We start from the raw sequence: 72,089 nt of genomic DNA, 5'->3' as shown, positions 1-72,089 counted from the left end.
TAGATTACTATTAAAATTCATTTTTGTTTATTTTTATATATTGGCCAACATTCTTTAAGTATCCACTAAGACCCCCTATATATACTAATGCATATAGACCAGAGTTTGCACAAAAATTATTACTTCCTTTGATTGGTAAAGCTGGAGGTGAGCTCTAGTCGGTCGATGATGTACCAAATAACTAGTTGGAGAGTTTGCTTCTCAAATTAGCTTTCTGGTAAATCATTGATCCGATTAGAGCTTAATTCCATTGAAAAGTTTGATGTTGATGTCAGCATTACTTATTACTGAAGATGAATAATGGTCGATACGTGATGCACCAAAAAAACTATAGTGGAAATTTTCTTCCTTTAATTTTCTGGTGAATCACGAGTTTGATTAGAGCTCAAGTTTCAAGAAGCTACACCATGACCATAGATCTTTTGCATTACAGACTTCACCCTTTACCCTCGTGTTTTTATTTTATTTTTATCTTTGTTTGCATGGGCATTGCCCAATGTTTGTTCTATCTTCATCTATTTTTCAACAGATTTTGCTAGATATGACTAGATCTAGCCAAATTTGGGTTCGTCTGCCCAAGTCTGTGGCCGAATTTGCATATGTTTGGCTAGTTATGTCTAGGTTCCTTTAGACTTTCCCATATTTGGTTATAATTTCACACATATGTATGTCCAGTTTCAACTATACATGTCTAGACACTACTAGAAATTGGACCATAAACATCCATGGTAATCTTTTCTCCATAGATCTACTTTAATGCTTTCCCTAGATTTACTCTGTCTGTAGATAAATGTTTTTCTTAGTAGTCCAGTTGGAGATCCTTTCAAAAAATTAATATTGATTACTATTTCTGGTACAAAAGGAGGAATTGTTGAATATATACCATCAAACCATAGAAGCTGCTGATTTTTTAGAGAAGCAGAAACATAATAATACTAGAATGGAAGTCTTTGTTCGTTTGGCTAAACTGGAGGCTGCAATGCTGACCTTACAAAATCCCTAGCCACCGTGCAATGGAATCTTGAAGTGGAGGTTAATCTTTTTTGTTCAAGTTCAACTCCTTTTGAAGCTGCTACCGTGCAAAAATATCTTTAAACAAAGTATATTATACGGTGGCTGTTAATAGCAGTGAAAACTATATTATACTACACACTTCTCCACCGATCACCCACATTCTCCCCTCCTATCTTCTTGCTATCGTCTCTCTTATGATTCCTTTTTTTTTTTAAATCTTTTTGCACAATAGAAAGCATAAAAAAATAGCGGGGGAAAAAAGATATAAAAGCATATATGAGAATCATGCTTAGGAGGGTGAGATTTTTTATTTGATTTGGTATTTATATCACACACTCAAAAGTCTCACAAAATACATTAAAATTAGTAAGTTTTTGAATACCTACGGTACTTTTCTTATCTTTTGAAAATCCTAATTGAATACAACCGGACTTGCATTGATTATTTAAAAATTCTAATTGAATACCATCAAACCACTACTACATTTTACACTTTGCGCGATGAAGAGAATTTCGTCGCCTAAAATATATTGTAGTCGCACAAATTTCAGCACGACAGAAACTTCGTCGCGCAAAGATCGTGAAGAAAGACTTTGCGCGACGAAAAATATTTGTCGCGCAAAGGGACTTTGAGCGACGAAAAATATTGGTCGAGCAAAGCGACTTTGTGCAACGAAAAATATTGGTCGCGCAAAAACATTAGTCGCGCAAAGTTTTGAGTGACGAAAAATTTAAAAAAAAAATTCAGCATCCCATTTTTGGTACTTGTCCAAATTTTTAGAGTTTTGCGCGACGAATACTAATGTCGCGCAAATATTTGCGTGACTAAATATTTTGGTTTTTGACTTTTTGTTTTATTATTTCTTTAATATTAATTTAATTATATTTACTTTTTAAATTTAATTTAATTGTATGATTTTTTTCGTTACTTTAATTTAATTATATTAATTTTTTTAAATTTTAATTTTTAAATTTGAATTTTTGATGATTTTTAATTACTTTAATTTAAATTGACATATTCAAATTAAAATATTGCAAAATAGTGATCAAATTATCCAATAAATATATATATATATAATATTCAAAATGTACACATAAATTAACAAAGTACAATAATAAAATCCTAATACAAGCGTATTGTGGTGGTAGTGGCGGAAGGATATGTTTTGATAGCTTCCTAATCCTCAACTTTAGCCGTCAAAGTCTTGATGATTCCCTACAAAAAAAAAAGGTCAAATAACAAAACAAAAAAAAAAAAAGGGATAATCTCCCCTAAAATTGTTATACCACAAATCCAACCCAAACTTCAATCCCTCCCCACACAAACTCAAAACTAACTCCAAAAACACATATTAATGAAAAAAATTTAAAATTTGGAGAGAATATACCTTTTGGCAAGATTGAGAGTGAGTGAGAGAATTAGAGAAGAGAGAGAGAAGAGAGTGTGAGAGAATTAGAGAAGATAGTGAAGAGAGATGAAGAGAGTGAGTGAGTGAGAGTGAGAGATAGTGAAGAGAGAGATGATGAGAGATTAAGTGAGAGGAGTGAGTGTGAGAGAAATGGTGGGATTTGGGGAGAGGGAAAGAGAGAGGAAGAGGTAAGAGAAAGACATTGAGAAAATGGTGGAGGAGTTATTTTCATTTTTAAAACCGTATCACTTAGCGCGACGAATAATATTGTTGGTGCAAAGTTTTTGAAAAATATTGGATTATTGGTCACAATGTTTTGCGCAACGAAACATATTTGTCGCGAAATTTTGCGACGAAAAATATTGAATATTGGTCGCGCAAAGTGCAGGAAACATATTGGTCGCAAAGTAAAAAAAAAAAATCCCACATCCCATTTTTGGTACCCAAATTTTGAAATTTTTGCTTGCGAAAAATACATATTGGTCGCGCAAAGTCTAAAAAATTATATAAAAAATTCCCGTGCCCATTTTTGGTACCTAAATTTTTTGCGACACAAAATATTTGTTCATAAAGTCTAAATTTTTTTTTTTTTCGCAAACTTTTGAGAGACGAAAAATTGGTTCGTAGCATGATATTTATAAACATAATTGCTATGAATAATACAAAATAAAATTATTTTAGATTTTACGATTTAAAATATAAATAAGGTTAAAGCTACTTAATAAATGTATATACTATTCAATTTCTTAATTGTTATACGTACAAAATAAATAAATTTAAAGCTACTTAATAAGTAAATATAATATATATATACACACACCATTCAACGATCCAACCGTCAGACTTGTTTGTATATACTTCAAGATCGTATACCAAAAAATCGCAAAAAACAAACATTCAGAGACCTAGTAACGGGACAAAAAAATTCAACAGTTATAAATGAAAAATCACGATTTAACAGATTATTTTAACTCCGATTTTGATGATTTTTTACAGCTACACTCCTTGACCCTATATGAATACAATGAAATAATTCAAATTTCAATTTAAAATATTTACACTAGTGGATACCACAAAATCTTATGTTATATTTAACAAAAGTATAAATAAATTCTTACTTGTTAGTGAATATATTGTTTTGATGGCATACGCATTCTACGAAACTAGTTTCAACGATCTAACTGTCAAACTTGTTTGTTTATATTTTGAGATCATATACGCCAAAAATCGGAAAAAATAAACATTCAGAGATCAAGTAATCGAGACAAAACTTTACAACGGTTATAAATGAAAAATCACGATTTAACGGTTATTTTAACTCCAGATTTTGATGATTTTTCACAGCTACACTCCTTGACCCCATATGAATACAATGAACTAATTCGATAGTCAATTTAAAATATTTACACTAGTGGATACAACAAAATCTTATGTTATATTTAAAAAAAGTATAAATAAACTCTTAATTGTTAGTGAATATATTGTTTTAATGGCATACGCATTCTACGAAACTAGTTTCAACGATCCAACCATCAAACTTGTTTGTTTATACTTTGAGATCATATACGCCAAAAATCGGAAAAAATAAACATTCAGAGATCAAGTAACGGGACAAAAATTTTCGACGGTTATAAATGAAAAATCACGATTTCATGACGGTTATTTTAACTCCGATTTTGTTGATTTTTTACAGCTACACTCCTTGACCCTATATGAATACAATGAACTAATTCGATCGTCAATTTAAAATATTTACACTAGTGGATACCACAAAATCTTATGTTATATTTAACAAAAGTATAAATAAACTCTTAATTGTTAGTGAATATATTGTTTTGATGGCATACGCATTCTACGAAACTAGTTTCAATGATCCAACTGTCAAACTTGTTTGTTTATACTTCGAGATCATATACATCAAAAATCGGAAAAAATAAACATTCAGAGATCAAGTAATGGAACAAAACTTTTCGACGGTTATAAATGAAAAATCACGATTTAACGGTTATTTTAACTCCGATTTTGATTATTTTTTATAGCTACACTCTTTGACCCTATATGAATACAATGAACTAATTCAATCATCAATTTAAAAAATATATTTTATAACAAAAAGATTTTAAAAAAGAATTTTTTGTATTTTATTTATTTTTATAAGAACTTTGCATGACGAAGTTTATTGTTTTGTCGAGCAAAGCGACTTTGCGCGACAAATTGTCTTTCGTCGCAAAGTCGCTTTGCGTGATGAATTATTTTTCGTCGCGCAAAATTTGGTTGCTCAAGACTTTGCGCGACGATGTATTGTGTAGCGCAAAATTTTGTCGTGCAAGGTTTTTAGCGAAGTTTTGTGTTTTGTCGCGCAAAGTGACTTTGAACGACAAATAATTTTTCGTCGCACAAGGGTGATTTTTTACTAGTGAACTTTTATTGATTACTTAAAAACCATAATTGAATACCACTGTACTTTTAAGCTTTAAAATAATCCATTAAAATCTCAATTGAATACACCCTCCTTAATAAACTTTCGATTTTTCATGTCATTATTGTTGTAATTACTATATATAAATAATTTCAAATTCTCAATATAGAATAATTACATACTTTGTATGTGGTATAGATTTCAAATTCATATCTGAGCCTTACAAATTCATATAGTTTAAAAAGGACGGTAAAACTTATAGTCCAATATCCACTTGATTCCAAATTAACCTTTTTTTTTAATTAGGAAAAATGGCCCTCATTGATAGTGGGAAAAACCTAGTACAATCACCAGGAAAAACTGAGATGGTGCAGTTCTCTTCCTTTGGAGATTTTTTCAAAACCTGCAACAAATATGGGAAAAACATGGTTTCCAACAATCTATCTTCGTATAACATTGAACGCATATGCCAATCCAACAATCATGGCAAAAAAACAATTGGGTGGATTAAGCATACTCCTCTGAATACGATAAGAAGTCTTAGAGAGAGAGCTTTGAGAGATGGCTCAGAAGAAATTAGGAATGTGGTTCTGGCTACCAGAAGACAATACATAGAGATTGACATACTTAGATTATGCCACCCACAGGCCCCGTTTTGGATTGCTTTTTTTGTGCTTAACTTTAAAGTTAAGCTAGGTAAAAATAAAATATCCTGCTAAAAGAAGAATAAAAATTAATTTGAAGCAGCACGCTCCCATGAAAGAAATACTTATTAGGTTAGCTACGTATCTCACAAATCTTTCATCATGTGGTATTCGCTAGATTATACATTTTTAATGGTACATAGAGATTGCATCACCATTTTGTCATTAAATTTACTTAGTCTCAATCATTACATTTATGCCTTTTAAACATAGCCACTTTTTGAGTTAGACTAAAGACTAGTTATGGTTTGTGAAGCATTCATCTTGAACATTTCTGCCACCCACTTGGGACGGGTCTTTACCCTCAGGGAAGAAGGAGCTCCTTCTCAGTTAAAGAGACAAGCTTTTTCCTTAAATTTAAAAAAAAAAAAAAAAATTCATTAAGATGGGTGTTTTGTTGACTATTGAATAATCGATGAGCAGCCATGTTAATTAGATGATTTTTTATATTATCTATTCTTGTGATTAATCTAAGAATTCGAAGACAAACAATTTATTTATGTCAAACTTCCTATTGTGACAATATTTTCATCAATTTTTTGTAAACATATTTCCAGAACAACGTTTACAATTACTTGATTTTTAAACATTAGCAACGTGGAGATTAAGGCGTTGGAAGAGTGGAATGACAAGGATTTGAATCCCCTTTGTGTGTGTGCTACGGGTTCTTTTTTCCTTTTTTCCATTGCATGCACATATCATGATATTTTCCCCAAATTTTGTTGAAGCATGTGAGAAATTGTCGACATCGATATTTTCTCGATATTATCATCGATATTCTCAATAATTAAACGATATGTGTATGAATATGTCCCAAACTATGCTAGTCCTGAAAAAACAATAAATATCGGCGATATTTCACAGATATTATCGATATTTTAGTCAATGAGTGTAATTACTTTTAAAATTGGGATTCCATATGAGTGCTGCTATTTTCACTCCATGTCCTTTTTCTCCAACCACCTTATCTTAACATTTTAAAGACAAATTTATCCCTTTGTAAAATGACTTCTAAGGACTTAGGGAAAAAACCACAACTCACGTGACCCACCTATTCTACCGTTTGACAAAAAGAAAAAGAAAAAAAGAAGTGGTTTTATATATGTGCTTTATTTTTCAGTCCATTGTTTGATTTTATTCCATGTTCAGTAGTTCAATTATTTTCATTCTTTTTTTGGGTCTGCAAGGTGTTGTTTCTATTCCTTTCACCTTTCTCTTTTTACGCCCAAATGGAACACAATAGAAAATTTCCCTTTTAATGTACACCTTTCTCTTTAAAACATTTATCCACGATATTTTCAAAAGCTATGAGTAGAAAGAAAAAAAAAACCTAAAAGATCCAAAAATTAAAATATTAGGCTAAAACTTTTATCCAGTCCGTGAAACACAACTTCATCCTCTCCATATATCAACTACTATTGATTAGCAAAGAGAATTTGCTTGAATTAATAATTAAAAGGTATTTTAAGAATAACGGTGGGTGGAAAGATAGGATTCTGTTTTTTCAAATTTACATGGTAGGTGGATCGATAAGATGAGTGAAAAATAAAATACGAGTAAAAATAGCAGCACTCTTCCAAATATACATAGCATTAATGACATTAGCTGAAGTAGAAGCTTACCATTAACGTTTCTATTTTATATATTGGCCAATATTCACTAATGAGCCACAAACACACCCTATATATACTAGTGCATATAGAGCAGAGTTTGCGTGAACGATATTGCTTTTCATCAAATTGGTAAAGCTAGACGTGGGCTCTAGTCGGTCGATGATGTACCAAAAAACTAGTTATAGTTATTAGTTTCTCATCTTAGTTCTCTAGTAAATCATCGATATGATTTAAGTTTGAATCTACTGAAAAGATTGATGTTGATTAGTGATGCAGCTAGAACTGAAGATGAATTCTAGTCGATTAGTGATGCATCAGAAAATTATAGTGCACATTTACCACCTTTAGTTTTCTGGTGTATCTCTAATTCGATTAGATTTCAGGTTTTCAAGAAGCTACACCATGACCACATATATTTTGCATTGCAGACATCACCATTTACCCTCTTGTTTCTATTTTATTTTATTTTTGGCTTGATAGGCATTTCCAAATATTTGTTCTACCCATCTTCCTCTCTTTCTACACTGATCTGAGTATCCACTCTAGCTATATGACTTGATCTGGCCAGATTTGGCTACAGTTCTGCCCAAATCTGGCCGGATTGGCTGTGTTTGGCTAGTTCTTTCTCAAATTTGGTTAGAATTTTACTAATTCAACTATGTATGTCCAGTTTCAACTATGTGTGTCTAGATCTGGCTAGATTTGGTTTAGATATGGCTAGATCTGGTCAAGTCCAGCTAGATTTGTTGACATGTAACAACATATGCAGACTATTTAGCATTTGTCGTCATGGTCATATTAGGTTAAATATGCCCATACTCGTCCACATTTGCATAAATTTCTCTTCACCTGTATAGATCTCCACAACTCCCGCTTTCGTCCAGAGCTGTTCAGGTGTAGCTAGCTAGATCTGCCCGAGTACGACTAGAGATATACCCATGTCTTGCTAAACTTATGTTGTTCCCTATATCTGCACTAATTGTTTAGGATATACCAATTAGCCATGGAGGACACAACTTTTACCCCACCCCATCCTTGGGCACAGGCACAAAGCTATGCTAAGGCCTTAGAGAATCTCAAGTAGAGTTGCTATACTCTGATCTTTAGCCATTTTGGCTAGAATGAAGGCAAAATGCAGCTCCAACAGACTTGCTATCTACATTTAGAGAGGAGAGAGAAATTGAGGGTTTTCAATTTCTTCCTCTTCTCTCTCCCTAGGCCCACAACCCTCTCTCACCTCTTACTTTTGATTTTTTAATGAACCTTTAATTTAGAGAGGAGGGGAGAGAAATAATAAAATAGTATAGATTAGCCAAAATATATATCATTTTAAGTAGTTTGCTATAATAGCTATCTAGCCATTTCAACTAATTTGGCTAAAATTTAAAGACGATCTTGCAGATGCTCTTAGCCCCCCAATTTAGTTAACCCCTTCAATGTATATATTGGTTGTGGTAACAACTAAAAAGAAAAATTGATATACGTAAGCCTGTGGCCCCACACTTATTAAAGTTGTATTCCAATATGAATATAGTAGTAAAATCATACTACATTTATGAAAGAAAACTACTCATTTCAATTTAGTACTCTTGTAGATAGAAATATTCTTCAATAAGTATTTAAGTTAAGGATTGATTACATATACCTCTAATCTCAGTCATTTGATTACATCTAAGATATTACCTGCACATTTAATGAATGCAATCCAACGGCCAAGATTATAAGTATATAACTAATTCTTAACATAAAATATTTGTCGAAGAATGTCCCTATCTACAAGAGTACTAAATTGAAATGAGTGGTTTTTTTTTTCTTCATAATTGTAGATTCATATTGGAATACAATTTGATAAGTGAGGGGGCCATAGGCTTATGGCTCAGTTGACGTATTCACTAGTTCTTTAATAGTTTACTCAATATTCCAAAAAATATTATATAACTAAACTTTGTATTTGACATTTTTGCCCCCCCAAATATAAAATCCTAGCTATGCTGCCTATGCTTGGGCAAGCCACCATATTTGCCTAGATTTGGCCATATAGGCATGACAAGATCTACGCACGAAATCCACAATATCTACTTTGGATGTTTTTTTTTTTTTTTTTTGACAAAATGTTGCCCTTGAATGCAATTTTATATTAGAGTACATTTTCTATAATAAATGTCTTTTTTTAATCAAAGAGAAACTTCATTCGATAAACTTTAACTATATAATCAATGACATCAACATGAATCTAAAGCACCAATCCTAAGAGGGCAACAAACTTACATGCTAAAACGAAACTAAAGGGGACAAAAGTCGTACTAAAACTATTAGCCCACATCACCACAATTAAGTATAATCCCAAACAAAGCTCACAACCCAACATAGCCGAACCCTAAAGCAACCTAATAGCCTAAATGAACCTACCACCACCACATGAAGAACCACCGTCATGGCCAAACCCACCATAGCATAAAATCTTGAAGCGAGAACAAAATCTGTAGCAAATATGGAGAAAGCATGGTTTTCAATGATTTATCTGTGCATAAGAACGTATAAATATACCAAAACAAGAACTTGACAATGAACAATTGGATGATTTGTAGCAAACTCCGTCAGATACGATGTAGAACCAAATTTAGATAATACGAACAATGTTAAAGAGCGAGTTTTGGGAGAAGGATTTGATTGAGAACATAGCTCAAAATAGGTGATGGGAAACTTGAATCTGAGTGTAGTTTAGAAGAAATCACCATAAGAGGCTTCTTATTCAAAACACCCCCGTAGACATATTCACTAACCCAAAAAGAAAAATGCAAAGAGAAATGAGGAGGAGGAATAGAGTGACACTTCTTCCTCCTCCTCCTCTATGGAGTTTTTCTTTAGTTCTCATAGAGAAAGAGAGCGAGTAGGGTACATTTTTAAGTTTAGCAATATGGCGGTGCTAATAGGGCCACATTCTTTGAGAAATCTTAAGCGCAAGCACAAAATCGGTTTTTGCCTTTGTTTTTTAGCTAACCATTCAACCTTGAGCTAATTATTCAACCTTCAATACAATTGGAGCCATATTCACGAGCCCCATGTAGAAAACCTTGCACCACAATAATGAAGTCTATTATGTTTGCAAGGTTTCATTTTTTTCTTCTCATATTTCAATAATCTAAATTTTCGTGAATTTTTCATTTTCGTGTTTGGTACAAAACCAACCTGTTTATTATTGGTGTTGTTAGCAAGTTCTGTTAAGGAAAATATAATATGATGAGATGGTAGACAAAATCAGTCTCTTAATGAGCCCAAGGAGCTAGGCACATTAAGAAAGTACAAGAAAAGAAAATTCACTAGAATATTTTCCAATTAAGGAAAGTACAAAGAAAAGAAAATTGACTAAATAGAAAGCAAGGACTAAAATATCGATAATATCGATGATATTATCGTTTTTTCGCGTTTAGGATATTTTGGAACATGTCCATACACATATCGTATAAATATCGATAATATCGAAAAATATTGCACTTCAACAACATTTGGCCAAATTATAGCTATAATATTGTTGTAATATCGATAATATCGAGATGATGAAGACTGTGAAAAATTTGAAGAGTTATTTACATTAACAACCCCCTGAGGTTTCTTATGTTTTCACAAAATCCCCTTAGGTCTCAAAAATTACATGAACACACCCCATGAGGTTTCAGTTTGTTTTCACAAAACCCTTTTTTGTTGATTATTTGTCCAAAAATTGATGACTTGAAATAAAAACGTATGCAAATGACAAAATTAACCTCAATGAAGTATATGCAATCCAATCTCAAAGGCCAACTTTGTCATTTGGAGAATTTTTTCTATAAAATCAATGAAAAGGAGTTTTGTGAAAACAATTTAAAATATCATGGGGTGTTCTTATAATTTCTAAAATCTCAAGGGTTTGTGAAAAACAAAAAACCTCAGGGGATGTTAGTGTGAATAACTCAAATTTGATGCAATGCTATATAATCAACTTAAATCAGGTAAACCTATCATGCAATGCATTTCCTTCCAATTTTTTGTGATGAAGTAATAGATAATTAACTAAATAAATATCCTCCAAAGTTTAAGAAAAATTTCCAAGTTTTTTTTATATACAATTTCCGTGGTTTTTATTTCATTTTTCTTGATGTCGATAATTTCCCGATATTTCCATTGAAATTTCTGTGTTTTTGAACTATCGATATTTTCGAAATCATCGATACTTTAAACCTTGATAGAAAGTAAGTTATAATAGGTACATCGTACACTGAATGCAGAGCAATTTTAATTTGCAATGTTTAGACCTTTTTATCAACTCCTTAGGAAACATATTTACAGTACAACTTTTACAATTACTTACCATTTAAAAATGACAATTATTTCATTAAATTTAAAATTATTATTCTAAACCTGTTGGAAGTACTATGTGGTTGGGGGCAAGCCAAACCCCAAGCGGGGATTAATCCTCCCCTTTGGGTGTGGGGACACCTCGTGATATTTACCCTCCCAAAAAAAAATTTGTCATTCCAAATATACACAACATTAATGTCGTTAGCTTAATTGGTAGATTACTATTAAAATTAATTTTTGTTTATTTTTATATATTGGCCAATATTCTTTAAGTATCCACTAAGAGTCTAAGACCCCCTATATATACTAATGCATATAGGCCAGAGTTCGCACAAAAATTATTACTTCCTTTGATATTGGTAAAGCTGGAGGTGAGCTCTAGTTGGTCGATGATGTACCAAAAAACTAGTTGGAGAGTTTGCTTCTCAAATTAGCTTTCTGGTAAATCATTGATTCAATTAGAGCTTAATTCCATTGAAAAGTTTGATGTTGATGTCAAGATTGCTTATTCCTGAAGATGAATTATGGTCGATATGTGATGCACCAAACAACTATAGTGGAAATTTTCTGCCTTTAGTTTTCTGGTGAATCACGAGTTTGATCAGAGCTCAAGTTTCAAGAAGCTACACCATGACCGTAGATCTTTTGCATTACAGACTTCACCCTTTACCCTCGTGTTTTTATTTTATTTTTATCTTTGTTTGGATGGGCATCGCCCAATGTTTGTTCTACCTATCTTCATCTATTTTTCAACAGATTTTGCTAGATATGACTAATCTTTTTACACAGTAAGCATAAAAAAATAATGGGGAAAAAAAGATATGAGTATATATGAGAATCAGGCATAGGAGGTTGAGATTTGTTATGTGATTTGGTATATATATCACACACTCAAAAGTCTCACACAATACACTATTTAATGAAATACATTTAAATCAGTAAGTTTTTTAATACCACCGTACTTTTCTTATCTTTTAAAAATCCTAATTGAATACCACCAAATTTTTATTGATTACTTAAAAATCATAATTGAATACCACCAAACTTTTATTGATTACTTAAAAATTATAATTGAATATCACTGTACCTTTAGCTTCAAAACAATCCATTAAAATCTCAATTGAATACACCCTCCTTAATAAACTTTCATTTTTTCATGTCATTGTTGTTGTAATTACTATATATTAATAATTTCAAATTCTCAATATAGAATATAATTACATACTTTGTCTGTGGTATAGATTTCAAATTCATATCTGAACCTTACAAATTCGTATAGTTTAAAAAGGATGGTAAAATTTATACAAAATCCACTTGATTCCAAATTAACCCTTTTTTTAATTAGGAAAAATAGCCTTCATTGATACTGGAAAAAACCAAGTACAATCACCAAGAAAAACTGAGATGGTGCAGTTTTCCACCTTTGGAGATTTTTTTAAAGCAAAGTTTTAATGAGGCTAAATAAACCCATTTGATTACAAATATGGTTCTGAACTGGCCCTGGTTTTGGATCATATTTCAATCTGATTTTTTTTTTAGACATGTGTCACTTTTGGGCCTTAAATCGATTCCCATGCAAATAGATGGTTTCATAACCTAATAAATCAAGTTTTTTTTTATTGTGGGTGAGAAATTTTTGGAAATAAAGAAATAAAGAAAAGAAAATTGACTATGAAAGTTAATTCTTGGTATTTTAGAAATTCAATTCTGGGCAAAATGTACTTAAGTTCATACCAAACTTTTTCTGTTGGATGGTTGCGTTGTTATGCAAGATTCAAACTCTGATTTGCTTTTTCTTAAATAAAAAATAAAGGTTTGAGTTTCTCGTTATTTTCCTTTCTCCAAGACCAAAAGCTGAAGATATTTGCTTTGGTTTCTGTCAAATTAAAATTTTGAAATTCTTCTTCATCAAATTTTTTTTTGAAATTCTTGACAACGAAGACGAAATGAGTAAAGGCAATTGAAGAATTAGAGACGGCGAGAAGCTCTGCAGCATCCATAGCCTGGTCAGCTATCAGCCTGTATACACAACTGAGCTGAAGTATGATACAGAAATGTTTCATCTGAATTTCTGTGATGTTTTCTTTCTTTTTTCATCCGCAGGGGGGAAATTACGAAGAAAGGCTAGTTGGTGCATAAAATTCTTAATGATGGCTTCAATTATAAGTAACAAATCTTATCACACTCCAATACAAATTATTGTCATTGCCCTGTACTTTCAGTATAATTTCACCTACACATAACTCAATCTTATAGGACAATAAGTTGTTTGGTTTAAACCCTGAGATCAACACTCTGCCATAGGAAACACAGATCCAATTCTGTCTCCGAAGCGATAGCATTTAATGTTAACTTGGTATGGACCCAGCTCAATATGGTTGTCCTCTCCACCCATGAAGAAACACAGGGTGTACAATGCAATTTCAAATTCTGGGCTCACTCCAACTAAAGTGCTTGATACAGCTTTCAAAACACCGTTCCATTCGAACTGGATCGTAAGCAACTGGGTTTCAGAGTCTGGCTGCAATTGCAATTTAGTATACATAATACTTTCCAAGTCAGAGCAGGACAAAAATTCATATTCAAGAATGGCAGGTTTCGAAAAAAATATATATATATGATGAGATGATGCTAAAAGTTCAGTTCCTTCCTCACGGGGCAGCAAAAATAGGGAAACCATTCTTTACCATAAACTGAACATAAAATGAAGTTCTGTTCGAAGCAAAGCTCTGAATTTGCTTCCACAGTAATGAATTCTTCAAGAGTCTCAATGAGATTATTAAGATATTTAATGTTAAAATATGATTTAGCATGTTAACACTGGAAATAGAAACAAAAAAGAAGGACAAATATCTTTGCGCAAGTCATCAATGCACAGCCTCAAGTCTCAAATTGTGAGACCTTCATGAGTTATTCTTGCATCTTTCTACAGTTGGAATCAACTCTGAGAAGTCATTGCATTACTTATCATTTACTTCTCAGTTAATAATTTCTTGAATGTTTTGTTAATCGTTTCAAGTAATATCATAATTAAATACCCTTAAATGTGATGCAAGAAAGTGTAAGAAAGCTTTATCTCGTTTCAAGTAATCCCATTTCCACTATCTTGTAGCCTTGTAGGCAGAACACTTGATAGAATTACTTACAGTTTGCCCACGTCGACGGGGGAAAATATAACCTTGATAGTCAACTCTTCCTTTTGCTTCTTCAAGGTAAAACTGGGAAGATATAGAATAAAGATACTTAGCATTCACGAGTAAGACCACTTTAGATAGATGGGAGAGAAAAAAAAAGAGACAAGAAAATAATACCGAACACACATCTGAATTAACATCATATTTATGTTGACATGATAAGATACAATAAAAATGCAAAATATAGGTAAAGAGTAAGTCATAGAAGACAACCTGAAGCCAGTTGTGGAAGCCCGAAACCTCTTCTTCACCACGTTGCTTAATTTCTCCAACAAAAACGTGTTCAAAAGCAGAGGAGGAAGCAGATGTACCACCACGGCCATAGAGATCAAACCAGAGAGTGGTCAATGTTCTTTTAAAATTTTGATAGCTCTCAGATAGAATGCCCTTGTGTGAGAGATACTTGTGAAGATATTTAATGGGAGCAGTTCTGCTGATTTCTTCTATGAATGCAGCCTGCTCTTGCTTCTCCTCAGATGTGATAACTTCTTTGCACCCCTCATTTGGGTTGTAATTATCTAAAAGAGAACAGAAACGAGAAAAAGTAGGTCTCCTGAATATATCTTCACTCAGCCAGGTAAATAAGCTGCCTTCTGCCAAATCTTCCTTTTGGTAGACCTTCTTCCCTCCACCACAGTCAATTTCATAGTCCTTTCCAGGCACTAAACGGTTTAAATCAAGTTCCCAAATTTTACTGCAAGCTCGTGACAGATCAGAAAGCTCTTCTTCAGAAGGTTCTATTTTAGCACCTACTTCAGCCTCATCAGAGTATTTTTGCTCAGTGGAAGGCCGTTTATATCCATTCCACTGGCCCATCTGAATCTGTTGATTTTTTATTTAGCGAGCATTACATAAGGAGATTACAAATTCATTTTTTTAAAACTTAAATTAATAAGACAAGACCTCTAGGAAATAGAATAGATCAGAATGTTATGAACTTATAATATTGCATAGTCAACAAGGAAAAAAAGGAAAAGTAGCAGAAGTCTGTAATTCATATAATTCAAGATTAATTTCTAATAGCTTCAACTCAATAGAAGTACAAGTTAGTTAATGCCCTACATGGATATTGGATGAAACTGTTTCAAGGCTACAAGCCCAACTTATCTAGGAAAACATCAAATGCAGCTAAGAAGCCAATCTACAGAAAAAACAAACTATAACCCAACATCAAAAAGTTAAGACCAAACTTTTTGACAGTTTACAGATTATGCTGCCCCAAGATAATGAAAATGGAACCAATACTCAAACGAAGAAAACAAACCTTGTGTGGTTGTTGCCTTGGAGGCCTCTTTCCAACAGTCTCCCAGCCATCCTTATTTTCCTCTTCATCCTTCAACATGGATAATAAAATATAACCAAAATGTTCGAACTGAATCCCACTAAATTAAAATTAATCAGATAATTAAAATAAGACAAACCTTCCTCCTTGAGTAGTTTTGGTTATAACCATGTCGTCCACCATCATCATTCCTTACATATCCCTCATGTGCAGCCTGCATTTGAGATATCTGTGAGGATATGACACATGAAGAGATAAAAAGGACATCCACAAAACAAAAAGGTCACTTAAGTATGATGATGAAGATGATAAGTTCTTTCGAAACCATGAATACTTTCTTTCATTATATCATCCATATGAATATGATAACCAATAGAGAAGCCTGATCCTCTATGAAAAGGAAGATTATCGTTAAATTTCATTGTTCCTTATGCTTCAGTCATTAAATTTTGGATATTATGTACAAAAACCTGAAGATGTTTTCTTTCTAGAAAATGGGTTCTTCAGATTTAGAACAATGATCTTCAACAAATCCAATCTACCACAAATCCAAATCCCATAACAAAATTTCAAACAAATAAGTAAATTAACTACTTAAACTATACAATTCACCTTGTGGGGTCGCCTTGAAGGTTCCGAATCCACATTGTCCCACTCTGCACGCCCCAAATGACTCTGTTCCTGCAAGTTTTCACACTTGCAGTTCACATTAATTTCACAGTAAACAAAACCAAAACCCAAAAACCCCAATGCAATCCAAACCAAACCTGTCGATTCCAATGACTCTGCTTGGACCCATGTGGGCGATCACTGTCATTCTCATCTTGCTCCTCCCCGGACACTACCTGCGCATTTTAGCAGGTACAAGCAACACCAAAATTCAAGTCTTTATCTAAGATCCAGAAATTCAAAAGGCTTTGGAAAAATAAGAGTGGTGGTAGCTTACCTGAGCCCAGGTGGATCTGGACTGTTCCTCCCGGTCCCGTGGGCCCGGATCTTCATTCCTGTTCTCATCGTGACCGAGCGCCACATCGATCAAACCCTTGATCAGACCCTCCATTGAATTTCACAGATGGAAAGGTGAGAGAGATCCGAAAGGTTGAAGAAGATGAAGAAGGTAGTTAGGAGTGAAGGAGTGGCGGGTAATGGCAACTTTGTAAATAAGGAAGTGTAAAGTGTATTGATTTGATTGGATTGGATTTGGCTTTTTTGGGTCAACGATTTCATAACCATTTTGTTAAACAAAAAAACTTATTGTTATTTTGGATATTTTTTTAATAGCATTACTTGGTTCCTTCAAATTGAGTATGAGTTCCTCCTAAATACCAATGTGATTTTGACATTGACATTTGTTAAATTTTATCAAAACTAGAAAGAAAAAAGAATATTAAAAAAAATTTAACGAGTGTCAAATTTATGTGATTTTAAAGACGGATTCTTCCTCAATTTTAAAGAGCCACTTTTTCCTTTTTAATTTTAATATATCTTATATTTCATTAAATTAAAAATGGAAGAAAATCATTATGCACTTTTTATGTGAAAACATTAATAATATTTTTTCATGAGCTAACAAATCAATTATAATATTTTGCTAATTGAGGTGGTACGATCTCATTGTGAATATTATAATAAGAAGTCAATGCAAGACATAAATAACCCCCTCAACACGGATAAGAGTGTCGGCAAATTTGGTGGTTGCCATACAATGCTTTGTATTGACACTTAGCACGGGCGAACCACTCACATTTATGTGTGGGCAGCTTCCAGCCCCCAGTGGATTATAGAGAGACATCATAGTGATACAAGCTGCCTCAACTATCAGATGCAAATTGCATAAAAAACTATAACAAGAGAGAAGACATGCTATACAGTACTATACACTCAGAATTTGATGTATGATCAAAACCCTTTTTTTTCCTTTCCTTTTTGGTTGAAATTTAACTAGCAAAATTTGGTAAGGCCTTGCAATATAAACCCACATTTCAGGTCTCTTTTAGTGAGTCCAATAAAGGCTGAGGATCATCAAGAACCCTCATAGGTTTCCAGTCAGATTCTTCCTTGGCTTGTCTTAGAGCCACAAAGTGAAGAGCATCGCTGTGGACTTGATAAACGTGGCACGCCCACGGGTAAGAATCTGGAGCCGACCAAATCTTTTGCTCTTCAAAATCCGTCTCTTCAGCAAGTGATTCAGCTATGCAGTACACTACATCATGTTCGGGTTCAACAAATCTAGCCACCGCAATGCATCCAGGAGATACATATCCCTCCGGGGCCCGAGGATGCCAAATCGATATCGGTGTTGTGTAGTCATCAATGCAGTTCCTCCATACCTGCATATGTGTACATATATTAACCATTTATATAATAGATGACCAAAAATTAGTCATCAATATTTGACCGGAAAAAAGCAATTCTATAATAGGAACCATTAAGCTTATCAGAAAACTTCAAGCTGCATCGGACTCATCATACTTCAATGCCATACGTAATCTCAATCCAATGGTGTTTCAATATCCCCTATTTTCATTCCAAGTGTTGTTATGTGACAAATCAAATGGTGTTTTGACTTTCACACGTGACCTGACCGTATATGAAAAGAAAACATACATATTTCAACTGAAGATGGGGGCACAAGAAAACACCACAATTCATCGATTACTCTCCCAGTAAGTTATATTGAGAGAGAAGCCATACTACAATGGGGCCAAGCAAGGACCTAGAAGTTCTAATAATCCTAGAGTTATATCGAGAGAGATGACCTGAAAATGTTAACAATCCTAGAGACTAGCCTAACTAGGTTATACCCAGATGAAAAACATACCTAACTAGGTTTTACATTCGTGATTTAATTATAAATTTCTTACCAGGTCATAACCAACTGGAGGTGCAAACAATCTGTCAACCTTACGGTAAACTGCGGCAACGTTTGGAGGATGGCTGCCAATGTGAGCAATATCACCGATGGAGACATACCTGGAAGAACGAAAAAAACACACTTCAAATTTTGCAATGATAACAATTGAGTTAGCAGCATCTGGTGGTGAAATGCGTACTTTTTTTTTTAATTGAAAAGAAAAGCAGACAGGATATACAAACAAACCGCAAACAGGATATACAAACAAACCACAAACAGAAGTTACAACATGGAATGGAGACAATCAAAGTAGAGGTAGCAGTGCAGGGGTATATCCATACTCCACCCAATTATTCAGTTCTTGAAAGTACATGAACCAAAGAGGATGGGAGAAATGCATACTTTCAGGAGACTGAAGGGTTCTACTTTCTTGCAACATATAGCATCTTGATGGCACCACTCGAGACGTGAATTTCGTCTTTGTAAATCACATTATATAGAAGGCAATAAAAGAGAACCACAAACGACCATTTTTGTCTTGTCTTGACTTTTCTCCTTTGATTGGGGAAAAGTGGGATAGGAGGGGCGGGAGTTTAAACCTGTGATATTCCCTAGCCACCAAAGCTTTAGCTCAGCGACAGAAAATGCATTTTCTCGACATTCCAGTCCCTTTCAGTTTATCAAGGATGTAAAGGAAGTTTCTCAAACTTAGTAAGGTTCGGTAACAAGTAGCCTTTAAACAGTATCCTAGCGGCTCAAACCATGTCCTGACAGAAACTTGGGGGTCTTTTAAAGAAAATGTCAATATTCATATAAATATTAACCAAAAAAAAAAAAACAGTGCTTTAATTGTGGGAACAGATAATTCACATGAAAATTCGTACTCCAAACTAAAAATTCCTATGACTAATGCATAGAAAAATGCAATTATAGTAAGGAAAGGATTCTACAACTTGGCCATCAAGAAATTGAACTTCACAAGTATTGGCATTCAAGATCTCACACCAAATAAATAAATACAAATATATAGTCACTGATAAAATGGAATTAAATGCAATAAACATTATAAGGTTTTCAAGAAAAATAGAAAACAAAACAATGGTCATAATTACCCGTCTGGACAAATGGGTCTCCAAATGCTACAGATTCCACCATCTCCTGAAACCTGAATGTATGAAATAACGTTTCATCTAAGACTGCACCACCGCAGGGTTCTAAACTCTCGACCAGAAGACAATAAAGTTTCAAAACTGGACACAGGTACAGCAGGAGGAACACTAAATTACCTGCTTTCTGCACAATGTGCATCGGCCTCTGGATTCTTGTTCACTGCTCCAAATCTTTGAAAAGTTAATACTGTGTTTAACAAATCTCCTACCATCCAATGCAGAACTGTCTGATGGGAGATCTCTCAGCCTGGTAATGGCCTTGTCCGGTAAACGATGTTCTCTCCCATCAGCTTCAGACCAAGAAAAGTACACATGTCGCTGGCTTGATGGAACCTGAGAATGGAGAATCATATTAGGGTTTGGTATATCCTACCTCCTCTACAGGAATTAATACTTTTGTACACTATTGACCTTCAGAATTATGCTTTTCATGTCGGACTGATATGCTTTCCACATCTTACGTACTACAGAACAGATCCTAACAGCTTGGGGTTCTCGTCTCTCAGTTTCTTCTTCAACACTGCACTTTATAACCCGTACAAAATTTTCTGATCTCCTAAAATTTTTGAGGTGGAGGATCAAATGAGATGGCTGATTGCAGCCTGCTTTTGCCAACTCCACGGCCATAAGCTCTTCCCAAGGTACATCCCACATGATCTTGCAAGGTTTCTTATCCATTTTGTCTGGAGCCAAACACTAGAAGGGAAAGAAAAGAGACTGAATGTCAAGCAGACAAACTTGGTAACATACAACAGAGGTATCTACAGGCTATAGCAAAGACTGTTACTAACCTGAAGCAGCATGACTCGCTTATTGGTCACTAAAACAATTCGTTGGTAAGGCACAACAAAATGATCGTCATAATAATCGGACCAAGCAAACTTTGAGGGCTCCTTGAATATTTCAGTACAACCAAAATGCCGATGTGCTTCTGCAAGGTATAAAATCATCTACAAAAAAAAAAATTTAAATAAATAAATAAGAAGTGTACATCAAGATAATAGTGACTGACTACAGCTACACTCCTTTTCCTGAAAATGATAGACCTAGCTGACTAGGGTTGAAGCAGTGTCAAACCAAAATACCAAACACTCACAACTTTTGTAGTTCAGAGGGTAAGAATTAAAAGATACTTTTCATTCATATTTCATACGACATGTATTTCAAGCTTCAACAATGATTCATTAAAGTCAAGAATTAAAATCACAAAAACTCCATAAGGGCTTCATCCTGAACTTTTAACCATCTCAGGCTCACAAAAACCAAGTCATCAAATATTGTATGGATCCTGTATCCTACTCACTCAGACTCGCAGTATTACTAATGCAAATAGTTCCATCCATCACTCAAGTCACCCTTCTCACCAGTCAACTCTCATCCTCTGTTCTGAAGTTTACAAAGTTAAGAAAAGGCTCATAGTTTCTCCGGCTAGTGGGAGATAAAATTTCTAGTATTGCACATAGAATTTACGTAAAAGAGGTAACAAATTACCTGCCCAACAGCTTCTCTCTCACAATACTCTGTGAGTACAGCATCGGCCCTGAAAGCTCGGGGATTTCTAATTCTCTGGAAGGTTGTTTTGCTATTAAAAACCTCTAAGCATTTGGAACAACTTGCTCCAATTCCATCAACAGTCATTGAGAAGAAGTCTAATGCCCCACTGACTGGTTGCACTATCACTCCCACGAAAGCACGTCCAAGTCCATGAACAAGTCCTAAAAATCCATTCTGTCTAGCACTCTCTACAGGTTTTTTCACTACTCCAGACACCCCAAAAGCAACACCTTGCACAAATGCTTCTGTACCTTGCATAATTCCATCACCCACCCCAGTTATTCTCCTTGATGATACCTGAAACCATGTCAAAATTAGCCTTTTGTAATAGAAATGAACTGCTAATCTTTCTTTCTTTGTTGTTTTCTAGGTTAATATGAGAACTTACCTGCTTCGAACGTAGTTGCATAAATTGTCCATCAGTTGACAACTCTGCAAACCCTTTACTAAGAGATGCCAAAGTTGAACTTGTCATACCAAGTACATCAACCGCAAATATCAAATGTAAAGGATTATGGATCAGATCTCTCCAAATACGGTTACCAATGGCAGAAACAATGGAACTCTTCCGCATGAATCTGTCTCGATGCATCACCCTTCTAAGATGCACCTGCAGCAATGAGATATTAGTGTCACGAGCATAGCGTCCATCCCAATATTACCACTACATAATAGATTGGAAACGTGTTAAGTCTAATCATTTTGGCCATACGAATTGCTGCAAATTTAAGAATACTTACAAATGTGAGTAGGAAAAATTGAAAATAAAAAAGTCAATACAAAAACTGTTAAGAAAATCATAGCATTCAACTATGGAACCACCCAATATGCACAGTAAAGCACCCAGATAAGCCAGAGAGCTGACCTGAATCTTGAACGCATTTCCGACAGCTGATAGTATGGGACTCCACACCCCTAGAACCCCATGAGGTCTTTCAGCCGGCGCTGTCTCCAATGCGACCTTCAGCCTAACTTCTGAAACATCTATTAGGCTGGAAAGAAAGGGGGAAAAAGATTAAGGAAATGTCACTCCCATAATCAAATCACAGAAGATTAAGTTCCTGCTAGTTGACAATATAATTCTATTTCCCATCAGTAGACAGAGTTATAAAGTTTGTCGGCCACTTGCAAAATAAGTAGAAAGATGACACTACAAATTCTAGATGTACTATTGCAACACGCATACTATACTGTGTTTAGTAGGTTTGGGGAAACCCAATAATTGACGGGCAGCAAAGACGGAAAACTACAACCTGGCAGCGAGGGGGTTGGAGAAAGAATTATGAAGGTACCAATCCAAGGGGTTAAAAAATACTAAGTCACTGAGAACCCTCACAAGAAAAGGAAACATAATTAATACTATTGCAAATGACAAATGGATAAGGACCAAGTTTATTAATTTGCACGTAAGTATTATACACTGATATACAGTTTGAACACGAAAGTTGATTTTTAATAAATAAAAAAAGCCAAAGCCTTGGCATGTGCACTCAACCACCCAAAAATAAGGATGTTGGTGAAGGAGAAAGCATAGTTCACTTCAGCACACCAGAATTATATCACTGCAAGTCCAATGAATTGCAGTTTTTCAGGACACAAAAACAAGTTGTGATACTTACTCAATGCGTAATTCAGGATCAACTTCGGTGACACTAGAACTTTTAGGTACACGATCTAACTGTAGATTATTGTAGAAATCCACCAATGCCCAAATTATTGGTTCATGAATATTAAGCCTCCAACACTTCTCGGTTACCTATCATGTCATCATAAAATTTGGTCAGAGCTTAGGCAAACATCTCACTGTTGCAATTGATACAGCATCGTGTTAAAAAGAATTACCCGTATATAAACATAGGGGTACACCTGGATTCCATCAATATTTTCATTACGCATTGTTATTGTCATCTTGAACACTGGATGATGCAAGTCAGAGTTCATTTCAGGAGCCAACAACACTGGCATCAATGTTAGAGGAAGCTGGTTATCCAACTGCAAATGGCCCAATATGAGCTTGAACCTGGCAGAAAGGAACATGAATGTTTGGTGTAAGCATTATTTCTAATAAGCAAAGCAACATTTGAGCGATGACGGAGCTGATAACGCGTTAGAGACGGAAGATGCTTCAGTCATTAAAATCTAGCACACTTTCCACTATGGAGGCGGAAAACAGAAAAACTGATCAAAAAATTTCAATAATGGCAAATGATAGTCACATATACAAACAATTAAAATAAAATTCCAAAGCAATTTTAATTTTTATATACATCTACCCATATTTTTGTTCACACATTTAAACAAAACAAGCTGTACAACCTTTTTCTCCTCTCTCTCTCTCTCTCACAAATGTATCAACCTTTGTCTCTTCTATGACTCACAAACAAATGTATTAACAATCGTCAATAAGGATGTTTTCATCCCCAAAGAGTAGGCCAAACATAGAAAAATGTTGTTTTTCTTTAAAATAAAAAGAAACCTGTTAGTTTTCTTATGAATCTTTACTCTAGCTGGATGTTTCTACTGGCCACATAACCTCTTCAGAGCAATAAGAGCTACAAGAAGCCACACAATTTGCTCCCAACCAAAAGGAATATACTGTGCACATTGCACGTTTTAAAGAAACATCAGGGCTGGTTGAGTCTACTTACCATGAGAATACCATAAGGCATTAAGATGCTATTTCTTTATTAGAAATGGTCCATACAGTTCACAGCTTCAGATAGTTATCTTTGTGGAAAGTTATTTTGGTGGGCTCTTGTACTCTCATTTTCATCTTGGCGCTTCATTATTTTCTAGCTTTCCATCGGTTTATTTGTGATGCCAGTGGGATTTATTCCCAACAAATTTGTCAAGCAATAACGTCCCCACATTTAATATTTAAGAAAATGCATCTATAATTCATATATATTTCCTATAACTAGGGAAATGTCTGTAAACATCAGATGATTCAAACTTTATTAGAAAACTGTTTTATTAGGGTTTTGATTCCAACTTTCATACTGACAATACTTTCACAGCCACAGTTCACCAAAGACTTGGTTGGTTTACTAAGGGTAATTTTTCTCACAACATACTGAAAGTGGTATTTTAAAAGTCACAACAATACCAAACAGGTCCTTGATTCTATAAACTATCAATATGACATTCTTAGGTATTGAAATGATTCTTTTGGGCACGCAAAAGAAATGATTCTTTTACACTGCTTCATATTTATTGTATCCTCTATTGGTTTCATAAGTGAGGTAACTGTCAGTCAAGAGTCCTAATTAATGTATTCAATAGCTCCTTTTATTTGATAAACCTGTTTCGCATAACATGACAACTGACTCACACGTTGAAGAAAATGTTATAGGAGTTTAAGAAGGTGATGCTCTTACCTGGCCGTTGTCCCACCATCATAACCAGTTGAATATGATATGAAGACTCTCTCAAAATACAAGTAGGACACCTCTTTTGGTCTATGGTCTATAATAGAGACCCCGACAACTCCAAACTCAATTATAAGCTCCACAGGTGTGGCACCATTATTTTGAATGGTGTTTGGCATGTGGGAATGCCCCCAATTTCCAGCAAGTTGCTGATGTGAACTTGTCCCTGAAGTTGTGGCGTTTGTGAACCTTGCTACCTTGATATCACTGGTTTCTATAACATGAAATTGTAATCCAAGTCCCTCCTCTGTATAACATATCCCAGTCCTTTCCAAATCAAGTTCCCAAGGTCCAATTTCGAGCTCACTGTCAACCTTAGCTTGTATGAATTTTTGGCCATAAGGATCCTCCCATGAAAAATTTGTTGTCGAAAGAGGTGCTATGGGAATCCAGGCATCTTCACCAAAACCCGATTGACGAATGCTAATTGTTTTGCTGTCTGTTCTGTTCTCGATTCTGACGATGCAAAGGTTTAATAGGTTAGTCACATCTCTCTCTCTCTCTCTCTCTCTCTCTCTCTCTCTCTCTCTCTCTCTCTCTCTCTCTCTCTCTCTCTAAATATATCTAAATATATATATAATATGTTTGTACATATATACATATATATAAAATATGTTTGTACATATATATGTATATACACACATGAAATCTGTGTGTGTGTGTGTGTGTGTGTGTGTGTTGTGCATGTACAAACACACAAGTACCTGATAGGACCATTGGTTGATCCAAGGCGGAACAGAACGATGAAACGTGAGCCTTCTTCATAGCCCCGAATTTCTGTTCTCAAAAATGTCCTAGTACCACAATGCTTCCTCAAAACAAGAGATATAGTGTCCTCCTTTACAATTTGAACGGGAAATGACCAGTCGGTGTCTTCTAATCGAACCTAAAAATGTAATAGAACAATATAGTAATAAAATTTGCCAAAGTGTATAAGATAAAATCTCTTGATCGTGACAGTAGTTAAAGGAAAAATTCTGAATAGTTGGTTGATAAAATGCAAACCTCATGGAACTTGGAAGGAAAATTGAAAGTTCACTAAGGATGAAATCAAGATTGCACTTCTACGTAGTTAATTTTGAACACTTACCCTCAATCTCATGAATAGCACCTTTTCTATGACCTTATACAGACTTGTGACTGAACATATGGGGCTAGTTATTTTTACTCTCAATGACTGGGTTTTCCATGGTATGTAACAAATATAAGTTATACTAGTACAAGCTTTAACAACTTGGTGTAGAAAAAGTTCCCAGAAAACCTTCAATAAGTCAACTTTGACAACATCCCAAAAATCTTGAGAAACCACCATCTGATCTGGATCATATGTTTCAAACCAGTCAAACTCAGATTTTCTAATTTCATTCTCATCGAAAGGTGTTCCCAGCCAACTAGCTTTCTCCACAAAAATTGAGCACCAATCCAGTTCTTCCATCATAAATGCCACCTTTTCATCTTCAGTACAGAGCCAATAAAAGAGTAATTACTTCAAATTCACAACTACCTCCACGATCTCTATAATGTTACCCTTTCCATCCTCAAACTTATTTGTCAGACTGGTTCACTCTCCTACATTCCTAGCGCTAGCCTACGCTCCTATGGTCCTACCGCTTTTTTTCCTTTTGCCTCCAAGAAAATTCCCTTAAGATTCATATTTGAATTTGAATTTATTCCTAATTTCACATCTCTTTCTTCTCAGCTCTCCAGGAACACACTGTTTTTCTGCCTTTAATTTTTTTCTTTTCTTTTATGTTCTAAGTTAGTTATATTTCTCAAGTCATGTTAAGCAATGCAAAAACGCTCGGACTTGAGAGGGAGTGTTGCAGAACAAAGTATATTGTAAATAAATTATAAGAATATTTGGCTTTCAATTCAGGTTGGGATTGTGATCTAATTTCTTCAGTCAAGTGATTTGGTTGTTAATTAGTTTCCTACTAGTGCTACGATGAAATTTCCTAAGTGATTAGGTTGCACCTTATTTGGATCCTTTTAGGATTAAGATTAATGTACCTCATGCTGCCTTATTTTTCTCAACAATGGGCATAAACTTTAGGGTTAGGTCTATAGGAGGGTCATGTCAACAAGTAATGATACAAGGTTGATTGGTAGATATGTCAAGATACGAGGTTGATTGGTAGATATGTCAAGACAATAGTATTATAACAATTTGCACTCCACTAACCTGAAGTTTATCAGGTCCATCTGATTTACGATGTACAAATGAGACTCTTGAATCAGTTGCTCGAAGGACCTTTGGTTCATCTTCATTGCACAACTTAATAGATATGTCCTGACCAAGTCTGTTGGTAAAAGTCATATATGGTCGCACAGAAATTACCTGGAAAGAGGGCAAAGAGTAAATGACTAATACAAAGATTCATTGCAATCTCTCATATTTATAACTACCTTTGTGGGAACAGATTGATATAGGCATGGTTTCGTTGTAATAAAAAGCCTCATGCAATTGCCTTCACCATCATAAGCATAGAGATCCAGTGACCCATCCTAAAAACAAGAAAAGGGAAAATCTTAACAAGACTTCTTTACCAATAATGTCTCAATTAAAAGTTAATATTGATTGACATCTACCATGTCACCAAGGGGTGAAAGATCTTTAACAGGTCCAAACTGCTCCATGCCAGATTGATCAATGGACACCGCAAGGCCCAACATTTTAAAGTTCAAAGCTGAAGCAATTGTATTGCCTTCATATATTTCCTCTTCAGTTATTTCCTCTAGGATAGCTTCATTTTTCTTTTTAGATTCAAGTGGACCACCAACCTTGCGTGTATGTTTCTTTCCTTTTATATCTAGAAGCCTAAATGTGAGAGGGGGACACCTAGCAATTGAATACCAATAAGGAGCATAGACTCTAACAAGCTTAGCCTGCAGTGGTCGTTCTTGGTTAGAGTTCTGTTCAAGAATGATTTGAACAATCCTGCAGAAACAATACCTAGCAAGATTAGACCATAAAAGAAACAGACTTCAATAAATGTACAAAAGAGCTAAGATATTCAATACAATATATTATGCAAATTATTCAATTTGAAACCTTCCAGATATTGAACTTCTCAGACTTATGGTTTTTGACGGAACTTCATGAGGATGTGATAAAAGAACAGCCTCCTGCAAACAAATAAATGAAATGGTCGGATTTACAAACATTTTATGCCAAACAAAAATATCAGCATAAGAAAAGAGCAAGGAATAGATTGGTCTTGAAAGCTTACATGTATGGGCAGCCACCCTCTTTGTGGAAGCAGTGAAAAAAACAAAGGCTTTCTTATGTCAGCATTATAAACATCGACAGTTTTTCCTGGAAAAAACACTCCTCTGGAGCAGGCAACAAAGTTACCACTTTCTTGCATCTCAAGAACAGAAAATTCAGCAGCAAGTGGAATAAAATTGGAGACGCATAACGGGGACTTGATTACAAGATTCCAATCCTGGATAGGATCAGAATGAATGTCTTTTGCAATTTCTGTTGCTTGTACACTCATACAAAACCACAACTTATGCAGAACACTTGAAGAAGTACCACTTATCTGGGTGCAATACAACAGTTCCTCTGACTCAGTAAGAGATGACACACTTATCCCGGAACATAGTTTTGACTTACTAGAATCCTCTGCTTGTTCAGACCCATCCACCACTGAACTCCAAGAAAATTCAATAGGATTGCTGAGATTGGACGGCCTTAAACGCAAGACATACATTCCAGGTTGTGCTAACCCAGAGAGAGGAAGGGATATCGTATCTCCAGGTTTCAAAATTCCAATATGTATTTCTTGATTTGTAACATTTTGTTTTCTATTCCTGATCCATCTCCTTTGCCTTGCATAGTTTAAGGGATCAAATGACTCCGACCATTTTAAACTATCAACATCTGGAGCATAAACCCAACTGTCAGCAGTGTTGACAGATGCCATATCCAAATGCCAATCATCAACCCATTCCCAGCCTGGTGGTAACTCAACAGCAGGAATTCCCTGCATTACAGACAGTAATCAGAAACAAGCTAACGCCTCCAGAATTACTATTCCAACCTGTCTAATAATGCCAGAGACAATAAAGGAGTTTAACCATCCCTAAATCAATATGTAGAAGTGAATTAGATATATTCAAGACCTATGTGAGTAGGTTGCACAACAGTTTAGAGTGGAGTGGGTTTGACCGAGAAATTGCTGTGTTCACCGAGGACCTTTTTGTAGGGTGGTTTACACTTTGGAGATGTGCAGTTTTGGTTGGGATAAATGAATAAAACATTCTCTGATGACAGGATGGAGGAGGTTTTACTTTGGATAAGAGTTGGCTATCTATGCTAATAAATTTAGAGATATCCCCTTTAGTGTAACTCGTCTTGATTGGCTAGAGCTGTTGTAATTTTTCTTGTTAAGGAATTTGTTGCCGCTTTTGCAAGTTTGCTGGACTTCTCAATCTTTCTTTGTATCAGTTTTTCTCTTTTATAAAATTTGTTGTTCTCTAATCAAAAGAATCACAAAGTATACTACCAATCCATATAAAAATATAGTTTACAGATACTATAGCTTCCAATTTTGGATTAGAATTAGAAATAAAAGTAAAATACAAGGCAATAATAAAATATGAAACCATATTGTAGCTTACATCAAGCATGGTAAGCTTCATTAACAGAATTGAAATTCAATGTGAAAAGCCTTGCATAGAAGAAACAAAAATGACTAGATCAAGCTACATGAGTTACTAACACATGCCAAGAACAACTTCAACTAATATCTAACCTGATGAGATCCTCCACTTTCAAAGATATCTTGGCTTGGTTGAACCATGTTGCCAATCCAGCCAGTGCCTGGGCTGTATTTTTCAGTTTCAAAGAACTCATCAGTCTGAAGTTTATTGCTGTGAATTTGTAAACCTTCAGGGGTACTTTCATTATTTGTTGACATCGTCTCTTCCATGGAAATTTTTGATGCAAGGCACAAATCAAGTACAAAATCCGTACTGTTACGTACCGAAACAAGAGACCTAATATTGACAAATCGGTTGCCATCCTTCACATGTACTTCACTAGCAACAACATCATTCCCTAACCGCCAACAGGCAGCTGGTGCAGCATAGTTCAACCTCACAGTAGTCCACGGTCCTTCTTTGCTTGGACTGATCTGAATAAATCCAGATTTTCTGTTACTGTTATCTGATTGATCACTTATCTCAGCTTCAGATCTTGGTGACAAGAGCACAGCACATCTTATTCTACCACTCGACGTTTCACCGTTATTTCCCTGAATCACAGTTGACGTAAATATTATAAGGTTTAAAAATATACTTGGCAGCAAATGCCTGATAAATTTTTACCCTAGAAGGAGGCAACACTACATGTTTTGCCACAAAACAGATACAAGAAAAAAGGATATTGCTAAGATATGAGAAAGAACTCTACCGTAGAATTTGTTGAGGATAATTCAACCCAGGTCCATTTGTTCACACTATCATATGCGTATGAATCATCATGGATATTCCCTGCAATCTGCTTTAGAGGGGCTGAAAAGAATCCAAGAGGGACCCCTGTAAAATTAAACATGAAAAGTGAAATGCATCTTGTCCAAAATAGATAGTTTGATAAACAGAGGAGAAATAATGCATATTTTCCTTAAGTACTTAACTGAGAAGGCTATAGTTGAGATTTTCTACAGAGGCTTAACAGAGAGTATCTTTAAAACATAGATATTCCCTATGGCGTGCAGATTAACAATAAACTTAGCAGTTTATTCCCTATTGTGTATTAACTTTAAAAACAGCAGATTGAGTAAGGGGAAAAAAAAAAAGCAGTACCTTTCCCCAGCTCCGTGACAATTAATTCCACCGAGTAGTAATCCTGCACAAATTTGGATAGAATAGGTTGAGGTGGTCACCAAATGGTGACAGAGAATATGAAAATAGGATGTTAACACCAAGAAGAAGGCTACGTTATGCTATACGACTTCCAAACAAATGATATATAAAATAGGCAAAAGGATGTACGGTTGATACTGTGAAATAACCACAGCAAAAAAAAAAACCAAAAAAAACCAAAAACAAAAAAAGCAGAGGCCAAAACAAGCATCAACTCTTTTTAAGAAAACGAATCATTTATGACGTGCCAAATTCAGATGGTATAACTAGTAGGCACTATATTCATCAACAAGCAACATTAATATCTATCATTTGAAAAGTATGAAAGCTGAAATTTAACATGTGACTTGGGGTTAAAAAAAATTGACTAAGCTTGTCTTAGCAACCAAAGGGAATGAAATTGTTCTCAAATTATATTTTAGGTGAACAGATGTTACACAAATTTCATTGCACAAGAATTAAATTTATTTATAAAGTGCCCAAGGGGGTGTGAAGCCCTTCTCCTCCATATACAGCAAAACTGAACATGTTGAGTTGAAGAGTCATGATTTAACAAAATCAAATTTTGGTGATAAGAGATGTGAAAACAAATGTGCAAAGACCTCGCACATGCAAAAGCGGAGCAGTTATTTAATTGGGAAGAAATTGTTAAGAGAAAAACATTCTACATACTGGATCATCAACTTTAAAGAAAAAAATTTCATTCCACTTGACCAACTCAAGCTCTGAAGATAAATGTTCCGAGCTACTTCCACAAGTGCGTGCACTTTGTTGATGGCTCAGTGATTCACTAGGGAGACTCGGGTCAGGACTGAGGCGGATTGCTATGGTATACTGGGGGGATGTCAACCCTCTGCCCTGTGGGAACTGCAATTGCAGGTAGATGAGTAGTCAAGATAAGGGAAGCCATTTCACTATGTAACATATACACAAACACAATTCTGTGACTAGCTGAAATTCAGATACTCTTTGAATATAAGATATATGGAAGGAATTAAGCCTCCATAAGAAAAGAGGGTATACCTGCCCATCCACTATGATAAGAGTCACCATTCTTCTAACTTTACGGAAAAAATTTCCCTTCAAGTGAGAGTCCAACATATTCTTGGAAACAGGAACTTTTAGAGGTCTCATATCCCCAGATGGCATCTTAATTATGTTTGCGAGTCCCCTTAATTCAGTAGCTCGAATATAGATATCCTGACCAAGTTTGTTTTGTGGAATTATATAGTAGTTTCTCCTGTGATGGACGTCAATAACAGATACTCCACCATCTGTTGGGGAGGATGCTTCCTATACAATGTCATGTTAAAACAAAAGGAAAATGCAGAACTGTAAGCAATAATCGACAATTGCAGAAAGGAGAAAAAACGTTCAAGATAAATTTCATATAGTGATGGAACCAGAAGAAATTTACCCTTTTTCTATGATATTCATTAACATGAATAAGACTGTTCCAGCTTGCATAAGCTTGAATTATCATATTAGCATTAGACACAGAAACGTTCAAGTTCAGTTCCCTAGTAGAGGTAAGACGTAACTGGGAAGCTGCAGTTGGAGCACTGGGATCATATTGATACCTGTAAGTAACCATATATTAGGGAATAACTACACGTGATGCATATGTGAAAATTTGAATCAAACAAACAAACATAAATTAGGGAATAACTACACGTGATGCATATGTGAAAATTTGAATCAAACAAACACACACACACACACACACACACACACACAAAGCTTCTCCCCCACCCCTTCACCCCAAAAGAACAGAAAAAAAAAATGGAAAAAGAACAAGAAAAACACCACGAGTCACAAAAATTTTAATTTTTCTTATTGCTTCTCCCCTTTACACTATCCATTACATATCTTCCCATTTCAAATGCCTTCACCTAACATGCAAGAATGATACGAACACAAATGTCTTCATTTAACGTGCAAGAATAATACTTATTTTCCACTTATTTTTTGGTTTTCATGGAGCATGGTGGGGCTGCAACTAGACCTATCTGTTTCTCTCACTCTCCATCCATCTTCTAACTCTCAGGTGCCAAAGGGGCTCACACGTCTTGGCCAGTTCCCTAACAACTTAAGCTTTTGGAGCCGGTGGTTGTCTAACAAACCCAATTTGTCATCCATCAAATTAACATTGGTAAGTCACCCACTTTGACCTCATTTAACTAAATTCAAAATCCTACCAAGCTCAATAGTGAAATGAACACATATCAATAGCCTTCATTGATATATAAAAGGGTAAATTATTCAAATGGTCCTCAAATTTGTACCCGATTTACATTTTGGCCTTAAACTAAATTATTCATTCAAATGGTCCGCCAACTCTTTATTAATCGGCGCTTTGGTCCTACCGCTACATTCTGTCAATATTGCCATCAAATATAGGGGTAAAATGGTCCAGTTAAATAAAATAGTAGATAAATTAAAAATTTATATAAAATAAAATAAAATAATAAAAAAACCTATTTCCCAACTCTCAGCCCCCAACCCCCAGCCCGATAACCCCATTGCCCACCAGCCCCCATCTTCTCTTCCCCAGAGTCCACCTATCTTCCCCTCTCTCCATGTGCAACCTTGAAAACAAGAGTAAAAAAATGGAGGGACAGAGAGAGAGAGTTTGAATTGAATGAATTTTCAGGCCTTCTTCGTCAGCAATCGCAGAATAAAGTTCAAGACTTATAGAGCTTGCTTTCTATTCTGGGGATGGAGGAAGATGAAAATCGCAAGGGGGGAGAGAGAGAAGAAAATCGTTGGGAGGGGATGGGTTTTGTGGGTCTGGGTTCGTGGGGGCTGGGGTTTTGGGTTGTGGGTTCGTAGGGTTGGAGGTCGTGGTCGCTCTCTACGATTTTCATGCTCTGTGTTCTTTGTTCTGCTAGGCTGCTCTGCTATTAGCTTTTCAACTTTGTCTGAAAGCTCAAAGAAAATAGCAAGGCCAAAGAATGAGAGAGGCATAAGTCCATATATACACACACAAAGCAAAAGTGTGCGGCCCTGGTATGAAATAGTCCAAAGTACAGAAATGATTCAATTGAAAACATTATTTTGTAAAGACAAATTTGGCCCCCACTGTGTATATTTCTAAGAGATTTTTTCCCCCCATGTCGGGTTCATAGTTGTTCGATTATTTGATTAGTCAAACCCATGGAGAGAGAGAGAGAGAGAGAGAGAGAGAGAGAGAGGGAGGAGGAGAGGGAGGGGGTGGGGGTGGGGTTAAGTGTGGCAGCCATAGATAGCTGGGGAGCTGTTGCCGGGGATAGGGGCTGGGTCGCAGAGGGGGTCGCAAGGGAAGGAGAAGGAGAGGTAAGGATTGGGGGTGGGTTGTGGCTGAGGCTGGGATGGTTGTTGGGGAGAAGAAAATACACACAGAGAGAGAGAGAGAGAGAGAGACTTTTTGTTTTTATTTTTGTTGTTTTTTATTCCTTTATAGTTTTTAATTAATTTTATAAATAAAGAAAATTTTGTATTATTTAATTTTTAATCATATATTTTGATTTTTTTAGTTGTCAAAAGTCTTATTTACCCCCACAAATGTAGCATGTGCTGCTCACATGACTAAATTTAATAGAAAATGTAATGGTAGGACCAAAGCATCGATTAATAAAGAGTAGGTGGACCATTTGAACGAATAATTTAGTTTAGGGACCAAAATGTAAATCGGGTACAAATTTGAGGACCATTTGAGTAATTTACCCTATATAAAAAGACTATACCAGATACAAACTGTTCAACGGATGTTCCTCAAGCCATCTTCCTTTTCAGAATCTTACCATAGTCTTGAGACCCATAACCAACAAAGCATAGTCATCGTTCAAATTCCAAGATTGGGGCCAATTGAAATATAATATAATAGAAACACCAGAAATTCAAATTGTTCTAAATTAAAAGAAATGGGTAGGTAGGGGGAGTTCATACTACTACTAAAACTGTGAATTTACAGCACATTTAAACAGTACTAGCAAGTAAAGCAGGGAATGGAATTAAACAATCGATTCAGTACTGATCAAAATATTAAATGCATCACATATGTTCCCAATATTGTGTTAAAATTTGACGTGGTTCAGTAAATTACCTTAAGAATCCATCCATTGGCTCAACAAGAGGCTCCCAAATTTCATACTTATCGTTATATGATCTAGCAGCCAAAGAGAAGCTCACAGTAGAATTTAAGTATTCTGTTCTTCCATGCAAACTGAACCCAATTCCACTTAAAGAGACATTAAACAATGGAACCATCTGCCATATTCCATAAAACAAAATCATAAGAAAAATTTCCTCCCACTCTTTGTAATTAGCTTTCCTACTTTAATAAAATTATGTTTCTATTCAAAAAAGAAAAATTAGAAAAATGCCTTCAATTAGTAGCAAATTAATGTAACAGTAGGTTTTTCAGCTTTCAATAACAATAACCATGAACTAAAAACATAAACTTATTATTTTCTTTAAGAAAAGAAGATAAAAAGTTTAATTATGTACAATTCGGAACATGAATACAAAGTATAAAAGGTTTCATCAGAAGAACAAAGAATACGAGATCTAAACCAACAAAAGAATAAGTAAATGCATACAAAAGTTCAAAGAACATGAAGCTGAATATGAAGGATGAACAAAAATTCAAATAAAAATTGGGGCATAAAAGAACACCAAAGCAATCCATTGAAGAGTATGAAGCTAACAAAAAAGGCAAACCCAAAAAAACTAGGAGAATAAATCCATAGAAATATTATGTCAAAATACCCTTGTTCTCTTTCATCTCTTCTCCAAGGCCCTGTCCTTTCTCGTTAAACAAATTATATCAAACACAAAATTACTACCATTCAACTGGTCAAGCCCCACCCTCAGAAAAGCTTTCTACCAGGAAGTCGACTATGTAAGAGTAAGTGCTTTCCCATTAAATGTATGAGAGAAACCTCATTGGTTTTCCAAACTTTCAGGAGTCAGAATTACTGATTCCACCAACTAAAAAAACATAATGTTTTTCTTTTTTAATACTTTTACAGGAAACAAAAATTCCTTCGCATACTTCATTATTCATCACACACTACTTTTAACCAGGAGAAATTTCAGCATGTAACAGTTAATTTAAATTCTATATGAAACTATATAGAGTATGAATTCTCACCAAGCCACCGTAGTCATCAAAAAGTGCTGCAGAAAAAGTTCTAAATTCTGCATCAATTACAGTATCATCTGAGCCACTTGGTACATGTGAGTCAGCCAACTTTAAAGCAAACCTTCTTGGAGGTTTCTTGAATCCACCACGAACTATAAAGGTCCCCAACTCATTGCTAACTGCCCATATACTAAATGAATCTCTTGTAAGCTTGCCATCAGATGTATCCCATACACTTTCCTCAAAAAATTGATCCCCAGCTACCATATCACTGCGCATACATCTTAATGAGCTGAAATCACTCTGTTTTGGTGTTCCCTTACATGCTATGCAACCAAGAGCAACAAAACCTGGCGGAGCTTGAGGAAGCCAGAAAGATATGCTCTCCATTCCCCTCTGTTTCTTAATTTGCCCAACAAGTTGGAAATCAAGAGGGGCTTTGAAGATCCCTTCGTCTCCAGTATCATGAAGAACAATGCAGTTATTTGGAGGCTCATACCTAAGTTTAGTAACCATCAAAACTTATGTTACTTAGATACAACAAAAGTAAACGAACACGGAATGTAATAAGAATAAGATATCCATTATCATATACCCTTTGATTGCAATATCACCAAAATATACCATCCCATGAGGGACAACTGGACGCCATATGGACAGTTTCTTCCTTGAGTTAGAGCTCTGATTCCACCATATCAATCGGAAACTAGCAACAGCTTCATAACGCTGAGCAGAATTTACAGATGCTGATACTTCTGATTGGAGGTTGTGACTCTGAGCAGCAGCAGCTTGCACATCCAAACGATCAGATGACTTTACAGACGCTTCTGGCAATCCAAATATCATGTGACGCAAATCATATGCTGCACCCATTACAGTAGAAGTACTAGGATCTGCTGGCAAAAAGGTGCCAACAGAGTTATCCACACGCCAGAATGCTACACTTGACTGATATCTGCAATTTAAAATGGAATGACAAATCAAAAGTTCTAACCATTTCTTATCAAAACAATAGCGTTCAGACAGACAGGATAGGAATTATTTAATCATAAAACTATTCCTCGCGTTATAGTTTCCCAAGAACCAGAAAAGAAGATGCCCTAACATAAGGCTATCAATGGGTCATTCTAGTTGGATCTACCAGGATATATGTACAAGTCCAATTATATGGAAGAATATATGGATACCCCCAAATCTGAAAGAGTGCTTACAATATGTTGAAGCTTGGAGCCAAGAAGAAAGCAAATATATATTCTATGTTTCCATTACGTTCTGGAAAGTACTGATAACTTGCACAATATTATCTCTGACTTGACGATTATTTTTTTAAGGAAAAAACTGCAATTCAAATATACTATAATATGATTCGAAACTGTATTAAGTCCTGCCTAATTTGGAACGGTGTTGGTATGAACCATTGGCACCCCTGGTGTAATCTGAACTTATTAAAAGTAACATAGTCTGAAAGTATGACATACAGATTTGTGGTGCTAATTGCAACGCAATCCATTAAGGAACAAGAAGAAACCAAAGAAGCCAAGATACAAAAAGCAGCTGACAGTGGTGGTTGTGTTCTTCCTGGGGAAACCACACAGCCCAACGCAACATATCCATTAGGTGCTTCAGGAAACCAAATGGAACAACAATCTCCGTCAGAAAGGACGTCATTTGGTAAAGAATCGGAATCATTTACACCATGAACAGATGAGCCCTCGGAAGGTAAAGGTGGCCAAATCAGTTTAAAAGATATGGGTTTCTTGACTCTAGAAAAATTGGTATTTATAGCAAGAACTGCTTTTGTAGGTGGCTTGTCCCTGTCATAAGAAATTTATATTATCAGTGTTCAAAATTTTAAGAAATGAAAGCCTTCATATTTTTTTAGTAAAAGTGAATATTTAAAGAGAACCATGAGGTACAACTAAGATATGACATTAAAACCATCAATATTAAGAGAACCACGAGGTGCAATTAAGGAATGGCCACTAACAATGGTGTCAGACAATCCCCAAGAACAGCAAAACCAGGAGGTGCATGAGGCCTCCAGAAGGCATATGTTTGGTCATTGTGGGGATCTGAAAGTTCAAGGAAGCAGGGAACATGCATCAGCATGTAACTATAGGCATGTTAAAACATAACTAAAGGCATGTTAAAACATTCTAGCAACAATACAGAAAAGAAAAAAAATTTCAGCCTACCTTTTATTGTTCCAATTTTGTCAAACTGTGAGCAGACCACTGTCATTTTCTTTGATGTTGTCCTTAAAAATGCCAAGATATCATCTTCAACTGCTAAAAACAGTCTCAGGATGCTGAATGAGAAATTCATAAATACATCTGAAACACTTAGATGAATATTGGTCTTTCCAGAAGCATTGGAATATTTTACAGAGGTGTCAAAGGGCTCCAGAATCGTGAATCCATTACTCTCCATTGTTAAACCAAGAACATTTGCATTCATCTCAATGGTATCACCCTTCAAAACAAGCCTAGAGACAACAAGAGCACATAGAATGTCACTTTTCCATTACATTTCTTTAAGTTCAAGCATTCATAACATGGAATCTAAAGCGAACATGGCCTAGGCAATAAATATGATTTTTCTTTCACTTGAACTCCTAGAAACCTATGGAAGCAATGTATAAGGAACCAAAGAGCATTATCCAGCGAGATTGCTCTCAACTAAAGCCATATCAAATCCATTTATGTCTGGTGAGAATCCACAAAATAAAAATAATAATAATGGGAAATTTCAATGGAAATATAGATATATCGCAGATATTGGTAGGAATCAAGAAACCAAATTAAGACTTTTGGGTATGACAAATACCACGGACATTGAAACAGAGGGAGTATGAATGTGTCCTAGTCATTTTGGGTTTAATAAGGACTTGAACTCAATATTGCGTGCCATTTAGTCAAATCCAAAATGCAATGGAAGAACCCCTAAATAAGAGACAAAATCCAAAAGGAAAAGAAAAAGGGAGTCCTTGGAGACCCTTTGAGAAATGAAAGATCCTATTCTAATTATTTCCAACAATATTTCTAACTACGGGAACAAGTGTAGAGTTCAGAAATAACATAACATCCATAGACTTTGTGGACAAATCATACTATGAGTCTAAACATTATAATCAACATAACAATAAAATAATTTACCTGCAGAATCCATCCAACTGTGCATGTAAAAGTTGGTTGGAGAGCACAAGGGATTCCCCAACATCTTCAGACGTATTATAGAATGTCAGCTCTGGGCCAACCAACTGAAATGAAATATTTAGTTACAAAAGACAGTTGCAGATCCAAAGAATGAGTATGACCCCAAATTAGGAAAAAGAAATCAAATGAAGCAATATTGAACCTGCAACTCAATAATGAACTCTGTCGACCTGTCGACGGCAATGCTTTGAGATGGCACATTATTGACATTTTCTGTTGGGGAATTCAAATTAGGAACTTTATTCCCTCCCACGAAGTAGACCTGATCTTCCTTCAGAGCTGAATAGCTACTGTTGGTTCCCATAGAAATGCATGAATCTAAGTACAGTCCATTCTACACCAACACAACTTACATTAGAAGTTTAAATATGATAGAAGTGCTTTTGAAGTACAAGTATGCCAGTAATCTAGAAAAAAAAAGACATCGTAAAGAATAATACCATGATAACAACATTTTTGAATTGCAATCTTTTCCCATCTCCTACATATATTATGGCCTCTGTACTAGGCCCTGAGAGATTAAATCCCTGCCTGTCTTTCAAATACAGTGTCCCAGCATTGCCATCATAAACAAAATGATCATGCCCTTCATCATCAACTATTAAAGGTCTTAGAGGAGAAAGAGAGAATTCAGTAGAGGGTTGCTTGTAAGTTGACTGGTCCAAAATTACTGCATCAATTCCAAGGACAGAATTCTGCAGTTCTTCATTTGACTGCACATTGCCGATGGTAGGAACGAAAAACTCAGCAACACCCAGCAGGAAATCGAGTGCAACAAGCAGTTGTGGCCTTTGGATGCACAAAGAAACAACGGTTGACAGCTGACAAAATTTTGCATCAAGAATGAGCATTGTAGGAATTAATTTGACATCATTCTCTTTTGTAAAATTTGCACCGGAGATGTGATGGTCATCATGAGCAACAAAATCTGGAGGATATGAACCAACATACTCAGGCTTTCCTATTGCCAACCTAAACTCTGGTTCAGTACCCTCACGATCATCAAACACAGTGAAACCCTTTAGTGTTGCTGAGAGGAAGCCTTCTCCTAGTATATTTGACTTGTACAGCAACCATGCACCGCTAATCTGTACAACAGAGTGGTAACATAATAAACCAAGAACCAATATATTATATATGTATATAATAATATGTATTCTTTTCTCAAAACGTAAGCATCCACCGTAGTAAATGTTCTAACACATCCTACACACATAAACACACCTGATACAAATTTTAACAAAACAGCAATATATCTTCTTAAAATAATACAATTATTTCTAATGCATTATGCAGAAATCAACAGAGTTTAACCCTGTCAACAGTTGATTATTTACACATGTTTTTGTCTCCCTTTTTTGTTGACTGACGGTAGTATCTCTTCTAGACCGCTGGTCCAATTTGACTGTACTTTTCTTCTTTATTAATAAAATTATCACTTTTACGAAAAGAAAATGAAATCCAGTTTTGCAATGATGTTCAAGTACGGTGTAAATCATAAATTAGACACAATACCAGACAATTTGAACGGAGAATACATAAAAATTGATGCAAGGATTTGAAAATGATTTTGGGACCATGAAATGATATTTACGTGACATATAGGACCAAAATACATAGCATTCCCAAACGAAAAAGGCAAACAAATTATTTATTTATTAAATAAATAAATAAATAAAAAGCAAAAACACGGGGTTCAGAAGAGAGAAAGTATAGCAAAATAAAATACAAATTTAGTAAAGCAAGAAAAACTCTTGTGATGCATAAAACCAATGCCACCTCAATGAGTTCAATCTTTTAAAGAGAGAGTATGCAAATACTGTAATAAATTCCCAACGGTTAAGAAATCCACCAAATTGAGAAACTACCTGCACAGTGGCCAGGGATGCATCTCTTGCTACACCAGCATGTAAGCACAATTCAACCAAATCGATAACAACAGAGACTTTCATCGTAACCCAGGCTCCCCCACTTGCACTTTGGGATTCAATACCATCTGGTTCCTGAGGAGTGATGTCTTCTTCAACATCAACTGAAGATGTCATAGAATAATGGTTCAATGGGGGTACAATATGTGGAGTTTCAGAAATATTAGACTGTGCACAATCCGTGATAATCTGATATTCCCTGTTTGACAAAGCTGCTTTCAATTTCTCCATCTGAAAAGCACGAATTCTAAAAACATTTAAAATGTGACTTCACTTATGTTTGCAGTTATCCCAAAATTAAAATTAAAAATGAAGTTAGCTACACAAAACTGTCAATGAACATGTAATCCATTACCTTGATTATAACCTCAATACTGGGTATTTGATGCAACAAGTCTCGAAGTGACCTTTGAATCACAACCGAAACTCCATTCACATCTTGAATTATGCTTTCACCTAACTCACCTTTAGTGCCAACATTTAGATTGATGTCCTCAACCTACAGCCCCCATCATAATATTAATCGACATGCAGAGACAGTTAATTACAAATTAATAGATGCAAACCAAACCAAAAAATAAATATTAATTCCGCTGCCAAGCACTCCACATGACAAAACCTTTCAAAATCCATTTGTATTGGAACCACCGTATCCTATTCCAACTAAATAAAAATTTCAGCATGGGTTTTTGTTGGTAAAAGAAAAAAAATTTCAAATGTATTCAATCACCTGAACTGTTAATACTTCCATATGAACAGCATTAATTTCACTTCTACTTCCACCAAACCATTTAAAAGTGTTCCGGACAGTAATATGAACAATATCAAGCTTCAAGTAGCTGAAATAGAAAAATTCAAATAATTAGACAATGCATATTAGGTTTATCAAATTGAGAGATGAATTATACGAGTGCGACCACAGACAAAGATGCCAATAGTCTAAAACTAAGATCCATTAGAGCCTGGATTCCAGTACAAACTTACTCAAGACTGTCAGTTCGCCGAGGCATCAAAATAATAGGCTTCCTAAGAGAGACATCCAACTTTAGGGCAGGTGATCCTTCGAAGTCACTAGTTGTAAACATCTTTTCTGAATTTGTTACTTGATCTTTTACCTTGACGACACCTTTTGAATTGTTGGGAACAAGACCCACAAAGTAACTAGCCACCTACAAATGATTTTACAGACATAAGAGAAGTGGAAACGAACCAGAGTGCATAATGAACAAAAGAATTAAATGTATATTACCTCCTGGATAAATCGATTCAAATAAACAATGCGTACTTCTGAAAGCTGCCCATAAAGGCTATACTCATAGCCTTCGTAGTCTTCATCATCAATGCTGAATGAAGTAAAAACCAACTGCATCATAATGACTGTTATTTGTAAAACTATCCCTAATATCAATAAAGCAAATGAAATAGGAAAATAGTAAAACGGTAGAAAGAAAAAGGAAAAAAACAACTGCAGAACAGAAGAAAGTAGATTAACTGTCGCAATAATGTGGAACACTATAGTCTCTTTATACATTTACTCTAAATTTATTGACTAAATGTCTCTCCAAAATTTATCTATCAAAGCCATAAACAGTAATATAAATGTTAGTTTGCCTACATGATGCAACAGTGTGGAATACGAAGGAGTCAAATAAAGTTGTTAACATTTCCTACCACCATCGCCCTTTCCTTTTCCCCACCTTCCTTCCTACAGAAATCTCTTACAAAAATTAATTACTTCTTTCTCAATCCTCCCCTTGTCATCAGGCCCATCACTCAATTCCAAGCTTTTGATCAAATTTTTTTTTTTTCCTCCCATTTACCCTTTTATCAACATGTTTGTACTGCCATCACCCTCTTTTGCCCAAGCCACTTTTTCGCCTCCTCAAATCTCCTTGAAAACAAGCTCCCACAATTTTAGTGTTAGTTTGCCCTCTCCCTTCGGCACTCTTCCAGCAATCTGTCCCCTTACTCCAACAAATGGAGCTCTTTAATTATTTTTCCTGCACTTCCTTCTTTTCCTTTCTTACATCACCTAAAACTTAACCCTAGTAACCATTTAAACTCCCTACTTTCCCAACACTTCTTGAAGCAGTTCCAACCACATGTTCTCAAATCTAAAAAGACCTGGCCCCCACTTCAACTTATTAGAATCAAATAATATAGGACAACGATCTGAAACAACCCCACTACGGGCCATCTCTCTCACATTAGGAAATTCCTCTTCCCACTCTGCAGTACGCAAAAATCTGTCAAGTCTTTTGGAATCACATTTTCTCTCATATTTTACCTAGTGAAAAGTGAAGACTGCATTGTGTAACTCGGAATTACACAAGTTTGTTTCCCTTAAGAGATCATAACACATGCTCCTTGTCACCCTTCCTGCATTACATTTCTCTATGACAAATCTCACCATATGAAAATCCCCACTCATGCACCATCGAGCCACACAACCCAGACAACCCATCAAATTCCTCCCAAAACCTCACTATGTCCCTTGGCATACATAGAGAATTAAACATTATTTGGTCCCTTGAACTATTCAATAACCATCCATCAAAGAAAGCACACAAGTTACTGAGGAACATGTCTTAAAATCTTGAACAAAAAACACAGCCTCTGGAGTGATAAAAAGAAAGAAAAAATCATGAACAAACTTAAATTTCCATCATCATCAGAACTTTAGGAACACAAGCTCAAGACAGAGTCTTAATTAGTTGTTCTTGTGTGATCAGTCTTTTTGTTAAAGATCATACGTTATTCTTATTGGTAGGAACATAGTGTTACCTCAACAAATGAACTGCCACCTGGATTTCTCATATCACATGCCCAGAAGTACAAATGGCTACTAGGAAGACTCTCATCACTTATTTTAAGATTTCCAAGGGCTGCCTTAATGCTAAAAGAGGATGGGAACACCTGAAAAACAATATGGTTTATAGACTTGAAACAGGTGAGTTTAATAAAAACAGAAATTCCAGAGGATGAACGAGGATGGACAAAGTTGAGAAAACCTTAATATCGGTAACCAAATTATCTTGTGACAAAGTAGCAAGTTTGGTTTCATCTTCATTCATTAATATAATCTGAGCACGAGCCATATTTAATGTTATATTAAAAACCACTCTGGACTTTCCCTTTCCCAGCAATCCTTTAATTGAAGGCTCATTGATTGTCACTGATCGTGGACTACCAACTGCATCATCTCTGGAGAGTTCCGGTTTCACAATAGCTGCTGAAGAACTGTCACTGAAAGATTCACAGCTTTCATCCTTAATGTTAATAGAATTAACAAATTCCATGACAGCAAGAATTGTTGGTCGCCGACAGAAAAATGATAGGGTAGTCAGGGTGACAGAGACCTAAAACAACCATTTAAAGAATAACAAATCAAGCAACAACATAATGGATCAAGCCCCAAATTTAACACAAAATAATACTCACCTGCATGTCTATATTATGGTATAGAGGAGAGCTTTGGTCATATCTAACTATTTGAGCTTTCACAAAACTATCCAATGAACCATTGAGTTCAATGTTCTCCTCACTTTCTTCAAGTCCATTACCCGGGAGTAGACCAGGAATACGAGTAAAACGAGGGGATTTCAACAATAAGCTTTCAGGGTCAACCAAATTTTCTGGTGCCTCGTAGAATTCATCTCCTTCAGTCGGGGTTAGTTCACTGCCATCAAAACTCTGATTCTCTGTGGCACCAAAGGTTAAACGTGTTTCTGCATTACGGATGAACGATCTTGCCAGATAGCAAGGCTGAGACATGCTATTGCCAGAAACTAAGTCTTCAATCTCCAAAGATTTTAAAACAGTTCCAACGAACATGTCACTTGATCTAACCGATACCTCAACCTGTGTCCAAAAACATAACTCTCTGGAATCGGAAAAACAAAAACATTTAAAAACATCAAAACACACCAATGCCTATTTCGATTAATGTATCACCTGGCCACCTATTGCTCGAAATTCAAATAAACGCCTTTCTTCAGTTAGGAGCACTTTCATAAAATTCTGGTCGGGCTAGAGATTAGAGAAAAACAGCTGTGTCAGATCTTCCCTTACAAGGCAACTTTTTATCAAGTATATAGTTTAGGCTTACCTGGTAACTATAACTGAAGCAGACCTTTAGTTCATCAAGAACACCAGTAATAAATGTTCTCTCCATTTTCAACAAATCAACCACATCATCTTTGTCATTAAGCTCCACTATAGAATCCTCGGACTCAGATGAAGTTTCAGATAGACTAGTTACAGGAGCAGAACCCTGCATATAAAACTACTTAAGAGGCCTATGCATGTCCTTAACAGTTAAAAGTGCTGTCATATCAAAGCCTGGATATGTCTACCACAAACTAAACAAGGATTACCGATGCACGATAGACAGCCCCCTTCAACCGGCTTTGCCAAATTTTCTTTGAATCATCAGAATCACATTGCACTATTAGTGCATTTGCATCCTCCACAATCTATATAAAAGAAATAACTAAAACTAAGTAATACTCAACAAACCATTATACAGGGGGCTATACAAATAAGTGTTCTTTCTAACTATAAAGATGGAGTTACAACCTTGCTATTTGCTCGTGCAGCATCACAGACAACCAACACAAGATCAGCACCACCAACAGACTCTGGGGGAACTTGATATATGTGTTTTCCACTTAAGCTGCCATAAGCATATTGCAAGCATTAGAGTCAATACAAATTCTAGTATACAACATTCCACTTAATATATACTTATTATGTTATATGAAGTGTTGCATATATAATTTTTAGCAGTTATGAAATGTTGAGAAACTATTTTAGAATTTTCTAGAACATTATAAACAGCAGTGAATTCATATCTAGAAACAGATGGACTTATTGGAATATACAAAGGTGTGGATGTGGTTTAGTGAAATGAACCAAGTCAGTGGTACTTGCGTAACAAGTAGTCTGTATAAAAGGCTACTTAATCAATTCAACTCGAGGAATGGAAGAAAAACCAAAGAATATATCCATTTTTTTAACAAATAGACAAATAAATCATTCCACAAGATTTCAATTAAAACTTTTGCAACAATGGCAAATATCTCCATCTTTGTTTTTTTTTCTGAATCATACTTTTTGGATATATATCTACATATTAAGTAGATACTATCATGTCCATCACAACTCAATTTGGAAAAGTTGGCATCCGAACCTGATACACTGTTTGTACGATTTAGAGCTAGGGTTCTCAAGTACATATAGGTAAGGCCCAACTAAGCATAGGTAGCGCCGCTGCCACACCGCTTCCCTATTCCCGAGACCCTATCATCGCATTAAAATAAAGAAATGAATAAATTCTGTTTATAGGAATGAGTAGATGCTCAAACATAGCACTATAATAAAGACATGAACTACTTTTGGGATGTGTTCTTTTGTTTAGGGGCAAATGGGAGACAAGAGGGTGGGGAGAGAGGGATAGATTGCAACCTTCCAAGCAAGAATAGACAACCACCCCTCGAAGTCAGGCTCATTCCAAGCGCAAAGGAGATCCAAGTCCTCATTATCCTCTTCAAAAATCTTAGCAATTTGCATCAATCGATGGTACCGAGCTGGAGAGAAGTGAAACCCTAATGATGGTAGCCGTACAGCGACTCTTGTTGAAGGATAGGATGGGCTCTCTAATCTAATCTGGATGTAATAACAAAATAACATCCAAAACCTTAATCGTCGCAAATGCCATGTGAAAATAAGCTTCGTATTTAAGCTAAACAGGTCACAGTATTTTACCTGTTGAAGCTTTACCGTTACCCCACATTTATCGAATAAAGGAAACAAACTAACACCATTTAATTTGGCACAACCAGCAGAATTGTTTGAAGGAGATTGGCTCCAACAGTAGTCACCATCAACCAGAAAAGCAGATACATCTCTTAAAACCAAATTAAACTGCAGATACAGATCCAGCTCCTCCGGGGATCCACCTCCATAGTCATCCTGCATGCACTTTGAAGCTCAACATAAATGTCTGTAGGAAACAAACTCAAAATTAGATAATTAAGAATTAATATTGTTGTTAACCTTGGTTCCAATAACCAAATTTCCCAAGTCAAGCATGAGTTTTGTTGGATGTGTGTTGTCGGGACAAAAATCAGTAGGAATTGTAATCTTTGGAGCCGCAATATCCAAGTCCAGCAAAAACCTAACAAATGATAAAAAAAAAACATTAATAGAATAAATACAAAGAAGCTAAGCATCACAAACTTTTATTAAGAAAAGATACAGAAATAATTGTCCACCCAAAAGAAATAGCAATTTTGAGGCCAACCAAACCCATGGCACTCCAAACAACCTGGCCCATGGGACATAACAATGTGAAACATATATTATGCTTATATATATTATATATACAAATATATGTATGTCCACTTAAAAAAGGGATCCCGCTATTGTATTTGTCAGTATATAATCAGCACTTCCCTCACCCTTTTGTAATTCTACCATTAGCATGTTATGGTCAATTTTTCCTCTCATTCACGGGATCAATATAATTTTAGGGAAGGGGCTCAAGGTACTCCAGAAAGAAATGAAATAAGAACCTGGAATGGTCTTTCAATGCTCTGTTCACTTGTTCCTGAGCTGTGCGCTTGACTCCATTGATTGTCATCTGGTATATATTGAAAAAGACAGTTTGTATACCATCATTAACAGAAAATTTGATCACCATACTTGCTGCAACAGAATAACAAGCACCCACAGCTCTAATCAGGCCATGGTAAAATCATGCATATGCTGTGAAGAGAGTTGTAAAACAATATAATCATCATCTTCCACTGAATTCTTCCTAAATTATTCCATCTTGGGCATCTTTAGAAAAATCAGCATGCTGATGCACTTCATTTAGCATCCTGACAATATTCTCTACATTTTCCTGATCTTGCATCATGACACAGGCACAGAAGGAAAGTCACAAGTAACTCAGTGTTGTGCCTTAGCATATAAACTCCGTAAAGAACATATCCAATGGATGCATGTTTCTTTGAATATTTAATCTTTGTTCCTAAATTTTTCTACTTTTTGCTCCCAAAAAATCTCCCAATATTGCCCCTAAGTACATACCAATCAAATAATTGAAGTTTCCAATTAATTTCAGAAGTCCAAGCAACAATATTTAAAATTAGAAGAAAAAGACAAACAGACAAAATGATTGAAACATCTTGGTTAACATGTTCAACACCAGCAAGCTTGGAAAGCAGTTGAAAGAACTATTTAAGCATATTTCAAAGAACCTGCACTGCAGCTGCGGTTTCCAATGCTATCGTCTGACTAACAGCTGTATTACTTCGGAAGAATTTTATAATTTGACCGATTACGTCCTTTAGATACTGCCAGAGAGATCAAATCAGTAAACAAGTACACCTTGGAGGAAGTAATAACTTTGGCGTAGCAAAAACATACAGTCACGTAACAAGGAGAAGCTTTAGCAACCAAGCTCCAGTCCACATTTGCGTCAAAAGGCTTAAAACAGAATGTACCAACTAAAGAATCATGCGCACTTGCACTCTGCAGGGAAGTAAATAGATTATTTATGGATGAAATAGGGAAATTAATCCATAAATATTGAAGAGAAAACGTTTTAAAAAATACAACACACAGCAGGAGAAAGGCCTACCTCAGCAAGGAGACCATTCGGTGTTGATAACTTATATGATCCCAATTTTATGCTGAAAACTTTTGTCTCTGGATAAAGCTTTATAAAGCAATCCAGGCCTTCACATGATAATTCAGCAAGACACTCCTGGGACTCATCAATAAGCTTAGTAGCATTATGTTTCATACAAATGCTCAAGGAAGTCTGAAGAGCATCCGCCTTGTCATTAATTACAACTGACAGACTATCATCACTTTCCTTATACCCAATGATGTTATTTAACTGCTTCCAGTCTTCCTCGCTGAAACTAAATGGCTCACTCTCATCTATCTGAGACTGACTGCCCCTGGAACAGTAGATAGAATTAGGAAACAAGCAAACATCAGAATAAACAAATACCAAGGGTGTCGGGAGACCTAGTTTCAAATTTGACGGTAAAACTATTACCATCCCATTGACCACCAAGATTTCTTTGCTTTCTGTTTCCTCAAGTCAAGGTCTGACTCTAATGACTGCTCCACAAACTTGTGAGCCAACATCCTGCATGAATGAGACCACAATACTACAAAATACTTCAAGGCAAAAATCATTTCCAGAATGGTTTATCTACACAATAAATGTTCTATGCAGCTAAAAATGCATAGAAACACCCCAGTTTCAACAGGTAGAGAGAATGGCCAATTTCATACAATGGGTTATTCGTTTTATTAGTCCCTTAACTTAGATCCGATTTGCATTTGAGTCCCTCAATTTCCAAAAATCGTTCCCGTGGTCCTTCAACTTCAGTTCGTTAGGACAAATGGTCCTGCCATCAAATTTGTTAACTTTTCTGTTAAATGCAGGGGTAAAATGGTTTTTTTTTTTAATTTTTTAATTTTAAATTGATTAAAATATGAATAAAATATTATAAACAAAAAAATAAATAAATAAATTCAAATCTCTCTCTCCCTCACCAATTTCTTCTCCCCCCCTTTCTCCCATGACCACCACCCTCCAACCGCCAAACCCATCCGACAGCCACCACCCTCCAACCCCAAAACCCACCCCACCGCCCCACCCTCCACCCAGAAATCATCCCAAAACCCAACTTTCCTACGCACTGTTGTCGTCCTCTGCTTATCCTACGCACACGGCACTGTCACTGACAAGCCAACGCGTCTTTTGCAGAGAATAGACTAAGAGCCAGTAGAAAAAGAAAGGGCTTTTAGAATCCTTTGAAGAATGGCGGAGGAAGATCTTCAGATTCAGTTTGCTTTTCTCTGCTTATTGCTTGCAGATGTGTAAAAAGAGAGATACATTTTTATTGTACGATGTCGTCTTGTACGATGTCGTCTTGCTGTGAAACGTTCCTTTCATGGCTCTGCATTTTTATTTTGCAGACACTTGTTGCTGTGCCTCTTTGTTCTTTACTCGCTTAAGGGGTCCAATTATTGTACGGACACTAATTCCTCTTCTGGGTTTCTTGTTTTTCTTATGTGTTTTTAGGTCTTTGGTTTTGGTATTTCTGGAATGAAAATTTGCGGTTTTGGAGGAAATGTGATTGCTTTTTGGTGAAATGGGGTTTATGAAAATGGGTTTTTTTACTTGCATTTTGAAAATGGGGAACTGGGTTTGGTAGAGTTCATGGGGATTTGAGTTTCTGGGTTCACAAGCTCTCGACTTTGGCTGGAGGTTGGATGGTGGGATTGGGGACAAGGTTGCCAAGAAAGAAGAGGAAAAAGAAGGGGCAAGTGGTGAAAATTTTCATTTTTTAATTATGATATTTTTATTTTTATTTTAGTTTTTAGGAATAAGAACTAATTTTAAATTTTTAGTTTGACTGAGGATAGGAAGAAGATTTTTATTTTTTATTTTTTGGGTGAAAGGAATATTCAGAAATTGGAAAAACAAAACTAAAGTTGAAGGACCACGAGAACGATTTTGGAAATTGAGGGACTCAAATGCAAATTGGGTTAAAGTTCAGGGACTAATAAAAAGAATAACCCTTCATACAATTAATAACTATCAGAAACTAAATACATTTACAACAAAAAAGAGTACCTCCACTGTAGTATGAGTTCAATATCAAGTCCATGATCTAGCTCCTCGATGTCTTGGTTGTCATCAACTACTGCCCGACTAGGATCAGATTTAAGCAGTGAAACATATAGCGAGATATATCTTTTACGTAAGCTTGCGTACTTCAGAACTTGATCCCATGACAATCTCCCACTGCCACAAAGATAACGCTTTAAGAAAAGATAAAAAAATATGTATCTAAATTCAGTTTGCAGAGCATAAACGAAGTTCACTGCTTTCTCATTTGTTAACAAAATTTGCATAAATTAAAATGTATTAATATTAATAAAACTAAACTAAGTTAACTGACTAAGATAGGAAGCCCTTTTCTTTACTGTTAAAAAAGTATTTCACTATTTGGGATTAAAGCTCACAACATAAAATCTCATCGGGGAGGAGAATTTTCCTCTTTTTTTACAGGAAAAAACAATATATAGATAAGATAAGAAAATCCCAAACAATATGGCCACGAAGTCCATCAGAAACACAACAATTCATAAGGCAGGAGAATTAAAAGAAATTCATTGATCCTAACCTTGCCTTCTTCATTTGGTCAGAAACGACTCTATAAGCATACTTCCACCAAGACCTAGGATCAGATTTCACAGAGACATGTGGACGATAATGAGCATACTTCAAGCGCTGATTAAATGCAGCAAAATTATCAGCTAACTTTAGTGCATCCCTGTATCCATCCTGCAAACAAATAGTACTCAATTGCTTTTAAAACAAATCACATTACCTCCCAGCACAAAATCAGAAGGAACAGAAAATGAAAATGAAAATGAACCTTTGGCAAACAGAGAGTCACATCATCCAAATTAACTGCTGCTTTGTGTAAAGGCTGGCCACTGTCAGCAAATTCATTTGGCCGTAGTTTTGAGTACTTGGCATTTCCAGACACAGGTTCCAGTATGTAAATGTGCTTTTTTATTAATCCATCTGCTGGTTTACCATATTTAGTGCCAAATCTAAAAACCTGAAGTGCCAACAAGGTAATATATAAATATACGCATGTATGTGCATGCAGGTACATGGCCTCTATTGCTAAAAGAGGATTGGGCATATACCTGGACCCACTCTGATGGAAGCAAATCCTCCCATGGCTTGTTAACATGCCATGGAGAAATATCAGAATCCAGATAAAGTGCAAGCCGATCAAGTTGAACGGACTGAAAACGACAGATTATAACATAAGCAGAAAGACAGAAGGGATCGATATATCGATGAAGCCAAGTTATTCACAAGTACAAGAAATGCTTACTTGTTCTAAAAATTGTTCTTAAATAGACGGCTTTAATCAGTATTTGAAAGAATCTCAGGGATATACGAAGTCAATTTCAAAAAATCAAATGACATGCAATAATCAAACAGTGACTTCCCGTAACATCAACCTGGAAGTATCCATTATTGAACTTATTAGTCTATACATTTATATTTTCTATTTTTGGTAGTTTGGTGGAGAGATATATAAGGATACTTGATGCTGAGGACATGGATCATTTGTTGGAGGGTTCAATTTTTGGCATCTTTCTGGGCTACAGTATCTGTAGAGTATAGGGACAACTCTTTTCCTGTTATTTTTTTTATTGGATAGCTGTAGTGTCTTAGAGTTTGTTCTCGCTGTATTTGTTGTTTAGTTGTATCTTCTTTGTTGGTTCTGTTGTCCATAGATTTTGTTAGTTAGGAGCTGGGGGTCAGTGGACACCTTGTCCTTTGATGCACCCTCTCATTTTCCGTTTATGAAAGTATAGCATCTTAAACATGCACAAAAAAAATATCTGAATACTGCTGTGGAAATTAGAATTTCATATAGTATGATAACAAGGAACCTTCTGAATACGGTCTAGAGCACCCCCAGTGACAAAGGTTTCCTTTCCATTTTCATCAACTGTCATAGCTGAAAGTCTTTCCAAGGTTATGCCTGCTGCAAACGGATGGCCAGGATTGCTACACCATAGAAGACATAAAGCACAAACCCAAGACATAATTAGGATTGCTACCCAAGACATAGTTGACTGAAAACAGACTAACTAAAAAGAATAAAACACTCAAACAGGTTTTTCTCTACCTCTCAAGATCCTCATATCTGATGTGAATATTTGAAATTGAAAGTTTCAAATTTCCAATTATTGTGCTGATCAGGGATCCCAACCATGATGTATTCTTCAAAGAGAAACAAATTACAAATAGTAAAATGATATCATAATAGATAAAGAAGATATGAATTCCAGAAGAAGAAATAAAGCATTAAAATAATCACCCAAAGATCAGATTTTAAACCCATATGCTGGAGCAAAGGAGCCTAAAATTAAGGTAAAGCCATGTTCTAAAATACAAGCAGACTTGGATTATGCTAAACCCTACCATTTCTGACTTTAGTTGCTGCGTCCTCTCCAACAGCTTCATTTCCATTTCCTATTTACATGGCAAAAAACACATATGATCACTCAAATATGTAGTGGCAAAGAACACATGAATTCCACCGCATAGATTACTATGTCTTACCCGCACTCGATTCTTCTTAGCTTCCTGCACAGCATCCTCACTAAATCCTTCAACTTGGGTTTCGGGTTCAGCTAATAGAAAAATGCGATCTAAAGAAACTAAAACTGGATCCTGGCCAAGCCTGCTCCATGGAACCTTCATTCAAAAATAATAACAACCTCATTGGAGAAATACAATTAATAACAAATATCATAAGAAAACTTCTCAAAACCAAATATTATAACAATATTCCACACAAACAAAATATACCCAGTAAATTAGAAAATGAAAATGTCTAGTAATAAAAAAGTACATACCAGGTGAAAACTGCAATTATCATATTATATGTTCATGTCAAAGTTAAGATGCATAATCTATATCAACTAAACATCAAATACCACTTTTGGAACAACTAAAAATATTACTCCAAGAAATGGAAATGAAGTCAAATTTCTCAGCATTTCGTCCAATACAAAGCTGAACAACATTCAAAAGAAAATAATTCAGCACAATTATAAAAAAAAATGATGTTAGCCCCGCACCTTAAGTTTCACTGATCCAAGAAATCCTGCCTTAACCTTCACCGGCAATTTTAATGCGTTGAGTGCCTCTGGCTTCAACTGCATATTTTTTAGCTCGACATCACCTGATTCGCATTTTAGGTAATAAGACCATAATTAGCTTCTCAGGCTCTATAATAAGAATTTGATACTGCTGAACATGCACAATAGCATTTCTCTAACCTTAGAGTAACCGCATTTATAAAGCCAATGACAACTTAAAATGTACAATAAACTAAAGAAACCACAATTTATAAGTGATGGAGAGCATGTCAGTCATATTCAGATACATTGTTCCGTTGCTTCAAAGCAAAGGTAAAAGTTGTTCAGAGAAGCATAGATGGCTTGGGATGCTTCAGAGGGGTGTTATACTTGCTGAGAGCAAGGGTTTCGGTGGAGCGAAAGGGACCAAGGTCCTATGGAGCTGTAGATTTTGGCTGTTTTATGGTTCATTTGGATTGAAAGTAACAAACGAATCTTTTAGGCTTTCAGAGGGACGGGAGTGTAGGAATTGGGGGATGGGGTGATTTTTCGGTCCTCTTTGTGGGCATCTGTTTCAGATACTTTTAGGGGTATAAGGCTTTCATCCATTTTATTGGATCAAAAGGCATCTATTACTTAGGTGTTTGTATTGCTGAGTATGGTTGTTATTGCTCTGTATGCTATAGTCTGTATTGCTGCGTATGGTTTTTAAGTGCTGGGTACTTATGTTTGATAAAACTAATGGGTGTTCTGACGGTTGAGTTTGGTATTGAAGTTTGTTTCATTGCTGCCAAAAGTTTAAAAACTGCACGTATATATGTATGTGAATGTGTGCATTGGTGCCAAGTTTTTTGTCATTAAAGGCATCTAAATCCTACATTTCTAATGTCCCCCTTCAGAGATTTTCACTAAAATAATAACCAAAAAGAAAACCATTTAGTCATTTAAATTTGATAAAATAAACACAGAAATGATCATCATGATCAAATGAAGGTTAGACTAAAGCATGTGCATAGCTACTTGCATAAGTGTTTCAATTTGAAACAACCCCAAGTAGCTAGTAGAGTGTCACTATTCAAATCATCCAAATCAAGTTATCTTCACTAAAAGCCCTCAAAACCTGCCATTGGCACCAAGCTATCCTAAAACCCAAACAAAACCCTTTTTACATCACTCAAAACGCACCGTTTGGGACCATTTCAAATTCAATCCACAGAAAACAACTCAATTCACAGAAAACACTTTTCACAAGAAACGAAGAAAGAATCAAAAAGATGAAGACGAAGCAGCAAAGAAGCTACTCGAACCTTTCCACACGCTGATCTTGAGGGCCTCCTTGTTGAGCCCCCTCACGTAGTTGCCGAGGTACTTCTGCAAGAGGTTCGCCACCTGATCCTCCAACATCTTCGAGAAGAGTAGTCGAAAATCGCTATTTCATTCCGCGATTTTTATCAGAAACCGCGAGAGCTTTCAAGAACTGTGGAAATTAAATTTTCAGAGTGAGAAATCGAACAAGGTAAAGACGGTGTTCGCAGAATGATAAAAGTTTCCAGACCACGCTACGTACGTGCACGACTAGAAGATGCCGCTCAGAGTTCTGTTCCTCTGCTTATCTGATCAATTTCCTAATTATGATCCGTCCAATGATCTCTCGACGTGTGTGATTTCGGGTTCTATGATCTTACGTGGCGGGTTATTGAGACCATTTCTTGCGCGGACTGTTCGTTGGGAGTTGGAGATTGGCAGCAGAAGGAGTATTAGGTGAGCTGGGTATCGGTGGTTTGTATGGTGGACACGAAGGTGAAGTGACGTCGTTTTCTGGGACGGGTCTTTGTTTCGGGCCCCAAATGTGATTATTGGGTTTGGTTTTATTACCATTTTAGGTCTCTTTTTTGGACACACTGCCACGTGCCATAAATGATCCCAAGTTTTCTTTTTCTTTTTCTCCTTTTTCTTTCGGTTAAAGATTCGAAGATTTTCTTTTCTTGTTTGTCAGAACATGAGAAATTACAAACACTAATCCAATTTGTAGAAAGCTGGCAAAACAGAAGAGGGTAGAAAAAACTAATGCATCACTCGCAAACTCATCTCCTAAAAGTTTCTAGTTATATGATAGGGTTTTCGACTGATGTGGTCCCTGAATTTGTAAACGAGTTGCATTTTGATCTTTTAATAGCTAACTTATTTGTTCCACTGGTCTTTCCGCTCTTTATTTGATTTTGGGTGCAAGACACTAAGGCTAGTATGGTGATGGCCAATGTAAATTGAATTCATTGAACAAGATTAATAAAGAGTGTTTGGAGTTTTATATACATGTGAAATGAGAACTCTAAATTGTCATAATTCAAATAAGTCACTCCATCTAAAGCACCATGATTGTCTTTTTAAGTGTCATTGATCTCTTATGAATATGATACAACAAAATTATGGCCTAAGAAGAGTGTAACTCAAGTATTAGGTTGTACACTATTTTACTTAGACTGGTAGAAGGATGTATTGCTAGTTATATATCACTCATGGCTTGATCAAAGATCAAGATTACTCAAGTCTTCTTTGACCACTCATAAGTATTAATGGTAATCAATTATGATTAAAATGGAAAATAAATTTATATTTTATTAAAATGAGCTCAAAATTTTTTTTTTAATACAAGTGATAGTTTAAATTACAAAAGAATAGGGTTTCTCATACACACTACCAAGGTGGTATAGGGTTCGAACTTGAGACCATTAGTCTTCAAGTTAAGGACTTTTTCCACTAGGCTAGACCCCGTTGGCGCCCCTCTTGGTACACTCTCACGTGTGCGCTAGTTGCATTTTTTTTTTTTTTACTGAGTTTTATAAATAAAAAAAATTTAATATTCAAATGGTAAGTTTTGAAGGTAGTTATCTCCTACTTTTATAGACAACTGCAGTACATGTTTTTTTTTTCTTTTAATTTAAATACATTGTGAATGTTTTATTTAGTCCCTATTTAATAAAGCGTCCAATGTTTTAGTATTTTTATTAATCAATAGCAATTTTGAGGATTTTGAATGTTTCACTTTTAAGGCCTTCTGCCTAGATCATGATGTGGTTATAAGTTCAGGTCACATTCATTGGGCATGTGAACTGCATTCTTAGAAGCTTCATGTTCATCCACCATCACGCAATTTTCTAAAACACATTTCGAAATGGATTCCGATTCGGGTTCTATGATACGGCTTCTTGGGGCTAACCTTTTAAAGATGAAACCAAGACGTCTAATGAGGCCTTTTCTTGTATATGTATAAATGATAAGACAGAAACTAGGATGATCCAGCCAAAGTCGAAAACCCTATTATATATTTGAGTGTGTACAATATTGAAAGAAGCACTAAATTGTTAGTGTTTTGTGAATCTGTATGTGTATTGGTAAAGAACAAAATACGGAGAAAAGAAAAACTGAAATCCAAATCTCCTCTGCTATACTTGTAGCAGAGAGAACATTCTCATTTCTCTATAAGAAATCGATCAGATACACACACACACTTGGTGTGAGAATATAATCGTTAGGCACAATGACAGCTGGATGCATTACATCACAATGCAATCTCAGCCATTCACAAACTAACCAATCAAACTATGACATTTGGTTTAACAATAAGACAAACTATAAGAAAACTAAACGTATCTAATTTATGAAATCAGCTTGAGCACTTATAATTCAACACTCCCCTTTAAGTCTTGAGCTGATTTCACTCCAAGCATGCCTCTGAGATAATTGAACCGATCTTTAGTCAATGGTTTGGTGAAAATGTCAGCTAGTTGTTCATTGGTAGGACAGTATTCCAGATCAATAACTCCTTCTTGCAAAGCATCCTTGATAAAATGGTATCTTCTATCAATGTGCTTAGTCTTCTGGTGGAACACAGGGTTTTTAGTGATTGCAATTGCTGAGATATTGTCACAATGCAATGAAGTAGCTTCAATTTGTAGCTCTCCAAAGTCCTCTAGCACAAAACGTAACCAAATAGCTTGTGCAGTAGCTTCAGCTGCACTGATGTACTAAACCTGCAGTAGACAATGCTACACAATTCTGTTTGACTGAAGCCTAAGAAAACACTCCACTTCCAAAAGTAAAAGCATATCCTGATGTGCTCTTGCAATCACTAACTGAACCTCCCCAATCACTGTCACAGTAGCCAATTAGGATTGTTCTCTTGCCTTTCACATATTCTAAACCATAGTCTAGAGTTCCTTTGATATATCTCAAGCCTCTTTTAGCTGTTCCATAGTGTCTATTTGTGGGGCAATGCATGAATCTAGCAAGCAAACTTGAAGCATACATGATATCTGGTCTAGTAGCAGTTAGGTATAAGAGACTACCTACAATGCTCTTGTATTGCTCTTCATTCGCAGCTCCACTTCCATCATCCTTAGCTGGTTTCTCAGTTGCTACAAGGGATGTTGACACAGATTTGCATTCAGTCAATCCAAATTTGGTCAATAGAGTACTAGCATACTTCTTTTGATGAAGGAATATACTAGAATTGGTTTGAATCACCCTCATGCCAATAAAGTGATGCAAGAGACCTAAATCTTTCATCTCATATTTGGTCATCATATCTTCCTTAAACTCATCTAGTAATTCCTTATTGCTCCCTGTGTAGACAATGTCATCTACATAAATAGAGACAATTAGGATATCCTTATCTCCCTTTTCTTTGGTGTATAAAGTTGCTTCACTTAGGCTTTTCTTAAAACCACATTGAGTGAAATAGTTGTCTATCTCTCCATACCAAGCCCTTGATACTTGCTTCAAACCATAGAGAGCTTTATGTAGACGATAAACTTTGTCCTCTTTGCCTTTAATTACAAAACCTTCAGGTTGATTGATATATACTTCCTCTTGTAGCACACCATTAAGGAAGGCAGATTTCACATCAAGCTGGTACAGTTTCCAATCCTTTTGAGCAGCAAGAGCAATGAGTGTTCTAATGGTGTCCAATCGCTACAGGTGCATAAGTTTCATTATAATCCAGTCCAGGCTTCTGAGCATACCCTTTGGCAACTACCTTGCTTTATTCTTTTGCACAGAGCCATCCAAATTCAGTTTAGTCTTGTAAACCCACTTAACTCCAATCACTGGTTTTTCAGTTGGTCTATCCACCAATTCCCATGTTCCATTCTTTTCAATCATCTGCAATTCATCTTGCATAGCTTTAAGCCAAGATTCATCCTAAGCAGCATCAGCATATTTTTCTAGTTTCATGATGCACAAGTTACACAGAGCAAGAACATCATCTAGCTTTCTCCATTTTAAAGAAGTGTGATCATAAGCTTGAGTTCTCCTTTCTTCACTGCTTATATCACTTGGAGTTGATGAGGTTCTCCCCTGCATATTCAGAGTTTGAGGTGTAACAGTAGAGTTGCCATTTGAACTGTCAGAATGAAAATAAAAATCTATTTGATTTTCAATTGTGTATGATGTCATAACTAAATCATTGTTGTCTGTCCAATGCCAAGCACCTTCTTCATCAAATGTCCCATCCCTTGACAATATAAGCTTGTTAGAAACTGGATCAAAAACTCTATAGCCTTTTTCACAAGTGGCATATTCCACAAACACTCCTTTTGTACTCTTAGGTTCCAGCTTGTGTCTCAATTCATCTGGCACATGAACATAACACAAAGAACCAAATATTTTAAGATGTGCAATTCCAGGTTTCCTTCCACTATATGCTTCAAATGGAGTGATGTTGCTGAGGGCTTTGGTAGGACACCTGTTCAGTAAACAGATTGTATGCATTGCTTCAGCCCATAGGAAATAGGGTATTCCCTTCTCATGCAACATTGATTTGGCCATTTCAATAACAGTCATATTCTTCCTCTCTACCACTCTATTTTATTGAGGAGTATATGCCATTGTGAGTTGCCTTTGGATGCCTTGAGCTTCACAAAACTCCACAAATTCAGTAGATAAAAACTCTCCACTCTTGTCACTTCTTATGCATTTCACCTTGTGTCCAGTTTGTAATTCAGTCATGGATTTGAACTTCTTGAAACAGCTGAAAGCTTCTGATTTGTTTCTTAAGAAGTATACCCAAATCATTCTTGTGAAATCATCTATAATCAGCATGAAATATATGTTCCTTGCAACAGCTTCATTTCTCATAGGGCCACACAGATCTATATGCACTAATTCAAGTGCCTTGCTTGCTCTTTGAGCTTGTTCCTTTGGAAACACAACTCTGTGTTGTTTTCCCAATTGGCACCCTTCACACATACCACTTTGTTCTTCCAATTGTGGTAAGCCATGCACCATGCCTTTCTCTCTTAACTGTTTCAGACCTTTAAAGTGCAAGTGACCTAGTCTCTTATGCCACATCCATGTGCATTGAGTGAAACTAGTTTTCATGAGCAGCTGGTTGTCAGCAAGAAAGGATACCGGATAACATCTGTTACTTTTCATTGGTACTTTGATGATTAGATAATTCATAGATGGACTATCAAACACCCTGCACATTCCTTTTTCAAACACCAGACAGTATCCATGTTGATCTATCGCCCAACACTGAGTAGATTTTCCTTCAACCTGGCGGATACATTACTTCTCGATGTATTTCTGCCATTTTCGTGTCAATCATCGTGAACCAATGCCAGCTACATTTACAAGTGCGCCATCGGCATTTGTACCTTCCCAGTCACATTAGTTCTCATATCAACCAGCAGTTTTAAATCTCCTGTCATATGATTGCTACAACCACTATCAACATACCATTCTTCATTGGCTTTGATCTCAGTGGTTGTGCAATTGGCATAAAACATATTCCCTGTCACATCCATTTGGTTTACATAATTTGCCTTCTGCACATTCTTACTCACAGTACAGTCCCCAGCAAAATGTCCAAATCTGTCACAATTATAGCATTTTGGTTTTCCCTTGTACCTGCACTCACCAAAATAATGCTTTGAACACACCTTGCATTGAGGTTTAGCATTCTCCTGGTTTGTGGAATTGACATTCTGTGCAGGATAATTGCTCTACTATGACTTGCCTTTTGATTCCCATGGCTTTCCTTTAGAATTCCAATTTCCATGTGACTTGGATGAACCAGACTGAGATCCATTTTTATTATGACCTTTGGAACTCACAGTGAACGAGGCAAATGCTTTTTTAGGTGTATCAACATTATGCATTTCAAGCCTTTGCTCTTGACTCTTCAAAATGGCAATCACTTCCTGCAACTCCACTGTAACAACCCAAACCTAAAATTAATATTTAATTATTAATTTATTTGAGAAAAAGACAAAAATACCCCTAGAATATTTTATTAGTTTAAAAGTTGACTTTTTGACCGGGAAGGAATTTGGAGATTTTAGTTGTACCGTTGCGTAGAGCGCGACGAAACGAGTTCATAGACATGTAATGGGCTCAAATCGGAGTTGTAACGAAGGAGTTACGATCAAAAGAAGTTCAATGGCATAACCGTAAATATTTCAAACTTCAGTTTATATAAACCCAGAAATTTCTGGGTTTCGGGGAGCTCGACCAGCCAACTTCCCGGGGCGATTTCTCCCACCTCCGGTCACCGATTCAGGCAAGACCGGTCACGTTAGAACCAACACACTTTGCTCTTCCAGTCCCAGCCCATCTCAGTCTCGATCTGCCGTCGTGGTAGCCGGAAACCGCCACGAAACAGGGTGGTTTGGACAGTTTTCACGGAATTTTGTGGAGCTCGTTCTCCCTCCTCCGGCCATCGTTTCAGACGAGTGAGGTATGGTTTTCTAGCTATTTTTCGTGCTCTAGCTGCTGGTTGGGTAGGATTTCAGAAATTTCCAGCGTAGATAGCTCGATTTACGAGCTAGGTTTCAGCCGGTTTTGAGTCACTGTTCCGGCCATTTTCGGCCACTTTTTGGGGTTGGTCCAAGAACAAAAGTGGTTCCAAATAGGGTGTTTTACCTAGGATAGGAGTCTTGAACCGAGATGTTGAGATTTTCCGGCGGCGTTATCGCTTTAGGCACCACGCGTGTGGCGTGCGTGGGCAGCAGGGTGGGGACCACAGTCAGTTCTAGAGTGATCTTCTAGTCCTCACGAGCGCATAGGATTTCGCGGATCTTAATTCGGATACCGTTTGAACCCGAACGGATCTCGCCTAGTGTGTGATTTCGGGTTCACTAGTTTTGCACCGTTGGATCGTAACAATTTTCAGGTATGTTGATCTAGGTAATTCCAGGATCGTATAGTATTTGACGGATCGTAAAGCGGGTCCGGATACTCAAAAGCGTCAACCCTAGAGTATGTTTTACGGATAATTGAACAGTCGGCGGTAAAGAACTACGTGTGGCTTGATCCTCATAAAGTGCGAGGCAGCCTACAATTACAGCGCAGCCACGAGGCGACAGGCCCGAGTTTGTGTTATCGCCTGGGCATTTTGGTCATTTACGACCCACGTGCACTAGTGTCGATTTTACGAGATTCACCCGATTCCAAAGTGGAATTTGGGTCGGTCGTTCAATTGGTATCGAGCATTAGGTTAACTTCTCAGACACAGCATTACATTTGCATCTGTATTTTCAGACTTGCTGGACAATTATTAGGTTGTTTTATTCCAATTGTTATTTTTATTATGTTATTCTATTTGATTGCATGGGTGTCACTGAGAAAAACAGATATCCAGAAAGATTTGAAAAATTTGTTGAGGTTTTCATAGGAAAAATATATTATACAGGTTTTTGTATATATATATATAGGCATGTGGATATATTTTAAGTTCAGTTGAGAATCAATTTATCGAAAGTTTGTGTAAAAAAAAAAAGCGTTTATGGTTTTCAAACCCACCGTGAGGGTACTCCCATTGCCTTGAGACAGTTATTTTGCCCCACGAGTTCGGGGACGCTGGCAACCGTGTGGTGCCGATGTCTGATCGATTATTTTGCCCCACGAGTTCGGGGCGCTGACCGTGGTGCCGAGTTGCGGCTCGATTGAGAGGTTGTCTCCGAGACTGCCTTTGCGGATCGCCGACTACGGTCCCCGAGTCCCGCCATTCTGGCTCGGGTTGACTTTGTGTCACCGAGACCGCCAGGAATTGACGGATATCGATTTGGCTCGGGTTGATTTTGTATCCTCGAGACCGCCAGGAATTGATTATCGAGAATTGATGGATATCGAATTGTGGATCGATTATGGGGTATGCCTAGGTGGAGAGAATTTCAGTTTTGAGATGCTTTTAAACTAAATTAAAGATTTTATACAGTTATCATTATTTTCTTTCAGCATCACAAGTACTATATGGAAATATATATATATATATATATATATATATACACATGGTTACTTACGAATTTTTAATGAGTTCAATACAAGATCTTGTCTATTTTGTTTTAATTAAGTTTGCTTTAATTTACCTTATTTTATTTTATTTAAGTTGCCGATATTCATCTTTTTATTATTAAATATGGTATTAAGCAGCTCAAGTATTTCTAGCATATTTTGCCCCACGAGTCTCGAGTTATTGTGGGAGCGAGATGACGGAGGTTGACAGATGTCTCCTGAGTCCAACGATGATTTCAGGTCAGGATGTGTCACCTTTGGTGTCACGAGGAATTGTTGATTATGGTTTTGGAAGCATAATTACTTGATATAAATGCTTTTATTTCTTTGTCTAAATTATATGCTGCCGAGGGGGATATCCGTCATGGATACAGAAAAAGGAAATTCTAGCTAAACATTAGATTAATGGCAGCAGAGTTTGTTTTCATAAATGAATTTATGAAATTCAGTTACAGTATTTGATCTTGAATAAGTTTTATTCACTCATAGTTTAATTCACATATGAGTGATTTATAAACTGATAAGTGCTTTTAAATAATTGATCTATATGCTACCAAGTATGATATCCTGTTTGGATATAGGAAAATGAGATTGATTAGCAGATTGATTTATTTGAATTGTTGTGGCCTGAGGCCAAAATATTATGATGCTTGATTATTTGGATATGATTTAATGCATGCTGGCAGATGAGTTATATATATATATATCCTTGTTTTACAGCTGAATAATTTTGGGAATGCTCGATTCTGGAGACTCACAATTTTGTAGAAGTCGACTTGCATTTCGATTAATTACAATTAAGAAGGGCAAATTAGTCTTTTGTGCCCAACATTAGCAGTGTCGATAAAAGGGGTTTTTAGTGATTATCGATTAAAGACGGTAAAGTTTTAAGTTTATCAGAAATTCATTAATTAGCAGATCTTTCCCAAGTTTTATATTTCCTTAAGCCACTCAGGCATTCAGATATAAATGTGTGGCCTCATATTTTATTAATTACCCTATAGATCTGATTCAGATACTAGAAGGACAGATTTGAGAACCGAGTAACAGATGTAGGTTTAATACCCATCACTCGAAAAGTTGAGGATATACAGATATAAACAGGTTGCTCCGGATTTTATTATTTGAATTATAGATGCAGATACTCGGACTTATAGTTTGCAAACAGTAGCGGTTGTGGATCCAGATTACCCTCACCCTCCGTTAGAGGGAAAGTAAATTTCGAGGACGAAATTTTATAAGGGGGGAAGATTGTAATAACCCAAACCTAAAATTAATATTTAATTATTAATTTATTTGAGAAAAAGACAAAAATACCCCTAGAATATTTTATTAGTTTAAAAGTTGACTTTTTGACCGGGAAGGAATTTGGAGATTTTAGTTGTACCGTTGCGTAGAGCGCGACGAAACGAGTTCATAGACATGTAATGGGCTCAAATCGGAGTTGTAACGAAGGAGTTACGATCAAAAGAAGTTCAGTGGCATAACCGTAAATATTTCAAACTTCAGTTTATATAAACCCAGAAATTTCTGGGTTTCGGGAGCTCGACCAGCCAACTTCCCGGGGCGATTTCTCCCACCTCCGGTCACCGATTCAGGCAAGACCGGTCACGTTAGAACCACCACACTTTGCTCTTCCAGTCCCAGCCCATCTCAGTCTCGATCTGCCGTCGTGGTAGCCGGAAACCGCCACGAAACAGGGTGGTTTGGACAGTTTTTGACGGAATTTCGTGGAGCTCGTTCTCCCTCCTCCGGCCATCGTTTCAGACGAGTGAGGTATGGTTTTCTAGCTATTTTTCGTGCTCTAGCTGCTGGTTGGGTAGGATTTCAGAAATTTCCAGCGTAGATAGCTCGATTTACGAGCTAGGTTTCAGCCGGTTTTCGAGTCACTGTTCCGGCCATTTTCGGCCACTTTTTGGGGTTGGTCCAAGAACAAAAGTGGTTCCAAATAGGTGTTTTACCTAGGATAGAGTCTTGAATCGAGATGTTGAGATTTTCCGCGAGGCGTTATCGCTTTACCACGCGCTGCCAGCGCGTGTGGCGGTGCGTGGGCAGCAGGGTGGGGACCACAGTCAGTTCTAGAGTGATCTCCTAGTCCTCACGAGCGCATAGGATTTGCGGATCTTAATTCGGATACCGTTTGAACCCGAACTGATCTCGCCAGTGTGTGATTTCCGGTTCACTAGTTTTGCACCGTTGGATCGTAACAATTTTCAGGTATGTTGATCTAGGTAATTCCAGGATCGTATAGTATTTGACGGATCGTAAAGCGGGTCCGGATACTCAAAAGCGTCAACCCTAGAGTATGTTTACGGATAATTGAACCACAGTCGCGGTGAAAGAACTACGTGTGGCTTGATCCTCATAAAGTGCGTACGAGCTAGCGCAGCCACGAGACAGGCCCCGAGTTTGTGTTATCGCCTGGGCATTTTGGTCATTTACGACCCTGCACTAGGTGTCGATTTGATTCGACCCGATTCCAAAGTGGAATTTGGGTGGTCGTTCATCCACAGTTTCTAGTGCTTTTGTGTTTTCAATCACAAGGCATATAGGGTCATACTTCTTACTAAGACTAATTAAAACCTTCTGAATCGCCTCTCATTTGACAGAACTTCACCAAATGTTTTCATTTGGTTAATCAATTCAGTCAGTCTAGTAAGATAGTCAGATAATGATTCATTATCACGCATCTTAGTATACTCAAATTCACGTCTTATATTTTTGAAGTTTTACCGATCTAACATGCTCTCCACCATGATATTCAGCATATAGCAATTCCCAAGCCATCTTCGCAGAATCTACATTTGCAATATGTGGAAAAATCTGATCAGAAACGGCATTTTGGATGATACCCAATGCTTTCGCATCCTTCATGAGAATCGCATGTTTTCTCATCAACTTCTTCTTCCGAAGTATCCTTAGATTCCTTCTTCTTCTTTGATTCCGGAATTGAAAACCCCTTCTCTACCAAACTCCATAAACCATATGATTTGAATATGGTTACCATATTAATCCTCCAAAAGTCATAGTTCTCACCAGAGAAAATGGGGATTCTAGCCTCTGAGCTTCCAGATCCAGCCATTTTGATTTCAGATGCACTGGAAACAAGTTGTTTTCAGATCAACAATTGATCGAGCTCAATCAGCTTCGTGAGCTATGAATGAGCTTCACCTCGATCGATTTTCTTCACAGAACGAACGCCCAGCTTCAGATAATCGAACCTGGCTCTGAGGCCATGTTAGTGTTTTGTGAATCTGTATGTGTATTGGTAAAGAACAAAATACGGAGAGAAGAAAAACTGAAATTCCAAATCTCCTCTGCTATACTTGTAGCAGAGATAACATTCTCATTTCTGTTTTGTAAGAAATCAGTATAGTACACACACACACACTTGGTGTGAGAATATAACCATTAGGCACAATGACAGCTGGATGCATTACATCACAATGCAATCTCAGCCATTCACAAACTAACCAATCAAACTATGACATTTGGTTTAACAATAAGACAAACTATAAGAAAACTAAACATATCTAATTTATGAAATCAGCTTGAGCACTTATAATTCAACATAAATTACATTATGAAATAATTATAAATTCACAATATATAGCTAATCATCTACAAGTTCTTTCTTGGAATTTCTATGTTGTTGGACGACCAAGATTGAGCCATTGATGTTGAAGTCTGAAGAAGCCAAGAGATCTCCTACTGTTCCAAGTTCAGGGCACTCCTCCCAATCACTGAGCTCGGTTGTCAATGGTGAGTGTCCTCGGCCACCCTTCCCTACTATAAACAGAGAGTACAAGTCTCCAATGTCTCTTAGGGCTGCCACTGTTTCTGCTCCATTATTCACCTGCTTCTCTACGTACCCAACTTTACCAGACGCTACATACCTACCCAACCAATTAAGACACAAATGTTTTATTGAAAATATGCATATGCTTATTTTGAAACCTCTTAGAAAACTTGATTAATAGTTATTCATTAACATTCGCACCATATGATGAGGTCGCTAAAAGCACTATCAATGTGTAGTAGCTATCATTTGCAGTTATTCGTGATCATTGTGCTATATTCATTCATAGTGTATTTAACCATCTCATCATGTCTCCCAATGGTGTCACAGATTGTATTATTTGTTCTGAAAAACAACTATTTCTAAATGCATATATTCCTTATAAAATATCTTATTGACAATGTGAAAGTTATGTATGTGTATGAACAATTTTTACAAATTCAGAAATTATACGAGTATAAAACAAAAACAAGGTGCCAAACATTACCACTTAAAGCAAGATAAATATAGAGGTGGTACGTACCCATTATAGAAGTCATTGAGAAAGGCATTGTCAATGTCATTGCCCGTTTCTAAACTCGACAAGGCCATGTAAACCTCAATATCACTATTGCCTCCCATTTCATTCTCCACCTTCATATTCCGAGTGTTGGATGACTCCGTCGGCAAAAACCTAACCACCGTCAAGTTAACCCTTGGATGGTTTGCGATCCTTGTACTCCAAGCAATGGCCTCGCGGTCATCGGGCCCCCCGAAAAATAGCGTCGCAACATGTTGCATAATGTCCACGGTAAACAACTGCGAAAACCCTAACGCCCCGGCCAGCCCTTTCTCGACGATCATCCCGACAGAGCTCGGGGCGTGACGAAGAATCTTTTGATTCGTGGTCCGTATAGCGTCCTTCCCGGACTCCATTTTGCCGTCGATCCTTTGGTGCTTGTGAAATGGCAGCAAAATAATCGTCGCACGCAAGTCCTCGGCTGCGTTACACACCTCCTCATGTAAATTCGACAACGTGGACACGGCCTTGTTGAGGTTGATGAGGATCTGGGTCTCGGCAGTGAAGGCGTCGACGGCTGCATGGATTTCGAGGACGTCGTTGCCGCCGTAGTCTTCCTCGTCGCTCATTTCCTCGGCTTCGAGCTCGTGATACGACACGTTGGTGCGTCGTTTTTGGTTGAGCTCGATAAGGTGAGCCATGTAGGGCATGATGGATGCTGTTTGGGTGCCGCGGATGGTGGCGATGACGGAGAGGATGGCAGAGATGTGGCGGGGACCGTAGACGCAGGCTAGGAGGCGGAGCTCGTTTTGGTCGGGATTTTCGGGCTCAAAGCCGAGGGAGGTGTGTGTGTGAGTGAAGAGTTTTTCTTCTCTTCTCATTAACAAAGCCACAACTGGCCCTGATATTACAGTGTTAATCACAATTGTCATTAGTAACAGATTGTAAGCCGCTGGGTTCCAAGTCTGAAACAATACCAGAGCATAAGAAGAAAAAGAAACTTAAATTAATTTAGAGCTAGGATCTATAGTTTTAACCACACCAAAAAAAAAAAAAAAAACGTCAATGTATAAGATGTATGTTGATCATATTGTTAATCTCATTTGAAGGAGTCGAATCTGTCAAATGAAACTATTTATACCACAATTCTAATGAAGGTAGTAGGAGATGTCATCTAAAATGTGGCCGATGAATGTGGTACATATAGCTTCAGTCAAAGATTTTTCTCGCACAAAGATGTGATACATTTAATGTTACTCGTCTTTTTTTTTCAGTTGGAAGGTGCAAATCAAGAGTGTCAAATATATAATCAAAGTTAAGAACCTTACAATTAGAGCCTTTGAGGCGCTGCCAACGAACAAGAGATCGGCATGTCCCTTCAAGTTCAACACAAAGCCAAGAAAAACCCCTTCGTTTAAAGGGATCTTCAAAAAGTGGCAAACCGCAAGAGTGCCACTAATCTTGCTGCCAAGGCTCAACAACACAAGTATGACAATAATCAATATGTTGGTCAAGCTCTTCAAATGGCTCGCATCAAATTGGAACCCAATATAGCCAAAGTAAACAGGCAGCACAAAGTTGTGGACAGAGTAAGTAAGCTTGTGCAACAAAGTTCTTGCCGTCTTGCCTTCCTTGGGGAAAGCCAGGCCAGCAACAAAACAAGCTATCACACTATTAAACATGGCCATTTCAATGAGCATCGAACCCACGATTAGAATCGACAAAATGAGAAGCACTTCTGGGTTTCTAAGGTACTTCTGCTTTCTGTTTCGTTTGTTCAACCACACTGCCAAGTACTTGAACGCAAAAAGTATCGGAACCAAGCCGAGGAGGATGAAGAAGCCGTCCCTCAAGGCAGTTAGTCTTGTGAAGGCAATGATCAGATTGAAAACAAGCAAGCAAGTGAGCTCAATGACCATGGCAGAAGATGTTGCCAAGCGGCCAATGTCTGATGTTGCAAACCTTAACTCTGCTGCTAAGCGATTGACGACTGGTGAGGAGGTGTAGGAGACAAATAGCATGGTGCAGAAGACGAAGCTAGCATTCAGCTTGGCATTCTCAGCCAGTAAGTGTTTGTAGATAAAGAAGGAGGCGGTAAGGCCGAAAAGGCTGGCTGCGAAGGCACCACCGTAGGCTACGATGCACACTACGCGCAGGTTGCGGCGTACATAGGCAAAGTCCATCTCCAAACCGAAGAGGAACATAAAGAGAATCCGGCAGAAGAACCCGAACATCTCATAGTATTCTGCAGCAGAAGCTTGGAAGAAGAATTCTTTTATTTCGGTAATATTAGACAACCCTGAGGGACCCAACACCATACCAGCCTGTCAATTTGACATGTTATGTTACTAAACTGAAAATCAGAATCACCCTTCGAACAATAATATTTTACTTGACCGATGACCTAGATTGACAAAACCAACCTCATATACAAACAAGATATATAACTTGACATGTTATTTTACGAGACAATCAATTTATATGACAGGTTCGAATGATTCATATTGACAAATTTATTTTGTTTTAATCAAAATGAGATGCTTACAAGAATCTGGGCAATGGGGCCTGGTTGACCTAAGGCCTTGAGCAAAATGTGAAAGAAGTGTGAGATGACAAGGATGCAAGCTACTTGCATTCCCATGGAGGAAAGTGGGTTGACCAAATCGTCTTGGCACACGAATTTGTGAGTAGCCTCCATTTTGTTGATCAGTATGCAAAATGAGAGTGCAAGAATCAGAAATGTTGAACAATCAGATGAATTTTCACATGCAGATTTGTTGTCAATGGTGCAACAAGGAGGCTATGGTTGTGAGGAAAGAGGTTATGTATGAAGGAATTAGTCCAGCCACCTAATGGCTTAGATCCCTTTTGAGCTTATTTTTGGAACCGTAAAAATCTGTGGTCTTAAATCCTCTTGTCCTAGTTTATCTTGAATTCTCATGTTTGTGACTAGTTTATCAACTAGATATGTATTTTTGAATTCAAAGTCACATGTTTATGACTAGTATCTTTTAATCCTTGCCTATTTGACTGTTTCCTCAACTTCAAGTCCAATTTTTCAAGCTTTGCTTACAATATGAATGCAAACTATAGGAATCATATATATGGACCGCACATTGGTGCCCACATGCATCTCTAGCCCACTGCTTTATATATTCAATTTGTTTGTTATGCATTCAATGACAGAGATCGAACTACTGGGAATGGCAAATCTTGGCAAGAAGGGCAAATTGATGATGTGAAGTGAACATTGGGATTTGTTTGGGCCGATACAAACAAAGGAAGGAAAAAACAACAAAAACAACCTTAATCCACAAATCGACAATAATAAAACTCAGCCACCTCCAAGTTCTCTTCCGAAGCCCCTAGTTTCGCAAACGGGTTGGGATTACCATGGGAGCTCAAATCTTTCAAGGAAGAAAAATTGATAGTTACTCCTAAAAAAGGAAAATACTTTTCTAAAGAAGGAAAATACTTTCATTCTTACCATGTAACATTTCTACTAATAACAATGTGATATGTGTGAAGATTTTTTTTTTTTTTTTTTTTTTTTTTGTGTTTTTGATAAATTATTTTGGCATACACAAATGTGATTCACGAAAAATAGGAGTATCTCCTTATAGAAAATGAGCCACGGTATCATAACAATAACGGATTTAGCTTATGACACTCATTGCGAAACTATAAAAATTATAAAATCCTCAATTTCGAGGGCTAAAAATTAAATTATGAGAGCCAAAATCGCTACTGAAAACAATAAGATGCGTCTCTTCAAGGAGTTTTTAATGGTGAAGTTAATGAAGAGTTTAGGAAATAAGTCACTAGAGAGAAATTATGATTTGTTGCAAACCATTGAGCTCCTCCTAACTTATTAACGACATGACATTGTCTGGTTAGTGTTTGTCTCTTTGTGATCATGGTTTTCACCTCCAACATTAGTTTACTTAAAAGGTTGAGTTCCAAGGTTGTTGCATGTGCCCATTGTTGCTTTGCTAACTAGTATTTGCCCCTAGTATTGGTAGAACCGCTGGCTGCTACATCTTCCCATATAACATATGGTTTGTTGGGCCAAATTATTTGAACTGAAAGTCCTATGATCACCTAATAATCTGCCGATCGAATTTGGTCCAACTCTCTAAGTTGGCCAGTAGAAGTGTTCCTTTTCCCAAGGATGGTTTGGAATTTCTTTGTTCCCACTACCCAACTCAATTGCATGACGCTCCATCATAACTGTGCATCGTTGATGTCCATATCATACCAAAATCCTATCAAATCTTGAAAGTGAATAATGAATCTCATGAAACCCCACTTGTCAAACTAAACTCGTTTGCTAATGTCGCCAGACAACGAATTGAAGATATTATAAATGCAGATCAGACCATGAATTGAAGAGAGAGATTATAAATGCGAACGCTATGTTGTCAGACAGTGAATTAAAACGTTGTAAGATTGTAATTTCAAAGAATTAATCTGGTAAACTTACACTTAAAAATATGGTTCAGAATCACCATCATACAACATAAGCATCAACTTTGACAACACAAGTCTAGTATCTACCATGAAATAGATTTCCCTTGCTGCAAGCATCTCTTATATCTTATTAGAGAGATATACCTTGCAAGCCATGAAGGTGGATCTATTAAGCTATTGATGTAGTGAATCTTATA

General features: G+C 36.5%; 3 protein-coding genes across 9 annotated transcripts; all 3 read right to left on the bottom strand.

The window, feature by feature from the left end:
- Positions 1-13,624: 13,624 nt before the first annotated feature.
- On the bottom strand, positions 13,625-17,163 carry LOC103328872 (uncharacterized). 2 transcript variants are annotated; one of them, XM_008231277.2, is made up of 8 exons: positions 16,919-17,163; positions 16,740-16,817; positions 16,585-16,653; positions 16,112-16,186; positions 15,955-16,023; positions 14,904-15,512; positions 14,643-14,714; positions 13,625-14,017 (listed from the first exon to the last, which is right to left on the bottom strand). In XM_008231277.2, exons 1-8 carry the CDS (start codon positions 17,030-17,032, stop codon positions 13,784-13,786), a joined length of 1,320 nt encoding a protein of 439 aa, XP_008229499.1. In that variant the 5' UTR covers positions 17,033-17,163; the 3' UTR covers positions 13,625-13,783. The 2 variants fall into 2 exon arrangements, with proteins under 2 accessions (XP_008229499.1, XP_088898174.1); XM_089042048.1 differs by having other exon boundaries at positions 16,112-16,201; positions 16,919-17,114.
- A 395-nt stretch (positions 17,164-17,558) lies between these two features.
- Positions 17,559-55,381, bottom strand: LOC103328873 (pleckstrin homology (PH) domain-containing protein). Of its 6 annotated transcripts, XR_016122335.1 has the most exons (65): positions 55,138-55,381; positions 53,831-53,934; positions 53,310-53,444; positions 53,169-53,219; positions 52,873-52,967; positions 52,634-52,751; positions 51,872-51,973; positions 51,592-51,780; positions 51,337-51,497; positions 50,784-50,954; positions 49,191-49,283; positions 48,765-49,089; positions 48,551-48,655; positions 48,382-48,477; positions 47,692-47,759; positions 47,174-47,294; positions 46,883-47,089; positions 46,583-46,783; positions 46,308-46,417; positions 45,695-45,791; positions 45,493-45,591; positions 45,225-45,389; positions 45,071-45,145; positions 44,558-44,977; positions 44,128-44,475; positions 43,901-44,032; positions 42,366-42,479; positions 42,101-42,285; positions 41,847-41,955; positions 41,472-41,615; positions 41,057-41,347; positions 39,629-40,276; positions 39,331-39,522; positions 39,129-39,232; positions 38,169-38,458; positions 37,961-38,045; positions 37,452-37,787; positions 36,569-36,928; positions 35,983-36,472; positions 34,933-35,096; positions 32,266-32,428; positions 31,872-32,141; positions 31,521-31,715; positions 30,789-30,831; positions 30,397-30,521; positions 29,738-30,238; positions 28,208-28,966; positions 28,030-28,103; positions 27,567-27,915; positions 27,384-27,482; positions 27,160-27,315; positions 25,682-25,863; positions 24,927-25,433; positions 23,392-23,569; positions 23,169-23,305; positions 22,415-22,541; positions 21,938-22,159; positions 21,487-21,846; positions 20,787-20,945; positions 20,407-20,691; positions 20,113-20,328; positions 19,939-19,991; positions 18,837-18,945; positions 17,826-18,302; positions 17,559-17,768 (listed from the first exon to the last, which is right to left on the bottom strand). XR_016122335.1 is itself a non-coding variant. In XM_089042043.1 (64 exons), the coding sequence occupies exons 1-64, from the start codon at positions 55,232-55,234 to the stop codon at positions 17,955-17,957; spliced, it is 13,014 nt and encodes a 4,337-aa protein (XP_088898169.1). In that variant the 5' UTR covers positions 55,235-55,381; the 3' UTR covers positions 17,559-17,954. The 6 variants fall into 6 exon arrangements, 5 of the variants coding, with proteins under 5 accessions (XP_088898169.1, XP_088898170.1, XP_088898171.1 ...); XM_089042043.1 differs by having other exon boundaries at positions 17,559-18,302; XM_089042044.1 differs by lacking the exons at positions 52,873-52,967; positions 53,169-53,219; positions 53,310-53,444; positions 53,831-53,934; positions 55,138-55,381 and having other exon boundaries at positions 17,559-18,302; positions 51,592-51,743.
- An 11,258-nt stretch (positions 55,382-66,639) lies between these two features.
- Positions 66,640-70,193, bottom strand: LOC103329027 (cation/H(+) antiporter 1-like). Its single transcript, XM_016793673.2, has 4 exons — positions 69,968-70,193; positions 68,751-69,746; positions 67,447-68,387; positions 66,640-67,020 (listed from the first exon to the last, which is right to left on the bottom strand). The coding sequence occupies exons 1-4, from the start codon at positions 70,118-70,120 to the stop codon at positions 66,738-66,740; spliced, it is 2,373 nt and encodes a 790-aa protein (XP_016649159.1). The 5' UTR covers positions 70,121-70,193; the 3' UTR covers positions 66,640-66,737.
- Positions 70,194-72,089: the final 1,896 nt, after the last annotated feature.

This window comes from Prunus mume, linkage group LG7, assembly GCF_029339155.1.
Source record: "Prunus mume cultivar Tortuosa linkage group LG7, ASM2933915v1, whole genome shotgun sequence".
Taxonomy (NCBI): domain Eukaryota; kingdom Viridiplantae; phylum Streptophyta; class Magnoliopsida; order Rosales; family Rosaceae; genus Prunus; species Prunus mume.
This window is presented reverse-complemented; position numbering and strand designations above follow the sequence as displayed.

Coding starts and splice junctions, on each gene's coding strand:
- LOC103329027 (XM_016793673.2), bottom strand. CDS start 70,120: ATGGAGGCTACTCACAAATTCGTGTGCCAAGACGATTTGGTCAACCCA. Junction 69,747..69,967: donor GCCCCATTGCCCAGATTCTT/GTAAGCATCTCA, acceptor TCAAATTGACAG/GCTGGTATGGTGTTGGGTCC. Junction 68,388..68,750: donor GCGCCTCAAAGGCTCTAATT/GTAAGGTTCTTA, acceptor GTATTGTTTCAG/ACTTGGAACCCAGCGGCTTA.
- LOC103328873 (XM_089042043.1), bottom strand. CDS start 55,234: ATGTTGGAGGATCAGGTGGCGAACCTCTTGCAGAAGTACCTCGGCAAC. Junction 47,295..47,691: donor GCATTGAAAGACCATTCCAG/GTTCTTATTTCA, acceptor ATCATTTGTTAG/GTTTTTGCTGGACTTGGATA. Junction 23,570..24,926: donor GATGGTGGGACAACGGCCAG/GTAAGAGCATCA, acceptor CCTTTCTGCCAG/GTTCAAGCTCATATTGGGCC.
- LOC103328872 (XM_089042048.1), bottom strand. CDS start 17,032: ATGGAGGGTCTGATCAAGGGTTTGATCGATGTGGCGCTCGGTCACGAT. Junction 16,024..16,111: donor AAAACTACTCAAGGAGGAAG/GTTTGTCTTATT, acceptor TCCATGTTGAAG/GATGAAGAGGAAAATAAGGA. Junction 14,018..14,642: donor CCCGTCGACGTGGGCAAACT/GTAAGTAATTCT, acceptor TTGCAATTGCAG/CCAGACTCTGAAACCCAGTT.